General features: G+C 39.8%; 1 long non-coding RNA gene across 1 annotated transcript; it reads right to left on the bottom strand.

The window, feature by feature from the left end:
- Nucleotides 1–32,507: 32,507 nt before the first annotated feature.
- On the bottom strand, nucleotides 32,508–68,600 carry LOC119529233. The gene is made up of 3 exons (XR_005215835.1): nucleotides 68,499–68,600; nucleotides 65,859–65,941; nucleotides 32,508–33,618 (listed from the first exon to the last, which is right to left on the bottom strand). It is a non-coding gene; the product is annotated as an uncharacterized LOC119529233 (long non-coding RNA).
- Between the last annotated feature and the right edge of the window lie 3,489 nt (nucleotides 68,601–72,089).

Genomic DNA, 72,089 nt, shown 5'->3' with positions numbered 1-72,089 from the left:
AATGTCTGTCCTTGTGCTAGTACCATGCTATTTTGATTACTGTGACTTTGCATTAAGTTATAAGTTTAGGAAGCATGAGTCCTCCAACTTCATTCTTCTTGTCTGTGTGGCTTTAGCTATTTGGGGCCCATTGCCCTTCCATATAAATTTGATGATAAGGTTTCCCATTTCTGCAAAGAAAATTGTGGGAATTTTTGTTGGGATTGCATTGAATCTATAAATTACTTTAGGTAGGATTGACATCTGTGCTGGTTTGAATCTATTATGTACCCTACAAAAGCCATGTTCTTTTAATCCAATCTTGTGGGGAAGACCTATTGTGGGTGGGATCTTTTGATTAGGTTGTTTCTCTGGAGCTGTGACCTTCCCAACTGTGGATGGGAACTTTTGATTAGATTGTTTTCATGGAGCTGTGACCCCACCCATTCAAGGTGGGTCTTAATTGCCTTTACTAGTGTCCTCTTGAGAGATGCTTAAAGACAAAATGCCCAGAGACATTTTGGAGACAGCCACTGAAACCAGAACCAGGAGATAAGCTAAAAGATGAAATCCAGAGTTTGCCCCAGAGAAGCTAAGAGACAACTCCCAGACCTTTACCCTTAGAGAGAAATGTCCTGGGAGAAACAAGCAAGGTTGCACAGGAAGTGAGAGAGAGAAGCTAAGACAGAAGCCCAGAGTCATTTTGGAGAAAGCAACAGAAACCAGAAGCTAATCCCGAGAGAGGCCCAGAAGACTCTGGCCTTGTGCCTTCCCATGTGACAGGAACTCCAGATGCCATTGGCCTTTCTTCAGGGAAGGTGTTCTCTTGTTGATGCCTTAGTTTAGACACTTTTATGGCCTTAGAATGGTAAATTTTCAACTTAATAAATCCCCATTGTAAACGTCAATGCATTTCTGGTGTTTTGCATTCTGGCAGCTTTAGCAAACCAGAACAACATCTTAATGATAGTCTTCCATTCTATGAACACAGAATGTCCTTCCATTTAATTAGAACTTCTTTAATTACTTTTAGCAATATTGTGTAGTTTTCTATGTGCAAGTTCTTTACATCCTTGGTTAGAATTTTTCCTAGATATGTGATTCTTTTAGTTGCTATTGTAAATGGATTTTTTTTCTTGATTTCTTCTTCTAATTGCTCATTGCTTATACATGGAAACACCACTGATTTCCTCACACAATTTTATTTTCTGCTCATCCAAATTATTTTTGCCAGCCTTTTTAGTTAAATTTTCCCTTTTGAGTGTTTATGTGGTTAATGAATGATGATGATGATGCTGGCAGCTCATGTTTCTTTGGTGCTTGCTGTTTTGCTAGAGACAGTAATAAGCTCTTCATGAGCACCATCTTATTTGATTGACTCAATAAAGTTATGAAGTGGGTCCCATTGGCTCCGTATTTTACAGATTGGAAAATGGCTCAGAGAGGTTAAATAATTTCCCTTATGATACACAGCTAGTAAGTGAGAGAGGTGGGATGCACTATGTCTGATTCAAGATGCTATGCTACTTCAGTGTCTTTTTGGAGCAATCATAAGATTGTATAAATGGACAGATTGTTTTATATGTCAAATAGAGGACCATGGTACAGAGCTTTTCCTGGACAGCTATTTCTCTTTTCTCCACTTGGCTAACTCTATTATCCCTTTAAAATTTACATTAGACTTCCAGTTAGCCATAGCACAATGTCCACATAGACTTCTCTCTTCTCCCATCTCAAACCCTTAAAATGGTGGCAGAAGAATAAAGATATTAATCTGCAAAGACAAAATAAATAGTAGGAAAGACATAGCAGACCAGTTCAACCACTGTTCTGAAGATTGGAACTCAGTTGCAGGTAGGCCACCAGCAGAGTAGTGAGTTTCCACCTAGAGACCTTCAGATGACTTGCCCGTGGGACCTCTGAGAGGCTCCACAAAAAGAGCTCCAGGAGCAGTAGAATGTGGAAAGGCACAGGCTGAAGTAGGGCGATTGGCAGACCCCTCAGTCCTTCCCTAACCGTTCAGAGCTAGAAGACATTTTCTTCTTTCCAACCCCACCCCCGCCTACCCAAACACACGGACACAGGAAGCCAAAATTTCTCTGGAGAATTTAACTAGTGAGATCTTGGTCCCAGGAACACCAGAATCTGGGGAGATACATGAGGCTATTACAAGGAATTTAAAGTTAATCTACACAACAAACTGGTACTTCAGAGCCCTTTCCCTATTGCCTTGGAAGACCAGAAGCCAGGCATATATCCCATCCCCAACCCTCCCAAGTTGCAGATTGGGGGAACATTTTGTGGAGAAATGGAATAGCTCCAAAGAAAAGATTTCTAGAGACATACATATGGAGGTTGTCATTAATAAGGTTGGCATGTCTTTTGATTGCCTTGAGTAAATCAAGAAATTGAGTGCTCTGCCCATACTCACAGTGCTTTACTCTTAAAAAATTGAATGGGCAAGTGAAAGAAACCAGTCACCAAGGACCAAGTATTGTATGATTCCATTTATATGAAATGTCTAGAACAAGCAAATACAGAAAGACAGAAAGTAGACTAGTGGTTGTCTAGGACTGGGAAGAGGAGGAGAACGGGGAGTGTCTAGTAATGGGTTCCTTTTCAAGGTAATGAAAATGTCCTAAAATCAATTGTGATAATAGTTGTACAACTCTCTGAATATATAAAAAATCATTGAACTATGTACACTTTAAGTGGACAAAGTGTATAGTATGTGAGTTATATTGTAATAAAACTTGTTACCAAAATGGACAATTAGGATCACTGGGTACTTGAGGAAGGCATTCCTCATGCAAGAGATGAAAACACTCAATGAAACAAACAAAAAAAACAAACAAAAACACTAATGTGAAAGTACCCAGAGTGAAACAGAGACAATGCTAGGAGCAGAGGAAAACTTAAAAAAATCAGCATCTGATACCTCCAGAGAGATGAGAAAATTTATTGCATCTATAGAATACCAACAGATGTTTGAGAAATGAAACATCAGAACAATAAAGTATTCTTGGGGGAGAAAACTATAATATTTTATTTCAAACCCTTAAAAAGAAATGAACAAGTCAGTAAAATTTTGGAAGATAACTTTGTTGAAAATCCCCCAAAAAGGCAGAACATAAGACAAATGACAGACAAGAAGAAAGAAAAGATAAGAAAATTAGAAGGTCAATCCAGGAGGCCCCTCCATCTAAACACTGGGAATTTCAGATAGAGAAGACAGAGAAAATGGAAAGGAAGAAATTATCTATTGAAGGAATAATCCAGGAATTTCTCCAGTAAGTAAAGTATGTGAACTTCCAGACTGACAGATTCCTGATTGCTTAGAATGTATCATATGCAAGGAGACCCCACACCAAAGCACATTATTGTGAAATTTTAGAATATTTGGAATAAATAAAGGAGAGAGAGGGAAAGACCCATATACAAAGAGATAAAATTCAGAATGGCCTCAGATTTATCCACAGCAACAGTAGATGTTAGAACATATGAGCAATGTTTTCAAAATTTGGAGGCATAATTACCCCCAATCTAGAATTCTGTACTCAGCCAAGTTATCAGTTGAGGGGTAAGGTAGTATATAGACAGTTTTTAATGTGAAAGGCCATTTTACCCACAACACATCTTTTCTTAAGAAGCTACTGAAGAATGTGCTTTAAAAAATATGAGAGTCAGCCAAGAAAGAGGAAGACTTGGGATTCAAAAATCAAAGCTGGAAGAAGGGGTGAGAAAGAAAGGCTCAGCATAAAAGAAGGGATTATATCAGAGTTTCCTCTGAATCTGTTGGTTCACATTGCCCTTACTGTGTCAGAAGTCCTAGTACAAGAAAAATATCTAACCATTCATTAAGTAATTATGTCCAAACCTTTTGTGTCTTAACTTTAGCAGATCTTTGAAAAAAATAATACACACAGCTCTTTAACCTTAGAATCAGTTTGGACAATGCTACCCTCATTTCCTGTTCCACTTTGATTTTGGGGTTGGGATTTGCCTGTTACCACAGCAACTTCCTCATCATAGCAACTCAGTTTTGCAAAGATACCATTTCAAAAAGGAATACAGCTCCCTGGTTGGGAAACATGGGGATATATCATATCCCTTTCTGTGTCTCCAGCATATAGCACAGAGTCTGGTACATCTACAGGTCTCAACACTTACATACTGAATAAGTTAACAATTGGAAAGACCACTCTACCTCCAGAAAGTAGGCCTAATTTGTTATCTTGACTCTGCCTCCAGAGAGATGGCTGACTTTGTACATGGCACAAAACCTTTATTGCCAATTTCCTCATCAACAAAATGAGCCTACTGAACCTGATAAGCCCTATGGTTCCCTCTAGCTGTTAAATTATATGCATATTTGAGTTTTATCTAATATGCTGATTAGGGCCATAGATGATCCCTTATAAAGATAAGTGCTTCTAGAAGGAGCACTATGAACTTACAGGACATATTATTCCTAGTGGAATGGTCACAGTTTGTGTCCCTCCAAGAAGAGGTAGGAGTTTCTTTCCCACAACAATGATCATAGGATGTTTTCTCTGTTGCTTAAACAGCTAACCACAGCTATGATGGAAATAGAAACTTCAAAAGAAAAAGACTAACCTCGAATTCTTCCACTCAGAATCACCTATTTTCATTTCCCCATTACCATCTAGCCTTATCCATATTCAGATATGTTTTTTTATAATAATAATTAGTAAGATATAATTTTCATTTATGATTTATTCACTCAAGATATTATCGCACAATTTTTGTTGCTTGTACATAGTCTCATGGTCGTCTTAATGATTATTTGAACAGTTTTATAATAGTTCACTAAATTGTGTTATTTATTTAACCATCCCCTGATGGATATATGTATTGATTGGATCATTTATACTCTCCAATTAACATCTTCCTGCACATTTCTCTGTTATTCTATCTGATTATTTACATAAAATAATTTCCTAGTCATAAAGGCTACAATGGGTATGAATTTTTAGTTTTGAAAATTGAAACTGGATGAGAAGTTGCCAAATCAAATCTCAAACTAAAGGCAGGGAAGCCCTCTAAAACAGCATTCCTCTTTATGACTTCTTCCAACAAACCTCTTTTTCAGCACATGAAAATCATCCAATTGCTGGATAACTCAGATTTTTAAAGTCCTTTCTTGAGCCAAAATTGGCATCATTTACTTCTTTTGTTGGTTCTCATTCTGCCCTCAGGAGCTGCACAAAACAAGTGTGTTCTCTTCTTCCACATGGCAGCCCTTCAAATATTTGAAGATGATGATCATGGACAAGCTGACCTTTGTGCAATCACTCAACTAAAATCTTCCCAGTTCATGATTGTGAATCCTCCTACTCAATCACCTTTGCCATTTTCTGCCCCAATTACCCAAACCTTCTATCCCTGCCAATCATCCACCTCCAGTCTCCTTCACAGGCTGCCTTTGCAGATCTTTGGACTGTATTCTGTTGAATCCCAGATGCCATCAATTGTTAGATGCACAATTATTTTTTATGTATCGCTAAGAAACAAACAGAATCCACTGCCAATTAAACTCTGACATGCCATCAATTGTAAGACATGTCCATTTTCAGAGGTGTTAAATGTGAAACAACATGTCTCTTAGAATCAATACAGCAGTTGTTTCTGTCTGGTTCAGGTTCAGACTGTCACCTTACACAGTGGACCCCGGAACTGGAAATAGTCCCAGGGCTGGCTGCTTTTGCCTGGTGGTGGTAGGTGTTGCTGCCCAGCCTTTTCCCAGTTTGTTTCCATGTGAGTGGGCCTGTGTGTGTGTGTGTGTGTGTGTGTGTGTGTGTGTGTGTGTTTCCTGTCATTTGCGATGTGATTTGGTACTCTGTTTTTATGTTTGCATTTGCAAAGATCGTGCCTGCCAGCTTAAAGCTAACCATACAAACTATTCTAATAATCAGTGATAATACTAATAAGAGCAATAATATCAAACAACTTCATTGCAAAATCAGGACTCAGTAATGGAGAAACTGCAAGCAAAGTATGGGTGATAAGTGTCGAAGTAAAAAATAGGCCAAACCTGAACTCATGGCCACAGTCTAGAATGTAAATGACATGGATGCCAAGAGTGTCACAGTAATATTTAATGAGTTCCTGGTGGAAGGTGGAGGCAAGACATGTGTGTGTGTTTTGGGGGGTGGGGTGTAGTACTAATATTCTCTATCAAAGGGTCCTCAGAAGGTATTTAAAGTTGAAACATAGTTAAAAAACGATGTTTCCAGCCTCTTAATGAGTTCACAATGATGATTATCCTTTTAGATTTGAAAATCTAGTGGGATCTGGGCATTATTTCTCATTGGGAAGAAAATTGAATAATTTTCAGCAATTTATTTAATTCTACTTTATTCTATTACTGTTAATTCAAAAAAAAGTAAACATAGTGCCTTATTAACAGCATTTATAGTATGACTCATTAAAAACTTATCTCTAAGTTTTCTAAAGTATTTCCAAATAAACCTTACTTCACCCTCCCTCCTTTTCTCTTCATTACCTAATTACTTACATGTTCTTATGTCTTTCTCTCCATAGAGAGATATTTGGAATTATACTTAACAAAAGTTGACAATAGCTATCACTGGGTGGTGAATATTTTTTAATTTTAATTTTTTTTATTTTTTTCTTTGTTAGAGAAGTGTGGGTTTATGGAACAATCATGCATAAAATACAGTATTCCCATATACTACCCTATTATTAACACCTTGCATTGGTGTGGAACATCTGTTACAATTGATGATAGCACATATTCATAATTATATTATTAACTATAGTCCATGGGTTAACTTAGGGTTCACTGTGTAGTGTAGTTCAATGGATTAAAAAAAATATATTGTGCTACCATGTATCTAACTTCTCTTTTAATCACATTTATATATATGTTTCAGTGCTGTTAGTTATGTTCATGATATTGTGCTCCCAATACCACCATCCATTACCAAAACATTTCCATCATTCCAAATAGGAACCTTGCACATTGCAAGCCTTAACTTCCCCTTTCCTATCCCCAACTCATCCCCTGGTAACCTATATTCTAGATTCTGACTCTATGAGGTTGCTAATTCTTTCAAATCAGTGAGATCATACAATATCTATCCTTTTGTGTCTTGCTTATTTCACTCAACATGATGTCTTCAAGGTTCATCCATGTTGTCACATGTATCTGGACTTCTTTCCTTTTTATAGCTGAATGATATTCTATTGTATGTATATACCACATTTTATTTATCCATTCATTGATCGATGGACACTGGATTGCTTCCCTCTTTGTCAATTGTGTATAATGCCTCTATGTTCCGTCCTCGTCAATTTCTTTGTTAAAGTTTGTGGAGAATTGGAATTAAGTCTTCTTGGAAGGATTAGCAGAATTCCCCTATGAAGCCATCTGGTCCTGGGCTTTTTTTTGTTGTGAGGTTTTTGATTATTGATGCAATCTCTTTACTAGTAATTGGTTTGTTGAGATCTTCTATTTCTTCTTGAGTCAATGTAGGTAATTTTTATATTTCTAAGAATTTGTCCATTTCATCTAATGGGTGGTGAATTTTTAAATATTATTTGAAAACAAAAATGTAATAGTACACATTTTTGCAAATGTAATGAAGTCACTATTCTTGAAAAATTGATTTTCAAATATAGTATTAAGTATTATCAAAATAAATTAATAGCAAGACTTTTTGGTTGTTAGTTTACCACACTGGTATTTGTGCTCTTTTTTTCAATCTTTCATGAGGTTACAAGGAAACAGGCACTCAGGCACTGCTGGCTGTAGTGTAAATTGGTACAATTTTCCTGAAAGAACATTGGAAAAATGCATCAAAAGCTTCAATGGTTTACATATCCTTTTATCCAGTAATTACATTTAAGACTTTGACCCATAGAAATAGTCATAAAAAACTTAACAATAGTATTTTAACTGTAGACATGTGAAACAGCCAAATTGAGCATCAATAGGAGCTCAGAAGAAGGAAAACAGCCTTTAGAATTCAAGTTCTTTAATAATTTGGGTGACATTGACAGGGTAAAATACCATATATTCAGATATGTGCATTAAAAAGACTTGAATACATAAAATGTTAGTTGTGGTTATCTCTGAATGGTGGGCTTTTAGGTCACTTTAATTTTTTAAAATATTTCTATGGACAGTTTGCAATTTCTAGAGTAAATATGTATCATTTTAAATAAGGAGAAAAAAAGATAAATTGTATTTTTAAATGATATTTCGCCCCTCAGTGACATAATTTACATAAATACAGATGCCTCTTTTTGCATATTGTATGTGTTTTAGGATCTTGTACTTGCTTGTCACTTTGATAAATATTGCATTATTTAAAGAAATTTGCTTTACAACCTTGTGAGGCAGGTTTAATTATCTCCAGTTCATGGCCAAGAATACCCTGATTTGAGACATTAAACACATAGTTTGAGGTGCCCTAATTAATAAATAGGGACAGAGTCAGGATTTAAACCCCAAACTTCCAACTTTTACCTCATTGTCCTGTAGGGACCAACAGAGCCGTCTGCCATTTTCTTGCAAAAAAAGTGAAATTTTCTCTAATGTACTTCTTCTAAGCCTCACAACAACCCACGGAGTAAATGATGGTACTACTAAAGGTTTTCCTTTACGTCATCATCAGAAATTATTTCAGTCAGGTCTATATTATGTTCAATTTATCGTTCATTCATTGAACCAACATATTTCAGGTACTTGTAATATGCCAGGCACTGTTCTAGGCCTTGGGGACACAGCAGTGAATAAACCAAAGTACCTGTTCTCAGGCAGCTTCCACTCTTGTGTGCAGAGACATACACTGAACAAACAAGCAATTGCATGACACAGAAGGGGACGGTAAGGGCTGTAAGAAAAGCCAAAGTCCAGGGATGTGGAAGCTGGAGGTGGTATAATTTTGGGGAGTGGAACATATATGGAAAATCACAACCTTTAATTTGAGGTGTCCACTAGACACCTAATGGAGATGTTATGCACTTATGAGCCTGGAGTTCAAGTGAGCAGTCATGTCTGGTGACGTAAATTTGGGAAGCATTGGGCTATAGTTGCTACTTCAGGTCATGGAAATATATGCAATTATCTAAGGAGAAGGTGAAGAGCTCTGCAGAACACCAATATTTAGAAGCCAGAAAGAAAGAAGAAATGTAGGAAGAAACCAGGGAAGAGTGGTTTTATGGAAATCATTTATTGTAGAATCTCAGTTATGATGCAGTTCTTCTGCCTCCTAAATATTGGAGATTTTTGTGTCATTTTTTTTCTTTTTATGTTTTATGTTTGTCCATAAATGAGTTATTTAAATAATAATTGAAGTGGTGGATTGGCCAGATGGCAATTTCTAAGAAGACTTTTTTATTCCCCCCTCTTTTAGTCTTTTGGGCACCATTCCGGTTTTTGTGACCTTCAAACATATGTGTAAATAGTTTAGTGAGTTCTTTATGTAATTCCCTGAACAGCAAAACATATTATCCAAAGGCAGCTCTCTCTCCCTTAGAGTGGAGTGATGAACCATTTAACTTAAAGAATCTTCACAAGAGGCTTCATATACTCATGTGGTACTGCAAAATCCATGCTTTGTTATTTCTTTTTATCTTTTTTTTTTTTACTTTTCTATAAAGGTATAACCTATGTGTAAAAAAATGTAATCTTAAACTTGATGAATTTCTAAACCATCTTTCCACCATCCAGATCAAGATATAGAAACTTTCCGGCACTCAGAAGTTCCCTCATGCCCTCTCCCAGTCAATACCCATACCTCTCTTTCTCCCCATCACTGTTCTGACTATTAACATTGACTAGTTTTACCTGTCCTTGAATTTGATAGCAGTGGAATTATCCACTATCTACATCTCTACATCTAGCTTCTTTCACGCAACGTAGTGTTTGTGAGATGAATCTATGTTGCTGCATGAAGCAATAGTTCATTCTTTTGTTGTTTACTTCTCTATTTTATTTAATTTTATGAATATACCACAACTCATTTGTTCTTTCTACTGATAATGGAATTTGGATTGTTTCCAGTGTTCGGGTTTTATGAACAAAACAACTATAGTGGACATGCACTAGGAGTGAATTGGTGACATACGTACACATTTGGGAATGGAATTACTAGATCATAGTGTAGAGAAGTCTAATTTCTTTATTCCAGTCATATGAGGGAACACAAATTAAAATCATGAGAGATCATTTATTGCTTATGAAATGAGTAAATATTTTAGTATGTAGATATCTACCAAGCTCTGTTCTCACTTTCATTCACTGCTGGTGGGAGTATAAATTGGTATGCCCACTTTGGAAAGCATTTTGTCAGTATATAGTAATAACAGCCTTTAAAATTTTCATACCACTTAACCCAGGAGTCCTTTTTTTTTTCCATTTTGGAACCTATCCTAAGGCAATAATGGTAATTATAGTTAAGAGTTTAAACCAAGATATTTACTGGAGAGCTATTTGTAGTGGAAGAAACAGTGAAATTGACCTAAGTCCAACAATAGAGAATACTTGAAGGATATTATGTAACAACCACTCAATGAACTGTCATATTTTATCTAGGAAGAGTTTGTAATCGCATAGAAATATGGTTTTCTACAATGCTAAATTTAAAAAGGAGAATATATATTTAAAGTTTGAGCATAACTTTGAGAAAAAAGTATAAACGGAGAGAAGAAAGCCCTAGGAGGAACTATCAACAAATGCTAATGCTGATCAACTGAATGGCAGATTATTGAGTGATTACTTCCCTTTCTCTATTTTGCAAATTTTCTGAAATGATGATATTCTAGTTTTATTTAAAATTTTGGTTTATTTAAATATTTTAAAATGCAAGTCTCCACTTGCATTGTTAGTGGCAGTATTGGATGCTGTTGAGAGGACGATACTGTGCTGGTTTGAATGTATTATGTCCCCCAGAAAAGGCCATATGCTTTGATGCAGTCTTGTGGGGTGGACATATTGGTGGGGATTAGGTTCAAACATTTGGATTAGGGTGTTTCCGTGGAGATAAGCCCCACCCAACTGTGGGTGATGACTCTGATTGGATAATTTCCATGGAGGTGTTACCCTGCTCATTCAGGATGGGTCTAAATTAAATCACTGGAGCCATATAAATGAGCTGACAAACAGAAGGAACTCAGTGCAGCTGAGAGTGACATTTTGAAGAGGAGGTACAGCCAAGAGGGACACTTTGAAGAAAGCACAGAAGCTGAGAGAGTAGCTGCAGATGAGAGACAGTTTGAAGATGGCCATTGAAAGCAGACTCTTGCTCTGGAGAAGCTAAGAGAGGACAAACACTCCAAATGCAATTAAGAGTGACATTTTTGAGGAACCACAGCCTAGTGAGGAACATCCTGGGAGAAAGCCATTTTGAAACCAGAACTTTGGAGCAGACACCAGCCACATGCCTTCCGAGCTAACAGAGGTTTTCCGGACACCATTGGCCATCCTCCATTGAAGGTACCCGATTGCTGATGTGTTACCTTGGACACTTCATGTCCTTAAGACTGTAACCGTGTAACCAAATAAACCCCCTTTTATAAAAGCTAATCCATCTCTGGTGTTTTGCATTCCGGCAGCATTAGCAAACTAGAACAGATACCTAAAGCCATATTCCTGGTTCAAATTCTAGAGTCCTGGTTTCATCACTCACTTGCTGTGCTACCTTGGTCACAACTTATTTCAATTAAATTCCCAAAATATTTATTGAGTGTCTATTATGTGCCAGGTACTGTTCAGTAGACAAGAATAGAACCCCTGTGGCCATGGAACTGCATTCTAGCATGTTCTGTTTGTAAAAGGAGCATCATCATAATGTCTAAATCATAGCTTGCTGTTGAGTACGGGCGATGTACCTGAAACCTGGGGAGCCCTCCAAGAAGTGTTAACTGTTATTGCTATGTTTATAGAGTTATGCATTTCCAACTTCTCTTTCAATTAAAAAAAAACTCTCAGAAAGAATGGATTTGACATGGTGTGTAACTGATCACTTTGGTCATTTGGGAGAAATACTGATTACCCACCTTATTAGTACTATTTGATTCTACACTCACTATAAATAATGGTACCTGGATGTGGCCAAAGTAGAACTCAGTTTTCCAAATGCTTATGAAGAATGTCCTTCTTCCTCATGTCCTCATCTGCCCCGGTCCCTTACGGCTGCAGTGAAGTACCACAAACAGGATGGGTGAAAATAACAGAAATGTACTGTCTCACAATTCTGGAGGCTCAAAGTCTGAAATCCAAGTGTCAGAAGGGCCCTGCCCCCTTTCAAGTCTACAGTCCTTCTTCCCGTCTGTCTGTCTATCTGTGTCCAATTCTCCACTTCATAATAAGGACACTGGTCATATTGGATTAGGGCCACCCCACTCCAGTTTGGCCTTCTCTTAATTAACATCTTCAATTGATATAATATTGTTTTTCAAATTTCCAACAAATGATACACTTATTAGTTTTGGTGTTTTGAAAAACAATAGTGTATTAACTTCCTAGGGCTGCTCTAACAAGGTGTCACAAATTGGGTAGCTTAATACAAGAGAAATCTGTTGCCTCTCAGTTCTGGAGATGAGAAGTCGAAAATCAAGGTGTCTGTAGGGTCACACTCCCCCCCAAAACATTCCAGGAGAGGAGACTTCCCGGCCTCTGCCAGCTTCTGTTGGTTGCTGGCCTTCCTTGGTTTGTGGCCAAATAATTCCAATCCCTGCCTCCACCTATAGCCTTTTCCCTCTGAGTCTCTATATCCTCTCCTCTTCTTATAGAGGCACCAGTCTTGGATTTAGGACCCACCTTACAACCAGGATGATTTCCTCTTGATAGCCTTAACCAATCACATCTGCAAAGAACCTATTTCCAAATAAGAGCACATTCTCAGGTTCTGGGTGGACATGGATTTTGGGGGGCAAGGGGGACTATCACTCACTACAGATAGCAAGAACAATATTCTCAACAATAAAATTCTTGTGATTTTTAAGTCCTGAATGTAATATAAATGATAAGTAGAACAATAATTTCCTTACAAGTATGCGGTTCATTGTGTTGTTTGTAAAAGGTGGATGAACACAAATTTTTTAATAGTGTGTTTTTGAGGAGCATGGGGCATAAAAGGTTAAGAAACAGTGTATTCTAGGACACTCCAGCCTCATATTTTGTAAAGCTTTGGGAAGACTCATATATCTCCACAAGAACTGAGAACCAAAAGGGGTAAGGGTTGTATCTAATGTGGACTTACTGGAAAAACAGGAAATGAATTAGACATCTGGATACTGAACGGAGATTTTGTTCTCTGCTATTTCTCTAGATGATGTAGGAGTTCTGATAATCCATTAATCACAATAAAGCTTTCAGCATGCCAATGCTGAATGTGGTGCCCTGTGACTTTTCTGCTTGTAGTAGAGATTGTTTTCCTAGCAATCAAAACCCTGAAATTCGGATACCTCAGTTGAGGAAAATTCCAGAAGCACTCACTGTAAAATGAACATGCAGTGGTTGTTTCTGGTGGTTGTGCATTGTGTGGTGTTTCATAGTTAGGGAAATTAGAATAAGGGAAGTCTTTGGCACACGAGAGTCTTTAGTCTGTCCTGACCAAACAGCAACAGCAGTGTTTAGGACAATGGCAGAGAAGGAAGGCTCATCCAATCCTCCATTTATTCAAAAAGAACACTTTCTGTTTACCATGCCCTGGGGTCTGTGTGGGGTAACTCCACAGTGACCAAAACAGTGCACCTTCCCTCAGGGAGATGACAGTCTTTTAGGGCAAACAATCAAGTAACCAGGTATCCGGAGTACAGGGAAGGAGGAAGATTGGCAGTGGCATGGGGAAGGGTCTAACATACAAGAATGCCATCGCAGGTTAAGGGAAGGTGCATCTAATTTAATCTTTATGGGGTGGAGCATCATAAAATTTTTCCTGGTGGGAGCGTCAACAAAGCAGAAATCTGTAGGACCTTTGGGCTCCACTGTAATTACTTCGTGTATCTAGAGAAGAGTGAAAGGGTGTGTTCACAGCTTCCCTGCTTCTGAGAGGTATGTCACCTTCACTTTTCTCCCTGTAACTAGTTTGAATAAATTCAGTAAAGCCTACACCTTTGTACAGGACATAGGAAGCCAGAAAAGCCTTCAGAATTGACAGGTCGATTAACTCTATGAAATCACATCTAGAACTCATTGTGTAATGTATTGTTTAGAAGAAAGCCCAAGACAGTTGTCTCCATGTAGTAGGAATTCAATTAATACTAGTTAATAGCAATTACAAGGATTTATTAGGGTCAGTCAAAACTTTATTCAATAATTTCCTATTGATGAACATTTAAATGGTTTCTACCATTTTCTTATAATATACATGGATTCAGTGAGCATTTTTATAGAGATCTCCTTTTGCCCTTATGCTAGAATATCTTGTTAACTTTAGTATTTTGGTTGTGTGTCAAGGAAACCTGTTCAACTCTTTTTTTAAAAATCATAAATATTTTTCCTATAAATTACCTTGGGGTTTCTATGAAAAAATTTTACTATGTAGAATAAGGACAGCTTATCTTTTTCCAATTCTTATGCCTCTTATTTCTTTTCCTTATCTCATTGCATTGGCTAGGGCCTCTTTTCCTTATCTCATTGCATTGGCTAGGGCCTCCAGTACAATGGAAAATGGAAGTGGAGAAAGAGGGCTGGTTTATTTTGCTTCTTCATTTAACTTGAATGCTTCCAAACTTAATTATTAAATATGATATTTGCAGTTAATTTAGGTTAAAGAGGTTCTATTTTACTACTAGTCTGGTATTCATTTTGTCATGAATGAATTTGGAATTATGCTAGAAGCTTTTCCTGTATCTATTATATTTTTTCTTTAAATTAGTAATATGTCTTCTCTCCCTCCCTCCCTCCCTTCTTCCTTACCTCCCGCTCTTTCTCCCTCTGTTCCCATTTGTGTTCATCCCACCTTATTTGATGGGTTGACAATTACTTTCTTCTAACTCCCAGGCCCCAACTACAGGCTCATCATAGTATTTCAGGAGTCCTATTCCTCACACAACAATAATGGGAATGTTGTAGGTCTAATCTCCAAGTCAGGAGATTGCTTGATTCCGTTCCTGGTTATGAGGTGTGTCTTTGTGCTCCAGGCTCTTTCAGGCTGGACAGCAGGGAATTTTTTCCTTCTTTATCATAAGTGGAAAAACCCAACACATTCATCCATTGGCTCTGAGTAGTTAGCCTGCCTTTAGCTCCCCATCTTGGGTGTATGCTTTGTTGTAGTTACCCTGCAGAAGCTTCTGGACTCCAGACCAAGAGCCCAGGAGACTCTTGGCTCATAGCCTCTCTCACTCATTTGTTCCATTTCTCATCCAGAGATGTAATATAGTTTTCTTTTTTTCCTATCTGTGTGTTTATATTAACACATGCGCACCCCCCCCCATATTTTCCTGTAACTTCTATTTGTTTGGAATAGAAGAACAAAGCATGATCTCAGTATATCATCTCCACAGGAAGTCTAAATATTGGTTAATTAATAATAAATGAGCAACAACAACAAAAACCAGCAACCAAACCAAAATTCATTTCCTTTCCATTTGTAAAAAAATGGTAAGATTTGGTTGGGTCTGATTTGCATGGATAGAGCAAGATATTATATATGACTGTGCTTTGTAATATCAAAAGCCCCTCATAAATCTGAATTATTTATTTTATACTTAGTCTGTGTCACCTCTTTAAAAAATCCTAAGGCCTTTCTCACACAGACCTCATTTTTATTTTCATCCTAAATTTAGCAGCATAAAAGGTGAACGTCTAAAGACTTGGAATGTCACTCTTCTCAGACATAGTCTCTAAACTTCCAATGTCAGAAAAAAAGCATTTCCCAGTCTCTTGAGTCCTTGAGCAAAGCTTGGCAAAGAGGTACAGGAGAAGAGGGTTGTAAGGTCATTTTCAACAGGCTGGGTGAGATAGCAGGGCCTCCTAACTGCACATGGCTCTCCAGACGTGGCCCACGGCCAAAATTCAGAAGTTCATCAGGAAAACAAACACCGGAAAGTTCCCTAAACATTTGGACTTTAATTTGCTTCTTGAAATGCCAGGTTATTTTCCTTTCCTGGCAGAAGGTCTTATTCCTCCTCTAACCTCATAGTAGTTAAACTATAGTCCTACTGTTGGTGGCAGTTTTCACCAAACTTCATCAATCCAATTCAACTCAATTCAACAAATATTTATTGAAGTCTTGCTGTGTGTCACGCAATGCTAGCTATTGGGAATATAAGGAATGCAGCACAGCTCCTGTCCTTAGTGACATCACAGTCCCATGTCAGGAGAGTAAAACAGGTGTGTGAACCAGGAGATTTAGCATAGATATCGAGCCTCTGTGCTTAGGGCTCTTGCTGCAGCACCTGGCTGCCCAGGTTCACATTTGGAGGAGCCATTGATGCACTGTAAGAACTTGGACAAGGTATTTAGCCTCTTTGTGCCTCAGTTTCCTCATCTGCATAAACAAGCTGAGAATGGTGCCTATATAAGGGGTGTGTTAACTGCTATGATACATGTAAAATATGTATAATTGAGCGTAGCTCTCCATAAATGTTCTTTTATTATGTACATTTAGCTATGGAACATGAAGAAGAAGTTGAATTAGAAATGGGTGGAGCATGGGCTTTAGAGTTGGACACACTGGGGTTCAAAATCTTTTCAACAACTTATAACCTTGGGTAATCTTGTATGTGAAGTCCTTAGTCCATTTCATAACCAATGTTCAATTATTCCTTAATAATGTGAAACAAAATTTCCCATCTAAAAAATAATGAGCATTATCATTATATTGCAATGTTGCTTCCTGTATTGGAAATAATAAATACATCATTCCTAGCAGAAAAAAAAAAAAAGGCTCATTATAGGTAATGAATAAATGGAAGGTATATTTAATATTAATATCTCCAAGTATGTACTTTTGATGTAAAGTGTCCCCTACGTGCTAGAGTTTGGCAGAGATTGTTAAGTCTCCACCCAAAATGCCCTTGCTTCCTTCTACAGAATAGAGCTCTCTCTGAGAAAGCGCTGCCCAGTAAGGGACTCTGCCCTCCACATCCCTTTTCTCTGAAAAGGTCCATGTCCCTGGTTCTTGCAGTGCAATATGAGCAGAAAGTATGCCTGACCAGGTACAGGTGATTAGGAAGTGAGAGTGGTTTTTCTACTCTCTCTTTTCCTTTCCACAAATTAGAAGCAGAGAATTCTGAGACTCTAGGAAATGGAAGAGTCACAAGATGAAAAGAGCCTGTATCCCTGAATTTCCATATGGAAGCAAACACATCCACATTGGACTCTTACCTGGGAGAGAAACAAACTCTTATTGTGTCACGCCGCCACGGTTTGGTGGCTTATTTGTTAAAGCAGTTAGTATTATCCTAACAAATAGGATACTCCAAACGCTAAAGACATCAGAGATAAGCCATAGGCAAGTAAAATTGAGAACAGGGCCAACATTAGACCATTCTAAAGCTGCAGATAAAGTGTTAAGAGTATTTAAAGTAGGTGAGGAATCAGAGGAGTCTTCATAAAAGAAAAGGGTTTTGTCTGGGTCTTGAGGGATTTGAACATGTAGCAAAGCTGGAGGAAGTAATTGAAGGTAGATTAAGCCAGAGGAAAGCAAGGACAGTATTCAGTGGAGAGCAAATGTGTATGAAGTAGAAGAGTGCAGATCAAACCCAAATTTTGTAGATAGAATATAAACTGAAGAGGGACTGGAATGGTAAACAAGAGTCTGACTTTATTCTACAAATAACTGAGAACTACTGATGGTTTCTGAGTAGAGGAGTGATATAATCAGGGTTATGCTTAAAGAAAGTTTACCTGGAAGTCTTGTGAAAGACAGTCTTGAAGAGAGAGTAACTGAGAGGAACTGAAGGCAAGGAAGTGACTTAGAAGACTAATGTAATAATCTAGAGAAGAGGTCACCAGGATTTGAGCTAGAAAATGACGGTGGAAATGGATACAGGAGCTGAATGTAAAATATATTATGGAGATAGAACAACAGACAGATAACAATCAATTAACTGGAGACATGGAACAGAGACAAGAGTGTAAAAATAGACTCCTAAGTATTGCTGACTGGGAGGATGATGGTGATAATAATAGAAGTGGGGAAAGAAGGATGAGAGAAGAGGAAATTGTGGGATGGTTAATTTTATTTGAGACGTTAGCATAGGATATTTGTGTGGGATAGCCTGTGGATGTTGACTAACAGGTGGTTGTCTATTTTGGACAAGTGCTGAGAAGAAAGTATCAGTCAAATCAGCAACATTTCATGTATATAGACGTGGTTTTTCATGAACTATTTGAACGGGAAGACTGGAGATTGCTTGGTAAGATAATGAGACTGAAGACACTGTTATTATCCCACTCAAGAGAAAGCAGAGGGAGGCAGAGAAGAGACAATTCTTCCTTATAGAAATTTTATTAGAAGAGGAAAAAGTGATTGAAGTTGAAAATTTTCAAGGGGTTCCATAATGTTAAGAGAAATACATAGACATTAAGTACTTAACTGATGATGTGGAATGCTGCCTCTTTAACTTTTGAGGTTGGAAGTGTCAGCCACGACAAGAATTGAAGTTTGACTGCCTTACACAGTAGAACGTTCTTTTGTCTGGTCCAGGGGAGTGATAATGGGAAGGCGAAGAGGGCAGGGGTGTGGGACGGTGCATATTCTTTTCTTATCAATTGGACCATGGCCCCATGGTAAGAACCTCTGGCTCTGGCTTCACAAGAACTGGATTTCAAATCCTTGTTCCATGACCTACTCTTTGGTACATTTTGGAAAAGTTACAAAGTTTTTGACTCTCAGTTTCTTATCTGCAAATTGATAAAAATACATCATAAGTTCATTATCAATATTAAATGTAATTAAGCCCTAAGGTTGGGCATATTAAATACATACTATGTGTGTTCTTTCTTCTTATTTGCCTTTCCTTTTAAAGGTACTACTGAGTTTTCAGTTACACAATTGTGCAGGGACATCATAAGATCACTCTGCCTTAGAAATGTTCACCAATTAGCCAGGACATGTCACTTCTTTTCCTTCTACCCCTTACTCCTTTCTTCTCTTTATTTAGTCCAAGGGACTTAATATCCTCTTCATTCCATTTATACCTGGATTGTTTTACTTGCTCAACTTTATACAAATGTCTCTTATTATTTAATCATCCAGTTTTTGACACCCAATTTCTTTCAGGAAAACGTCTCTGAATAATTAGAGTAGATGTGGTGATTTTCCTTGATGACATCATGTAATACCAACCATTTTATCATCATCTTTCATAATAATATATTTCAAGTAAGATTGACTTTACTTTCCAATGTCTTTCATATAAACTATCTTCCATTCTCCTGACAATATTGTGCCCATTTTTCAGATGAGAAGACTGAATTACAGAAAAGTGCCATAATTTGCCCAGGATCAATGACAAAACAGAATGAAATGCTAGATATCCTAATTGCTGGTTCTGTGCCTTTCATAGTGTACCTCCAATATTGACATGTGCTTAAAATAAGGAAAATAAAAGTTTTTAATTTATCTAATATGTGTGTTAATTTTTCTTTATTTGCTTCTGTGTATGAGTATGTCAGTATTCAACAAAAAACTTCTAGATGATAGAACCTTTTCAGTTCAAATTATTTTGACCTCTGGTTCTTCAAGAGCCATGAGATTTAGATGATGATAACAGTAAATTAAAATGGGACCTTATATTTGCATAATTCTTTAGGTTTCAATAGCTCTTTTAAATGATGATAATATTTCTGTAAAATAGCCAATAATTTTGAGCATATATTTGCTGTGCAAGTATAGATGGTATCTCATTTAATCCTTCAGTGACTCTCTGAGACAGTACGGATTAGGAAAGTTGCATGTAGAGAGGTTAAGTAACTCACTCAAGACTACACGGTCAAGTGACAGAGCTGGGAGTCAAACTCAGGAATTTCTGATTCTAAAATCCAAGTTCTTGACCTCTAGGTAACACCCATTCTGGAACATTCTATCAGCCCAATGTGACAAGCATTATTATTGTCACCATTTTACAGATTAGAATAAAGTGGCTAAGAGGAATGAAGGAATCTGCTTAAAGTTATAGGCTAGATTAATGGCAGAGACCGGACTTAAGGCCAGATGTCTGCCTTCTACTCCTGTCACCTCTCAATTGCCGCCTTCAGGCTATCAATGAGGAAAGCGAGATTATCAGAGGCATGAGCTCTTCTTTGGTGACCTTTGTCAACAGTTGTGGCAGTAAACACAGAACTATTGGCCCAACTGGTCTGCCTCAGTGGTTAGTTCAAGGTTGACATTTCACCATCATTAACTTCTCACGCATGAGAAAAAAACAGTTTTGAGGCCTTTACCGCATTAGTTTATCCACTTTATGTAGTTGGCATGTCATGATCTATTTGCTGGCAACAAACACAGGGATGGTTATTTTTATTTTCTTTTCTCCCTTGATCTGAGTATGTTTAGACTTTGATTGAACATAGATCCATAGATTGTTGGGATTACAGACCCTTGAGATGATTCTAGAGATGATCTGATTTCATGCCCTCCTATCCCCACCCATACTAAGCCATTCTAAAAATCCCTCAAAGTGCCATTCTGGTGCCTGGCACATGCTGTGCAGATAATTTAGGCAATCACCTTTTCTGCGTGCTCTGTTCACAAACCAAATGCTTTGCATGTATTATCTCTTTTGATATTCACAACAACCCTATAATGTAGACATTATTATTCTCCCTTTTACAAAGAAGAATATAGAAGTTTAGAGACTTGCCCAAGGACACACTTCTAATAAATCTCTTAATAATTGGTTCAGGCCACTCACCTTAAAATCATCATCAACACCTGCACCCCAGTCACTGCATCAGGAATTTGGTTCTACCTTCAGCATCTACACAGAATCCAATCCCTTCTCACCACCTCCACTACTCCCATCCTGATCTGGTCTGAGCTATCATCATCTCTCTCTGGGGTTACTGTAATAGTCTCCTTGTAAGTGTTTCTGCTTCTAGCTTTGTACACTAATGAGTCATTCCCACAATTGAAGCCAAACCGATCCCGTTAAAACACAGGATCGCTCATGGCCCTCCTCTGCTAAAACCTTGCTGTGGCTGTACATGTCTCTCAGGATAAAGTCAGGGATCCTACTGTGGTCCCCACGGGCCTGCATAGTCTGCCCCTAGCCTCAACTCTCTTATTTCTCACCTCCCACTCTGTACCTAACCTCATGCATGAGCTCCCCTGCATTCCTGGACAGAGTAGATGCCAGCTGCTCCCCTACCTGGATTGCTTCCCCTCCCCACCCCAAATTCACATGGCCCACCCACTCCTTTACCTATTTCAGTTGTCTGCTCACATGCCACCTCCTCATTAAGGCTTTCCTTGATGGCCTTACTTAGTAATACATCCTAAACTCTCCATGCCCTTCACCCTTCTCTATGTTGCCCTTTCCCCATAGCACTTACAAGTTTCTAACATACTGTATAATTTATTTGTTATGTTTACTGTTTATTGTCTCTCCCTCTCCTTGGCACCAACCAATCAACATCCTCAAGGATAGATATCTATATTTTGTTCACCTCTGTTTCCCTAGTGCCTTGTGCAGTAGTAGACACTTAATAAATATTTATTGAATGAATGAATGAACCTGTCTCAATTCTCTTATATGGTCAAAAAAGTGAGTGATTGAATGAATGAATGAATGGAATGAATGACAAGTCTACTAGTTTGGGAGTTCGTTGAGGGATGGGTTAGTCTCAATGTGAGTATGCCCAGACAAAGCAGGTGCTTAGTAAATGCTTGCTGAATTCAATTACATCCTACAGGCAACGATTCTGACATTCAGAAGGCCCTGTTACTCCATAAAAAAGTAAAAAAAGCCCTTTGTCCCCTGGCTGAAATTCAGCTCCCACTGCCTTCAGCCAGCCTGAGCAACAAAAAGGAGCTTCAGAGGGAAGGAGAACAGTCACTTTCTTTCTGCAGACTTCCTCCCAGGCTGTTTAAGCTCCCATTTCGAAACCTTTTTGCTTTCTTTGCTCAGCAGAGTTCTTGCCAAAAGCCCAAAGAGGTGACTCTAGCTGGAAAGGACGAGGGGAATGTGAGTTTCCTAGGAAATCCTTCCCCCCAGAAATACCGAATTATCAGGTGCTTGATTTTATGCATTTTATGAAAGAGATTTCCATAGCCCAGCTAGTAAGGCACAATCAAGGAAAACTGCATTTTGGTACTTACAAAATAGCAGTGCTGTAGCAGCAAACTTGTCTAAGGCAAGTTAAGTCTGAAGGCAAAGCCTGGCTAATGCCTTCCAGTACTATTCTACCCTGATCTCCAACCTTAAAGCTTTTCACATCAACATTTGCCGAGTGTCAGAAAACTGCCATTTAGGAGCGGTATCATTTTAAGTGAGACACTTAGGTTTTTTTAGCTTCATTATATTATCTGTACAATGACAACATTAATTCCTGGACTCCAGGATGTTGGGAGAAATTAACAAGACACTCTTTCAGCCTTGTGAAGTCTTTCCTGATTTCTCTTAAAAGTTAATCTCTATGTATGAGATAAAATCTCACAGCAACACACATGAACACACACAGGTTGCATATAAAGCAGGTGCGATCTGTATGAGGTTTGTAGTTGAAACTGGCCAATGTCAATTTCCTGCTTTTGACAATGTTCTGTGGTTAATAAGATGCTGTCACTGGTCAGGACAGGTGGGTGGGTAAGGGGGTTGGCTGAAGGATCTGCAGGAACTCCCTGTCTGTATTATGTGGCAATTTCATGTAAATCTAAAATTATTTGAAAATAAAACATTTTTTAAGAAGTTAATTTCTGCTGCTTTTTCCTCCCATAATACCTTCCAGATGATTCCATGAGAACATTTAACACTTTCAAGGATTGGTGCTGCCTCTCAGTAGACTGTGTGTGCAGTTGCCTTCTTCTCTCTTCTCATTCAGTGGGTCCCACGTATGCCTGACACAGGGTCAGTGTTCATAAATGTTTGTTGATTCTTTCAGCCTAGAATATCAGTATAGCAACCTCTCTTCTTAGATACTCTATTGATGGCTCTGGAAATATTAAAAGAAAATTAGGAAACAAACAGACAAAGGTACCCAGTGTTCTTTTTTACTTCAATTGCTCTTTTTCACTCTAATTATTATTCTTGTTATTTTTGTGTGTGTGCTAATGAAGGTGCCAGGGGTTGATTTGGGTGATGAATGTACCACTATGTAATGGTACTGTAAACAATCGAAAGTACGATTTGTTTTGTATGACTGCGTGGTATGTGAATATATCTCAATAAAATGAAGATTTGAAAAAAAAAAAAAAAGAAAATTAGCATTTATTGAAAGCCTATTCTATGCCAGGCACTTTTTGAAACGTTCTCTGTGTTAATCCTCATGAAAATCCTGTGAGAGATGAACTATTATCCTCATTTTATAGATGAGGAATCTGAGCCTCAGACAGCTAAATCTTCTGCCCAGGATGGAGCCACAGTCCACTGCAAGGACTTTGTTAGGACTTTGCTTTTGCTCTGAGCAAAATGGGAGTTACTGCCGAGTTTTGAGCAGAGGAGGAGCATAATCTGACCAATGCCACTGCGTGAACCTAGGCTGGAGGGACCAAGGTTGGAAGCAGGGAGCATTTGGAAGGGTTGCAGCAATCCGAGGGAGAGGATGGTGTCCTGGACACAGTGATCATGGTGAAGGAGTTGCCAATCTTCTGATGTGGCTTCATCCACCTGCTTCTCCCACTGGATTGGAATCCTATTTCCCACTAGCACCTGAAGAACCTCAAACAGTTGGTTCCTCATGTACAGGGCAGCCTTCCTTTTGTCCCTCTCTGCCTATTATGCTCCAGTCAGCCCTCCTTCCTTCTCTCCCACTGCCCTGCACACTCACCCCAACTCTGGCCCTGTACTTCCCAGCTCCTGTCTCTTCTGAGGCTCTCTTTGTGCTCTGGGCCTTGCCCAGAAGCCCTACAGCTTTCTTCTGCCTGCCTGTCCCCATTGTCACTACATTCCCAGACACATATTTCCCCTGTATCTGCCATATGTGATGAGACAAAAGGTCTGAGTGTGCTAACTAAAGTATGAACTGGGGACAAAGCAGGCCCTCCTCCCATCTACCCCAAAACCTAGAGGATGGCAAACTGACTGCCCTTTTCTACTTCCATCAACTGGGATAAATCATAAATGTATATTAATTTATTTCAAGGGATGTCCTGTGGTCCAGTGGGGCAATATCTGGAAAATTACTTTGCAAAGAGAACATTACGTAGATGACAGGGAAGGGGAAGAAGGAACAGACTTTATTTAGCGCACCCTTTGTGGCAAGCACTTACCTGATTTAATCTTCAAAGAGACTCTCCAGGAAGGCACTATCGTGCCGAGCTCACAGATGATGGAATAGAGACCCAGATGAGTTAAACAGCCTGCACTGCGCCTACTGGTGACTCCTGTTTTGAGGGTGTGGGCAGTCTTCAAAGCAGAAAGATGCTGTGTCTGGAGAAGACAACAATTTTCATGTTAAAAAAATAAAACAGTAAAAGGATAGGCCTGATTTCCTGGGCCTGGGAATGACTGAGTCGTCAGTGAGTCAAGAAAGCCAGTGCTAGGCTGTGGAGAAGTAGACACCCAAGCCAGGGTTTCCCACAGTCTGTTCTGGGTGCTCCCCGTTGGCCCACATAGGGAAGGGGTGTGCGAGTGCTTTCCCATGACACCAAAATGCAGCTAAGCAGAAGACACTTGGCTTGGGGCTGGAGAGACATTTACAGCAACTGGCAATGGAATTCATTTGGCCCAGTCCAGACGGTTGTGGCAAGTTGGGGCAAGATTCACATCTAATTATAAAAGAGCTCGTTTGTGTTGTGTTGCGGTTAGCTCCTCCCCCACCCCGCAAAATTGTGCAGGGGGCATTGGCAAGTGGATTATGCCTTGAGTGCAGGCAGGAGCTGAGAAGCTGGTGCCAAGGTGGCTCTGCCTTGGATGTGTTAATCATCCAGTTAGAAAGCCATTAGTGGCTGGTTTCACCTTGTCAGCGTTTTACAATGCTGGCGCTTCTCTCACCCAGAATGTGTTTCCTCCCTTACCATGTTCTAGAAAACATGGACTAGGTTGATGGTGCCCAAACTTTTTCTCTTTAAAGCCAAATGCCACCCCCCCCCCCCTTTTTTTTTTCTTTTGCTGCAGGAGCTTTCTGGGAGCTGGTGAAGGTGTGCCATTCGAGAAGGGGCTGCTGTTTGGCTGTAAACTTGGAAGCAGAGACTTCACACCATTGTTGGCTGGGTGTCAAGCTGATGGTGAGGACTAAGGAACGAGGCTGATATTAATGTTGCTATAAGCATTTTTTAATTTTAGGAGTGTATATTAGGTAGTATTTACCTTGATTAAAAAATACAGATCTAGGGGGATGTGAAATGAAACAAAATAAAGCTTCAGTGGCTGAGATATTTCAAGTGGAGTCAAGAGGTCACTCTGGTGGACATTCTTACACACTGTATAGATAACGCTTTCTAGGTTTTAATGTATTGGAATAGCTAGAAGTAAATACCTGAAACTACCAAATTCCAACCCAGTAGCCTTGATTCTTGAAGACAATTGTATGACAATATAGATTACAAGGGGTGACAGTGTGATTGTGAAAAACTTGTGGATCGCACTCCCTTTATCCAGTGTATGGATGGATGAGTAGAAAAATGGGGACAAAAACTAAATGAAAAATAGGGTGGGATGGGGGGGTGATTGGGTCTTCTTTTTCACTCTTATTTTTTATTCTTATTCTGATTCTTTCTGGTTTAAAGAAAATGTTCAAAAATAGATTGGGGTGATGAATGCATAACTATATGATGGTACTGTGAACAGTTGATTGTACACTATAGATGATTGTATGTTATGTGAATATATCTCAATAAAACTGAATTTAATTAAAAACAAAACAAAACAAAAAATATATACATATCTAAGCTCAGAATCTGTCATTTAAAAGACGGATTTATTCCATTTACATTTTTGTGATTACTGACAGGAACTTAATTAGGCAAATATTGTTTTCCTGTAAGGATATGTGAAATATTGAAATAGCTTGGGGATGAGAAAGTTCCCTAGAAGTCCCTGGAAGTCCTTTGGGATTCTAAAATTCCACATCATTCTTCACTTATACATACGTATGCTGGAACCCTCCTCAGCAGAATCACAGCCAGTAAGGCTTCCCTTCATGTGCTGCCCCAATTGCCATCCTCTGGGGGTGTGGCTCTGGAGATCCGCCTCAGTCTGTACCTCTGCTTTGTCTTCTGGATCCTTCTGTCCTTTCGGACTCCTGGCTGGGGAGATGGACTGACTGAGTGATCCTGTTTTTGTATAATTCTGAGGCCAATAATCTCTGAACAATCCAGTAGTGGCAATTCATTCACTCATTCATTCATTCATTCATACATTTATTCTTCCATCTGTCAATCCATCCATCAGTCCATCCAGAAATATTCATTGACTACCTTCAGCTGCCAGCTCTTTGCCTGGGTGCTATGAGGCAGGGGCACACAAGTCCATGGATAACCTATTTTGGAGGTCTGTGGGCTAGAGAGGTTCTGCCTTTGAGGATCACAGGGGACACCTCTAATCTCCTTTGCCCTGGACAGCCCCAGCCCTGCAGATCATACCCCATGTTCATCGTGGCCTCTTTCTCTGAGGAATGTGGCGTGATCTGCAGGGCTGAGGCTGACCGCCATTCTCATCCTGTGCTACATGTCTTTCTGTTCCATCTCCAGGGTACAGGCCCTCAGACTCCTCATGGTTCCTCAGAGAGCTGCCCCTGGGAGGTTTCAGTCACCGCCTCCTCCCCTCTCTTTTCTGGGATCACATGTCTGATCTTGAGAACCGATCTTGACTCATCTCCTTCTCTGCACGCACCTCGGGCCATTTGATCATGGCCGTATTTTCTCTGAGTTGTTGAAGATTCCTTTACTTCAGGTTTGACTCGTTGAAGGACTGACCCCAGAATGCAAGCTCTTGGGGGCGCTCTGTGAAGGGAGCTTCCAGACACACGTGTGGTCTCCAGAGCCACTGACTTCATCCGTACCTCAGCGCTCGTGGTTGAAGCTGACCGAGGCCCTTGTTGCTGACTGACCACAACGGTCCACCAGCATGTTGCTTCCTTATCCTTAACTTCCCTTCTGGATGTGATTTCATGTCTTCCCCTTGGAAAACAAATCTACAGGAAAGCCAAAACTTTACGGTAGTGTATTAAGTGCTATGAAGAGGCCACCGCAGAGTCCTAGGGCCCCTACCCAGTCTGGGGTAGTAGATCAACAGGTTCAGCAAAGGCTTCCTATGGAGGGCGTGTGAAATGAGATCCGGATGAAAGGAGGAGTCTGGAGTGTTGCCGGCATGGTGAGCACCAGTCAGAAGACACTGGGATGTGTTCAAACTCCTGGAATTAGTCCACCCTGGTGGGAATACTAGGTATGAGGGAGAAAGTGCTTTGAGAGGTCAGAAAGGAAAGCTGGGGCCATGACGAAGGAGCTGTTTCTCATCCCTGGGATATTTCCAGTCATATGGGAGGGAGGGCCTGAGTCACCATCCTTGCCTCAACTGGAGGAACCTCCTCTAATGGTGGTACTTCCCAGTACCCTGCAGGTAGGTTGAGTAGAAAGGACACATGTCCAATCACCTTCCATTGTCCTACTCCACCTCACCTAATGCCAACCCAATTTCTGTAACTCCACTCTGCAAAATCATACATATGAGAAAAAAAGGATAGAAAGCACACATACAAATGGTGGGAATAGTGTTAAGGTGATGTGCTGGTGATTGATTGTATTCTTGGCTCTATTTGATGTATTTCTTTCATTTTGTTTTAGTCACTTTACTATTGTATTTAAAAAATTATACTGGAATTATATTAAAAATGATCTCTGACAGATATTCTAGGTCTAATTTCTAGGTCATATCATGAAAAACTCATTTCCCGGGTGAAATCTGGTCTTGGTTTGTGACTTGTTAGCAGAGACACTATTAGAAACAATGAGGCCACATAATAAGGGCTCTAGGAATATAAGTGATTTCTCTGCATACGGCAAGGAGAGTTATCCTATATGAGCCTAATGAATTTGCTCTTTTTGCATTTATGACACCCATTAGGGTGTCTCATTTGCAGTGGTTACTTTTTCAGAAAATGGAAGGAAATTCAGCAATGCTGTTTGTGATGTGGCTGCAGAAATCCCTGCTGGCTGAGGGTCCCAGAAAGCTGTGTGTCCAGAATACAATATCCTTTGTTTAAGCATCTGCATCTTTCCTTCTAGCGAGCCCTCAATGGGGGAAAGCAATCACGTTTCCCTACTTGCAGGCAGCCCAGGAATCGAAGCACAATTTGGCCTCTTTGTCCTTTTCAAAAATCAAATCTGCCTAGGGACCAAGTTCCAGCAGCAGCTGTTTGTGCTTTATGTTTTATTTAAAGACGTTTAATTTTGAGCCTTGCGTATTTCCAATTTTCATTTTGTAGAGCAGTCTGTGTGCCTGTATAAAATACCACCGATTTATGGGCAACGGTCCTTTCATTAGAGGTGAAGTGTTTTAGGATAAAGTCAGATTAATTAAAATTATACTTATTCATTATTTTTATTATTTTATTTAAAATAATGGCATCTATACATCAAATATATCAAATGCTCTGCGGCAAGCTTTTTGCCAAAGGTTTGTATACATTTTCTCATTAAGCCTTACCAGAATCCTATGAAATAGAAAGAGAAACTAATTTCCATTTTATGGATATCCTCAGAAGGGGCTGTGATGTGCCCAATGGCTCAGAAGCAACGAGTGAGGAAGCTGAGATTTTGACCCAGATACATTTGATGCCACATCATATACGTTCAATATAACTGCTGCTATTTATATGTCTGTATATGTGTGGGTAACGACACCTATTTAATATCTCATCTATGTATGACATTCAAACTTTCAAGTCACATTTTCTCTTTATTTCTCTCCCTGTCTTCTCAATTTCTCTATCTTTGGGCCTCTTTGTTCCTTCTAATGGTTGACTAACTGACTAACTCGGCTTGAAGTCCATGGAATGTGGTCTGGGAGGGCCAAGTGTCATAGCATTTCACATCTTGGGTGACCCTTAGAACTCACCCAGGTCCAAATTGGACCAAGTTCCTCATCCGGAGGCCAGAGGACCTGGGTTCACATCTCCACTCTGCCCTTTTCTAGCTGCACATTTTTGAGCAAGTTGCCCAGATTCTGTGAGCCTCAGTGTCCTCATCTCCTAGGTTGGTTGGTGGTAACCTATTTGCCCCCACCCCCACCAGGGTTGTTGTAAGGATTAAACAAGAGGATGGACATGAAAGTACTTTATAAACTGTAAAGTACTGCAGTCACTCTGTCATGCTCTTTGGATCCCAAGTCCTCTGTGATGGGGACTTATTTTTCAGAAGAGACAGGAAAGTAAGGGAAACAGGAATTACCGTAGAGCCAGCCTCATAGGGGAGCAGGAACATAAAAAAGATCATATATAGGATCCAGCAAAACTCCAGAGACCAGGATTAGTCACCAATTGCAAAGCCTCTGTTTGTTCCTACTCCAGGAATTTGCCATCATAAAATGTAAGCACTCTGCCTCTTTTTATCTGGAACCTGCCACCACTGATGGACTTATTTCAACTCCTATCTTCCAGCCTTGTGGCCTTTGCTATCTCATGGCTTTCACTATCTCAGTTCTCTTGCTCACAGCCTCCTCGCTCTGAGCCATTCTGCTAACGACCACTGACTGTTTCAGTAGGTCTCACACTCACACTGACAAGCGAGAAGATGCACTTGATTATCATAGTGGTGTGCTGGTATATGTCTAATAACCAGCTCTCCACGAGAGGTGGAGAGGAAGCTGATTAGTAGTGTTCATTGCCAATTTCCATGGTACAACTACTCCCACCATGGTCAATTTCAAGCTGCAAACATATGTCCACTGGCTCCCTCAAATCTCCCAAATTTAGTATTTGCATCCATGAGATGGTATGAGCTGTCCCTAGCACATCGCCATCATCCTCACCTGTCATATCATAGTTTCTGGTCAGTCTAGGGATTGGCTGGTCTTGAAACAGTTTTCCATTCTAGTCCTCTTAGCTGTCGCCATGGTATCAGGGTCACATGTTTAACCTTTCTCAGAAATTCCTGTGGACATAGGAGGGTCCCAGTTTGTAATAAACTCCTCCCAACATCCATATTATTTGCTCAACTCTCAATTTATGGATGCCTTGAGACCTTAACAAATTAAGAGGAGGAAATATAAAAGGAATATAAACAAACTTAAATTAGGAAATAATTAATGCTTTATGAGGGAAGTAAAAAATGTGAAGCAGGAATTCAGAGACAGGAAATACCCTTTTCAGGTGGGTGCAAAGAAGGAAAACTTTATGGAACATGTAGCATTTGATCTGAACCTTCAAGGATGGCAGGATTTGGTGATGTAGAAATAGAGGAAAGGTGTTCAAGATACAAGGAATCAAAGCTTGAACAAAAATACAGAGTGGAGAAAGCATGCAATGGGTGGGGAGCTAGTGAGCACTTTGTTTAACTGGAGCAGATGGTGTATATGTGAAGGGGAGGAGAGGATGATCATACTATCAAGGATAGTTCGGAACAGATCATAGAGGACCTTGAATGACAAAATAAGGTATATGGAATATACTACATTGCTTTTCTTTGTTGCTGTTGCCAAATAAAAAAGTAATTATTCTAAAGTGACATATAGATCAGAGTTATTATCTATATTATAATGTGTATCTATTGGACAGAATAGCAAAAGCTTATGAGAGTAAGATTGTGCTAAGTCACATTAATCAATCCTTGACCTCCATTCTTTCAAACAGATGATGTTCTTGCATTGATTGTTGTCAACAAGATGAGGTAGATCATTAGCATGAAGAAGACTGGAATGAATCTGGAGATCTGATCCTATCCACCCAGGACTTTTGCCACCTGTTCAAGGAGTGACCTGGGGTAAGTTATTTCTTTTCCAACCTTGGTCCATTTGCACATCTGTAATCCTGCAGGTTGGGTGGGGGTGTTATGTGATGGTTGCTTTCCAAGCCTTTCCAAGTCTATAATCACATACACATGACCACTACAATTTTATTTCAAATAAAATCACTCATTATTTGGGGACTGGCAAAGAATAAAACACTCCATGCTCTTTGCATGGATAATCTTCCTTTGGGAAATAGCTACTACTGCAGACTCTACCAGGATTCATGTGTCATGGGGGATAAGAATTCTGGTTAATTGACTACTCTTGTTAAAATGAAGATTACTAGCAAAACCTATTTGAACCTTTGCTGTTAGCAATTTGTCTACAATGTGCCAGTTCACTTTTCTGACTTAAGTAATGCAGTTTTCTTAAATTGAAAAAGAAATATCAGGGACCATGTATGTGCCAACCTTTGTGAAGTCACTGTGAAATACAATAATAATAGCTATCATTTGTTGAACACTTATTCTCTGCCAACTATTGCTCTGAGAGATTTATATGCATCATCTCAGCTAATACATCCCAGCAAGCTATTGTAACACTTTTTACAAATATTAAATTGAGGGAAGAAGGGTTAATTAACTTAGTTAAAATCACAGGTTGTAAAAGGTAATTGCAGGAGACTAGCCCAGGCAGGCTTAGAGCTCACTTTTAACCATAATAGAATATTGTGCCTCACAATTGTCTCTATCTTCAGAGAGATGCATGAACAACCAGTAACAGTCCCCTCTGACAAATGCTATGAACACATGAGGCAAACACAGGATTCTGTGGGAGCACATGAGTGGGCATATAACCTAGCTTGTTGTGGGGCGGGGGGCTGGTCAGTGAAGGTATACTAGATTTGATAAGTGAGATTGGGCTGAATCTTAATGATGAAGATATTTTTTTCCAGCAAATTGGGGAAAGTTTTCCAAGCAAAGAGATCAGCTGTGGGAGGTGAGAAGAAGCAAGGAAGCTTTAGAAAATTGCAATAGTTAGGCTTGATCCATGTGGGTTCTGGAATAGGGATGGGAGATGGAGCAGAAGACAAAGGCAGAGCTCTGTTGATAGAGGGTCTTACGTACCAGACTAAAGTATGTAGACTTCCAGGCAGTTGGAGAGATCACATCTGCCTCTTACTGACTTAGAGTGGAAGCAACATGAAGAATAGAGTAGAATGGGGGTAAGACTGTTCTACTGATGATTGGGACATGCATTAGAGCACTGGTGATGGTGATGGAGGGGGAGAAATCAGATTTAGGAGACATTTGGGGGAGATAAGTAAGATTCAATGACTAATGGGAGGTAGAGGGGAAGGGGAAGGAGATGCACGGGCTGCTTTGCAGGTTTAAGGCTTGGGCAACTGCTTTGATGGTGGTGTCATCTGATGATATAAGAAATAAGGTAGATACACATTTCTAGTAGGGGCAGGAGGTGTGGTTGGAGAAGTTGAGTGTAAATAAACATCACACTGATGGCTGAGGATCTTGCATTGTTTTTATTCTGAACATCTGCACATCTACATATTGATCATGGCTTTGGAATTACAATTGTAGAACATATTTAAGATGTAGAACATATTTATATGCAGTGTATCCCAAGAGAAGGAGAATGAAAGGAACTCAGTTACTGATTACATACTATATGCTGGATGTCTAACTTACATTATCTTGTTCAATCCCCAAACAAGACTTCTAGGCAAATTATTCATATTTTATAAACAAGGAAGCTAATGTAAAAACAATTATTAACTAGACCAAGGTCATGGAGTCAGTCAGTGTCTGAAAAGTCCTGAATTCCGATCTTGTATTCTTTCATGCAGCCTCCCTGGACATAAAGTCGGGATGCTCTTTGAGTCACACCTTCCCCATTCATTAGTAGTCTGACCTTTGGAAATTTGCTCAACCACTTTATGCCTCAATATCAGCAGCTGTCAAAAAGGGATAAAAATAATAGTGTCTGCTCTGCCTGACTCAAATTAGAGCATGTGAGTGAAATCTCTGCAAATGGTAAAGACCTGGAAAAATATGAGTAATTATTTATGTGATGAGCCTAGACTTTTCCCTGGAGTTTTATTCTGAAGATAATGCATGAGTTCAGCAAGGTTTCTTGTGATTTGCTGATTTCCCTTTTTCCCCTAAAAATCTGATAGCATATTTTTTATTTAGCAGGGTTTTAAAAAATTGGGTTTATTTGATCCTGACCAAATCAAGCAGTTTCTAATTGTGCTCAGCTAAAGTCCTATAAAAACCTTGCTCCACTGATAATGCATTTTGTTAGCCTCACTTATACCAGAGCTACACATTTGCCTTGAGAAAGGTGTCCAGTGACAGGCATACCTGACACTAAATTTCACAGTGCAATTAAGAAGAAACTTTCAGCTCCTCAGTTGAACAAGACAGTTTTGGTTTGTTTTAGAAAGTAAGTATCTAGAAGGTGTGGACCGTGTCTGAGCATCTTGAGAACTCTGGGATCTGGCACAGCAGTGTCTTCAGTGCATGAAATGTAGACATTTACTTGCAGTTTCCTCTCCTCTAAAATGATAGGGTGGGATGGTCCATGTTAACACTCTCTCCAACTCTCCAACCAGCTTTTATCCTAAAAAGTCTAGCATAGGAAAGAAAGGGAAACTGTAAAAATAGCCATGGTTAAAAGTCAATAGGATTTTTCATATTGGTGTGTGTGGGTGTGTAATGTAATGCAACATCATCTTGTATTATATCTTAAAAAAAGTTGTGTGAAGAGGTAACAGAGGAGAAATGATGAGAAGACAGTTGTGTAATAGGCAGCACAAATCTGTTTTCTCAGAAGGGATTAAAAATCTCCATTACACAATTCAGTTGAAATCTCTACAAGGGTGATGAAGACAGTGGGTTATAGTGGAAGGAACATTAGCTTGGGAACCAGGGTTTATTTATTTATTTTTATCTTAAATTCTTAAGCTCCTTGGCTTTGGATTTCTATTACATGCAACTGACATATCCCTGTGCCCACTACCGTGGGTGTGTGGGGTAGAGGAGTGGGAAAAATAAGAGTACATTCACACTCTAGCTAAAAAGAATCTTAATATGAATGCCTTGGAATAGATAATGCCAATCCTTTAAATAATTCTAATTGGATCTTTTGGGCCAGTTGTCCAAACCTGAAGCAATCACCGAGGTCAGGGTGAGAGAAGCCTCTAGTTAGCCATGCTCTTGTAGCCAGGTAAGGGAGCGAGCGGTGAGCTCTTCCTGATTCACGATGATTTGGTTCCCCACAGGAATGGTGAACTACTTCTTATCAGGAGAAGGGGAAACAAGTGCTAGACAGGCAAGAACCACACATGTCCACTACATTTTTCTTACCTTTCAGCCCTAGTGTCAAAGGGTCATACAGGATCTGTGGTTGCTGCTGTGGTCCCCACTGGGCACTGTCCACCCACTCTTTCCTGCTCGCTCCCCTGCCTCTGCACAGTACTCGGCCATGGAGGACTCAGCTCCCACTTCATCATCTCTGGGGCACCTTTGGCAACTCTGGTCCTTAGAGGCTGTTTTCTCTGAAAAGCTGAGTGCTTTACACATCACTAATTCATTGTAGCCCATTGAGCTCAAATCTCATCCAGTCGCGTCTCAGTCCATTTGCCTTCCCTAATGGATCTCTCATTTCTTCCTTCTTTTCCCTCCCCATTGCACCTCACGCCAGACATTCATCTCTTCTCACTTGGATGACTATTTTCTTAACTCGCTATCTCCAGTCCAGCTCCTCTTTAATCTGCCATTTTCTTCAGGGTAATCTTCCCCAAAGACACACAGCTCTGATCATGTCAATACCCCATTTGAAAACCAGTAGGATCGAGTGGAAAGGAAGAGCTGAGTGAGATTGAAACCTAGTGTATACTAGAGGTTTCTTTTTGAAAAGCTGGCAGCAGACTTCGGACTCTGTATCAAAGGTCAAATGTGAAATATTCCAGCAAAGTTAGAATTGACCATCAGGTGTTTCAATAGAAGTGCTAGTAGTTATCAACTGTGGGAAGGTGCCAGAACTGGATTGGAGGTGAGGATCAGGGACTACCAAAATGTATTAGGCAAGAGGAAACCCCAAATCAGAAATGATCCAAAGGAAGGAAACACAGGGTTTCATCCTGGTGGTCATGGTTGCCTGGTTTAGGTTGTTTTTAAAGGAAAAGGTATAGCTCTGCCTGCTGGTATTTTCTGTGCCTTTATTGTGCTTGGGCATCCTGGTAAATCTATTTATTTTTTCAGTAAACAAATATGCATTGTGTACCCAGTATGTGCCAAGCCTTGTTTATCAGCGAAAGTTGCACATAGGAGCCTTGGAGGATATTTATGGTTGACATAAGAGGACATAGGCAGGAAGGGAAAGATGTCTTTTGGTGTTTCATATTTCCCCACACTTCTAACTGTGTGCCTTCTGCCCAGTAGTTCCTCCAAAAAGGTTAACTGAATTGCAAAACAATTCATGCCACTAAAAGGTGTACCGTGGCCTCATGGAAATCAGGGGAGGGGTGATTAGCTTCTTTACTGAATAAACAATATGCATATAGTCAAAAAATACAACTTTGGGTTTGTCTGACTTTCCTCTATCTTCGTTATTAACTAGAACCCAAATTCCCTTGATGTCTTTTTTTTTCCTTCCTCTTTCCCCTTCTTACTTTCCTCATTTTTTTCTTTCTGCAAAGTTCTCATTAACACATGTTAATGAGTATAAATGAGGACTCCAAGTCCCAGGAAACACAAAAACCAAGCAGTGTGCAGAGAGAGAGAGAGAAAGAGAGAGATGGAAAATAAGTAATTGTCGCTATCAGTTTTTATATTTCAGGGCCATCCCTGAGTCTGGTGGTGCTTGCCAAGTTTGTCGAAGATGATTCCTAATTCCATGAGAAATATGGGGTTGGTGATAAAAGTGCAGCTATCAATGTAGATATGGGTATAGCTGCAGATATCAGTGTAGATATAAATACAGTCTCCCTGGTATATCTTCAAGTCTGGGCTATTCATTTGGCTTTTCTTGGTTCTTCTGCTGTATGCTATCCTGATATATATATACATAAATTTTTTTTTTTTTTTCCTTCAGAAAACATGAGAGTATTTTAAGTCATTCTCCTATCATCCACTGTGAGGTCTTAGGCTTAGGAAATATTGACTTTGTCTTTTATAACCTTTGCCAACAGTTCTAGAACTCAGAGAACAGGCAGGTCTGGCCCATAGAGCACTTGATAAGGGATATGGGAAAAGATTTGGCATAGCCCCCCACCCATCTGTGTCACATGAGCTGCTCTTGTTCAAGGGCCCACCTCTCAGTCTCTTGCTTTGATCTCAGCTGAGGACAAAGGTGGGTGTGACTGAGCTGAGTGGGGGGTCACCCAGTTCCCCGAGGTTCACATGCATTCCTTTTCCCCTTATTTTTGTAATAGACTTTATTTTTTAGGGCAGTTTGAGGTTTACATAAAAATTGTGCAGAAGGTACAGAAGGTACCATATAACACCTCTCCCCCTGTGTACATCTTGCATTAGTGTGGTACATTTGTTACAATTGATGAACCAATATTCATCATTAACTCTAGTCCATAGTTTACATTAGGGTCCTCTCTTTGTGTTGTGAAGTTCCATGGATTTTGACAGATGCATAATGTCATGTATCCACGATTACAGCATCATACAGAATAGTTTCACTGCCCTAAAAATGTCCTGTGCTCCACCTATACAACCCCTACCCCTGTCCTTCTGAACCACTGACAACCAATGATCTTTTTACTGTCTCTATCCTTTCGCTTTTTCCAGAATGTTATGTAATTGGATCCTACAGCATGTAGCCTTTCAGTCAGCCTTCTTTACCTAAGCAATAGGCTTTTAGGGTTCTTCTATGTTTCTTCATGGCTTGATAATGTGTTTCTTTATATCACCAAATAATATTATGTTTTATGGATTTACCACAGTTTTGCTTATCCATTCACCTACTGAAGGACATTTTGGTTGCTTCCAAGTTTTGGTAAATATGAATAAAGCTGCTATAAACATCCGTGTGTTGGTTTTTGTGTGGACATAAGTTTTCAACTCCTTTGACTAAAGACCTAGGAGTATGATTGCAAAGTCATATGGCAAGCCCCTGGTTAGCTTTGTAAGAAACTGCCAGACTATCTTCCAAAACAGCTGCATCATTTTACATTCCCAGCAGCAATGAATGAGAGTTCCTGTTGTTCCACATCCTTACCCTCTTGTGGTGTGTATTTTCTTTTAATCTTTACAACAGCACTTTAAGGAAGATATGGATCCCCCATAGACCAGTAGTTTCCAATCTTTTTGAATTTGTGGCTCTCCTTTAAGTGTCAACATTTTCTTGCTAACTATACTTTTAGTATCCTTTGAATGAGAAGGGCATAATGGGCAAAAGTGATCCTGAGCTCACTAACTGTTATGTTGATGTGCTTGATGATAAGAGACCATTAAAAATGGCTAACATTTATGTGGCATTACAATGTGCCAGGCACTGAGCTAAACATTCTATAATGATTCTCTCATCTCATGCTTATGACAACCCACTGGGGTGTGTCCTCTGTCTCCATTTTATAAATAAGGAAACAGAGCCTTTGAGACAGAGCAGAAGTCCTACATCTAGAAAGCAAGAATTCAAACCCAGGCAGTCTGACTTCAGAGCCAACATTCTTATCCACAGTGTGGCTTAAACATTCTTTTGGAAAATGAAGATACCTTTATTCTGTTGGCAGATCCTGGTTGGAGATCACAGAATTGTCATGGAGATACATGAGAAATCACATGGTGCCTGAGGTGCTCAATAAATGTTTCTTACAGGGATAATGAATGTCTTTGACCTTCACAGGTAAAATTTAAAAAGGTACTTCTCCACAAATGCAGTGGAATTTGAGGATCAAGGTGCCAATAGCTTTGGATCGATGGTCTGTGCTCAGGGTTGCACTGGCTGTGGGTGAGTGGGATGGTGAGTACCCAGGGCATACATATACTTGATTTTGGCATTTTTGGTCCGGAAGTCAGTGTCCTAAGTCTCGGGAAATGCAGCACCATGATCCAGAGAGGACAAGAGAGAACAGTAAAAATCAGATAATTTTTAGGGAATCTGTGAGACCAACTCCCAGGGCCTAGAAGGACTCCTTTGGAGGGGTCTAATGGGGCTCTACTTCCCCAGAAGGAATGGGGTGGGAGCAAGAGGGATGAAAGTTTGTGTCTGGTCCTCTTTTTCCCAGGATGATAGTGACATTTGTATGGACTTCTCTTCTAGCCATAAGGTGGACAAGATGGCCTGGACAGCTCTCTTGCTGTAGAATAGTAGGTGCTGAATAAACTACAACAAGCACACACTTTCTAGTGCATTTCTGAGCTCACAAGCAAGTAAGGAATTCCTTAAAGGACAAAACTTCAAACACACAAACCATGAGTTGAAACCAGAGAGGTGAGCAACCATAGAAGTCAGAGTACTCTGGTGAAATGGCACAACCAGGTACCTAAGCTTTGAGGATTATTGATCACAGAGATTATGGGAAAATGCTGGGGCTCATGAAAAATGGGGGAAGGTGTGTCTGGACTTGAGATCCCTTCATAAACCAGGACTCTCAGAGGTTCTGTATAATGCATGAAAACCTGGGCTAAAAAAAAAAAAAAGAAAAAAAAGAAAATCTGCTTCCCAGCAAAGGGAACTGATAAGAAACCATGTGAATCTCTATTGTGACTCTGGATAAAAATTAATTACTGATAATAGTCCTTTTAGAGTTTATTTCCTCTTGCCCAGGTCTGTTCTCATGTGGATCTTGGGTTATTTTATACCATCCATGGAGTCAGGGAAAACAAAGCCAGGAAATTAAAGTGCTCCTAGGTTGGGAACAGTCTCTGGTGTCCAGAAATAATATATTCTCTTGGGGAAGTGAGCATTTTCAACTCAGAGCCTTCAGAATTCTCAGATTAAATTCAGCCAAACATAAATTTACAAAGAAAAATTACCAAACACCCATGAAGGCAGGCCATCATCTGTGACAGTAGCATAAACAACTTTGGCCTCTGAGGACTTTAGATATAAGGATTATCAGATAAAGAAGATATAATAGCTATGAATAACTTGCTCAAAGAAATAAAAGATGCAATAAAAATAGCAAGGAAAAAGAGACAATCAATTATGACTAAGCAGATTTGGATGAATTAAAAAAGGGATTAATCATGATAATGATCTGGTCTAACATATCTGATGTCTATGTGTTACTCACTGTGTACAAGGCACTACTCTAAGCTCTTTGCAAACACACCTGAAGAGAGAGATAGTGAACTAGACTACAGAGTAATTACCCTCAGAGAGAAAAGAGATAGAAAATATGAATATGCTGTGTCTCAAGCTTTCAAGTGCAGGATCTTAAGTGTAACTTATATAACCCATCTGAGCCTCAGTTTCCTCAGCTGTAAAACAGAAAACACAGAGAAAGTCATTTATCCAAACATTGGTGATTTGATAGATTTCATTGGAGGACTATTTCTGGAGTTTAGATTTATCAACTCTAAGAGAGTAAAATGAGAGAAAGAGAGAGGGAGAGAGATTTCATCTAACCTCAATATTTTCTGGGTACATTATTTTGGCACATTTTCTTGGCTTTTAAAAATTCCACAATTATGTGGATTTATAAAAGGGATCCATTGTAATTCAATCCTTCATGACAGTTTTTAATCTGTCCCAAATCTTATAAATGACCAGGGGCATTCATGGCTCCAGCACAGGATGCCATTGAGACACATAGGCCAGTTATTTTGAGTCCATTGGATCACATCGTTCCCACATGCACTGAGCCATGACAAATTCATGCAGTGTTAGGAGGTGGTTTAATAAATGGATGGCCGTTAAAAAATCCTTTTTGTTAGAACAATTCTAATGTCTGATGCATCTCACATTTAGAATCCTGGAAAAAACAATTCCATGCCACAATACTAGAACTGTTTGGACAATCAGTGAGATAATGGAAATACAGTTAGTTGTGCATAGTAGGTACTTATCCTATAGTATTCTTAGTTTGTAAGCAATAAGGCAAACTCTGGCTAATTTATGCTGAAAATGAAGCAAATGAAAAGACCTAAAGACTTGATGGAGAAATAGCCTTGGGAAATGAGGAGGGAACAAAGGAGGCAAGGCCCAGCCACCATCCCACCACAGGCCCTCTCTAGCATCTCTAAACTGGACACTCACCACACCACTGCATTCTGGATCTGCCCCTTTGACAAATAGTCCGCACTGCCCCTGTGCCCCTAAGTGACTTCTTCAAGATCCAAAGTCCCAGGTGGGTGTGAGCATCTACGTGGTTGGAAGTAGGTCATGTGCTGGACACTGTGTATCAAGGAGTGTACCAAGCCCTATTGGCTTCAGTCTTCAGAGATGCTGCCCTGTTTCCCACCCTTGTTGGTATTCCCAGGAAAGGAGGGGTGTTCAGGTACTGGGCAGCCAGAGGGAAGCAGACATCATCAGGGCTCTCAAAACCTTCATTCCCTTAGCTCAATAACTAGTGAGATGACTGGGATTTAATAAATGTAAATTAAGGAGTATATATTCTTAAGAATGCAGTCTTAAAAATTAAGTCTTTGTTCTTTGGCACTAGTGACCTCTTTATCTTTTTTTCCCCCAGAATTGCATTTTTTTTTATTTGCAAAAATAAGGCATTTGTGAGATCTCGTTACTCTGTACAGGTTAATGTAATACCCTGATACACTCCAGAGTATTTAGGACAGAAAATAAAAGAAGTATTTAAAGTCCCCTTGAGGGACTGGGGAAAAATGTGTAAATCTTAAACTTCCCCACCTGGGAAATTCCTGATATTCTTACAAGCTTTAGGGAACTCACAATTTAATAAGTCAAGCCCTCAATCTTGGGGCTTGCCCTTATGAAACTTATTCTTGTAAACGAGAAGCTAAGCCTGCTTATAATTATTAGTAAGTGTCACCCCAAGAGAACTTCTTTTGTTGCTCAGATGTGGCCTCTCTCTCTAAGTCAACTCTGTTGGTAAACTCACTGCCCTCCCCCGTAGGTGACACTTAACTCCCAGGGGTATAAATCTCCTGGCAATGTGGGACATGACTCCCAGGGATGAGCCTGGCCCTGGCATTGTGGGAATTAGGATGCCTTCTTGATTGGAAGGGGGAAAAGAAATGAAACAAAATAAAGTTTCAGTGGCTAAGAGATTTCAAATAGAATCGAGAGGTCATTCTGGAAGTTAGTCTTATGCATTATATAGATATCTCTTTTTAGTTTCTAGTGTATTAGGATAGCTAGAAGGAAATACCTGAATATGTTCAACTGTAATCCAGTACACTTGATTCTTGATGATAATTGTATAACTAAATAGCTTTTATCATGTGACTGTATGACTGTGAAGCTGTTTTGACTGACACTCCCTTTAACCAGTGCATGGGCAAATGAGTAATAAAATAAAGACTATATATATATATGAATAATTGGTGGGGGATAAAGAGTACAAGATGCTTTGGATGTTCTTTTTTCTTTTTTCTTTATTTTGGAGTAATGAAAATGTTCTACAATTGATTGTGGCAATGAATGCACAACTATATGATGATACTCTGAGCTATTGATTGTATACTTTGGATGGATTGTATGGTGTGTGAATATATCACAATCAAATTGCATTTAAAAAAAAGCATAAAGAACAAAAACCTTCAGATTTATTTACAATGCAATTACACATTTCTTTTTCCCCCTAAGGTATCCTGTGGGTGTTTTTAATGCATTTTTTAAATTTGCGAATGTAATCTCTCTCAAATTTTAGTGAGTTAGTATGAGTTAATGTGAAACAGAATTTATAAATTTCAATTTGGGTACAAGTGGTTTACATTGGTTCTAACTAATGTTCTAACTCGTTCTATTGCAATCAAAACACTGAACAAAAAAAGAAATAAGGCATTCCCAATAGGAGGGATCCTGGTGGTGAGGGAACTCTTCATCTTGACTGATTCAGTGACAATCTCCTGGTTGTGATATTATATGATAGTTTTGCAAGATGTTACCACTGGGGGAAATAGGTAAAGGGTGTTAATTCTTACAACTGCATGTGAATCTACAATAATCTCAAAATAAAAAGGTTTAATTATAAGAAAAGGTATACTTGTTGTTAAAAGAAAAATCAAACAGTACAGAAAGTTCTCCTTTCACCAGAGGGCCCAAATCCAACTTAACTGAGCTAAAATGTTAACATTTTTGTATATATATATATTCCTATAATGTGATTTTCTATAGAAAATAAAAATATAAGCAAAATATCTATCTTCAGAAACTTTTTTACAACATGCTCTTTTCATAAAACCATGTGTAGAGACTGGCAATCTCACTGTCCTCTTTGGCTGATATATTCTGCCCATCTCCACAGCAGACCTTCTCACTCAGTATCAAATGGCCTTCGGGAATGGATTGCTTGCCTTTTTCTCTGACTCAAGGGACAGCAAATCCCCATCCCACTTGCACTGATTTACATGGCTGCTGGTTCTTCCATTTTAATTTTAGAAAACAAGAGACCTTTATTTTATTTTTATTTTGGCCCAATTCCATAAACATTTGCTCAAAGGACCACTATGTTCCAATAGGTGCTGATGATACAGAAATGAATTCAACCACAGGTACAAATTGAAAAGCATTCCCTGAGCGTCTACTACATGCAGAGAAGAGGCAAAGCATCACAGGCTCCTCCAGGATGAATGAGATGTGGTCTCTGCCCTGTTGTATGTTAAATTTACTGGAGGAGATATGGATAGATTACTAAAAATAACAAAGTAGAATTAAAATGAGCAGATTACTAAAGTGAAAACACATATTTGGGGAATGTAGAGGCAATAACCATTTTTATCAACAGGGTCCTTGTAGAGATACAACTGACTTGTAAATCACCATGGACTAACGATGCATGTACTCTATGAAAAGGAGAAAAATCTGTGTATCTATGTCTACATCTATATCTATAATATATCTGTATCTGTAAATCTATCTACATAATCATAGCACTGAGGAAAGGGAGGTTGTCTTGGTTCTGCTGGAAGAGTAGAAGAGAGCAGAAGGAGTGGCTGGCTTCATGGCAGAGATGGGGTTGAAAAGGGCTGTAATTGATGAGTAAAATTCAGCAGAGAAATGTGGGGATGATGAGAGAAGAGCAGATGTAGAAGCCAAGAGGGACACAAGACAGGTGGTGTATGTGGAAAGTCAGTCAGTCTAGTGCTAACTGGAGCATGGATGTGAGCGATGGGTTAAATAGCAGACTCCAAAACATGGTCCCCTGGAGAAGGAGGGAAAAATTAGCTTTTCCTTCATTCCATTTTTATCAAGCACCTTGCCTAATCAGAACAGCAAACACTCTTGTGGCATTACCAGTGCTTTCCATATACTGAATAATCTCATCCTCACAACATCCTATGATATACCATTGTATATATACTATTTTTCGCATTTTACATATGCAGAGACTAAGGCACAGAGAGGGTAAATGGTTTGGTTGCACAACTTGTAAATCATGGAGGGATTTCAAATCAGGCAGCCTAGCGGGGATGCCCGCTTACTCTTAACTATTAGAGTGTACTGCTATTTGCAAAGGGGAAGGTCATGCCCTGGAGATACAGAGGTGAGCACAGGCAGGTTCTGTCCTTCCCTGGAGAGCTTACATTCTCCCGTGTATTAAACAATCAAAAATAAGTACAAAATTAAGTATTTTTTTTCCACTTGCAATGAGTGCCATGAGAGTATAAATCAGGGGATTCTGATTTGGTCTGGGACAGACTGGGGTGAAGAATCAGGGCAGTTTTACCTGAGCAGGTGACAGTTAAGCTAACCCTGAAGGGAAAGTAGGAGTTATCCAGGGAAAAGCATAAAGGATGTGATGGGAAATCTCTTCCTGGCCCAGGTATTATCCTAAATGTGGGCTTAGAGCTAAGAAGGAGCAGGTTTCCTTTCAGTAGATGGGTAGAAAGGAGGCTTGTGACTCAGGGACAGAGTTGGGGGAGTGTCCCTTAGGAAAAGGTAGTAGGAGGTGGGTGCCTTATGCTGCAAGGCCCCTAGAGGCAGGATGTTGTGTGTGTGTGTGTAATCGTAAGAGCAATGGGAATCTTCAGGGAGCTGGTATGATTTGCATTTAAAAATGCTCACTCAGGCTATTTGAAAACCAAGTGTGTGTGTGTGTGTGAGTGTGAGTGTGATGGGTGGTCAGGAAAGGAGGGTAAGGGAGCAAGGGAGCCCTCTTAGAAGTCCATTTTGATAATGGTGGCATCCTGGACCAGCATGGACTCAGTGGAGACAGGGAAAATTGCAGAGATGCAAGAGGTATTTTGTGATAGAACCCACAGGACATGATGACTGATTGGACATGGAGAGGGAGGAAAAATGGGTTGCCTGAGATGATTCCCAAAATTTCATGACTGTCTGGAGCAAGGGTTGGCAAACATTTTCTGTAAGAGAACAGAGAGCAAATATGCTAGGCTTCGTGGACCATACTGTCTCTGTTGCAACTAGCCCACTCTTAACCGTTGTCATGAGATAGCAGCCACAGACAACAGGAAACAAATGGGTGTGACCGTGTGCCAGTGAAATCTCATTTAAATGCAGGTGGCAGCCTGGATTTGGAGGACAGTTCACCGAGACGTGGTGCTGTGGAGGAAGATGGGCCAGGCTAAAGGTTGTCATTTAATTTCCTCTTCATGACAGCACAATGAAGTAGCAGTAATTCTCTTCATTAACCATTATAATCTACACCCCAGAACTGTTAACCAACTTATCTAAGATCACACAGAAGACAAGGGGCAATGCCAGTATTTGAGTCCAGATCTTTTTTGTACCTCTGAGCTCATGAAAGACCTTGCCACTACCTGATGTCATCTCCCAACCCCTTTCCCAGTTCAGACTCTCTGCTTTTCTGGTGGACTGGTTGTGTTTCCCATGAAAATATATCACAACAGGGGCACAACTTAGTTTTGCAGGCTTTTCTTGCTTTTTGCCAGTGGCACTTTGCTTTTCCAAATGATTTTAAAAGGCCAAACAAAAAGGGACAGTGAGTCTCTAAATGTACCATCGTTGCTTTTGTTTAGTACAATAGACTTTATATTGCTTTGTCCAGTCCCGGCGAAGTGGGACATAGGAGGTTTGTTTTCAAGAAATTAGCATCGTATTTTTCTCTCTCCTTTTTTTTTTCACCCAACACAGTTTTATCTTGGGGATAAATAGGGTTATTTTCATTCCCTGCATTTGAGCCCCACATCAAACGTTTCTATTAAAATTTAAATAAGCCACTTCAGAAGCAGATGAAGATGTGAGGCTAAAATGAGCTGATTCACTAGAATTTGTTCCTGAGAATATAACTTATTTGCTCTTATAGCTTATGCAACTTGGTTTCATAATAGAAGTTTTAAGTGGGCCAGCATCATGCCACTACAGTCATTTCATCCAACTTTTCCACCCAGATATCCAACTGCAAGAGGGAAATGAGAAATGCAGTCTCTCCCTTCCCCTGCCCATTGAGACACAATTATTATTTCAGGAAATTGCTAGAAGCAAATTTTTTGAAGATGCATTGGATTCTGTATGATCGTCAATCTATACCCATGGCAAAAAACAACAGCAAAAACAACAGAAACAACAACAAAGGAAAACAAAAAACCCACTTCTCTGCTAGCTGATTGTCCAAATTTCTCTCTTTTTTCTTTGATTAAAGTTGGAGGCAGGGTTTGCCAACGTGGAGTTTTATGTGTGGGGTGGGCTGGGGGAAGTGATGAAGGGAGATACGAGTGAGACCAGAGGGGGCAGATGGGTGTTGAAGCAGACCAAAGCAAGGTTGAAGACTGAGCTTGTGGTAGCAGACAGAAGTGGGGAAAGCACTCAGTCTACGCCTAGAGCAGGGGCCAGGGTAGGACCACAAGTTAGGGTTACTGTGTTACCCAACTCCAGAGGGCACCCTCCATACCTAACCCCACAAAGTTTGGGTCTGTGGCACCTATGTGCTCCTACAGCCCCTATAGGTTGATTCCAGCAAATCACCTGTCTACAATCCAGGATTATGACTATTTGTTAACTTGCCTACCCCGATCATCAGACCATGCTCCTAGGTGGCAGGACTGTGCCTTCTTCATGACAGTGTCTGGTACATAGAGAGGGTAATTGACAAAATTTGTGGAATGGGTAAATGAATGGACAGTTACACAGACAACCCCTTACCTACCCCAGTTCAATTTCATATTCCTATATTAATGTCCAGCATTTACAGTAGCTTCAGCCTCTCTTGGACTTTGGGTCCAGAATGGCAAATAGGTTTCATCACATATGCCATCCTGACTATTAATGGCTACTTAAAGGGTTGCCAATAGAGCAGTCTTAAGGAGTCTCCTGTCAAATGGAAATGAGCACTGTGATTGATTATTAATGTTTACAACAGCAAAGGAATTAAAGTGGTAGCATGAGTTCCATATATTTCCTAATCTGACCCTGTGGCCATGGAAAAATCCTCATTGGTAGACTGACTACAAATTGATTCACTCTTTTCCAACCACCTCTTTGTAGTCAGTATTTCAACCAAATGCCTTCTTCATGTTTCATGGTAGGCTCTTCACTATTAAGGCATATGTCCTAGTATAAATGAGGAGAGCAGCAGCACAGCAGAAGAAAGTGGTATAGGGAAGAAACAGAGAGGCAGGAAGGGTAAGAGAAGAGAAGGTGGAAGGAGAGAAGAAGTGAGGGAACATCAAATAAAGAGAACTCTTGGATTTTTAAAAATTGGAACAAACAGGAGGACAGCAAAGGGGAAGAGCAGGAAGGATAAGTTAAGAGAATGGCTAAAGGCAAGGAGAGAAGAGAGGCGTCTCCTTAGATGGTAATTCCAGATGCCAGGCATAAAACAGGCTTTAATAACACCTGACCCATCTGACAGCTGATGTTCACTTGAGATTTCATCAGTTCTTAGGTCAGCGAGTCTCTGGGTTAATTTTTCTTTTCCTTGATTGCTTTCTTCTCTTTTCTTTCCTTTCCTACTCAAAAAAAAATCTCTTGTCTTTTCTCCGTTTCTTTCCTCACTTTTCCTTGCTTCCTTCTTTCCTTCTTCCTTCATCTTTAATATGAGAAGAACACTGTGCTGGTGCTTAAAATATTACAGAAGGAGGAGAGACCCAGTTGTTTTCACTAGCTCTCAGTGCAGTTAGAAGAACAAGACTGAAGTCAGAATACAGCATAAGGCATAAGTGTCCTCGAGATTAAAGCCGGAACTCTACATTTGCCTCTGGCAGCTGTGGTGACTGTGCCTCCATGTGCTCCAGTTTCTTCATCTATACACTAGGGATAATAATAGCTCTTACTTTGTGGGATAGGTGTGAGGAATGTATGAGATAATATGTGTATAAGATCTTAAATAAATAATTGTTATTATTACATGTGATTATATAATGGAAACTTCTGAATCATCACTACTGAGACGAAATGTTTCATCGTCTTTCTCCCCAGAATGCTGGACTTATGCTCTTTACCTAACACATTACATTTTATCCTCTTTTTGTGTATGTGCACATGTATTTATTATATTCCCCTTTTAGGAGACAATGTTTCATAATCATGCATTACGATATCCTCAGCTATAAAGTAATACACAAATAAAAGTAGTTTAAACATTGATAAAATTTTATTAACTCATATAGTAGGTAGATGGTTCCAGGTTAGTTAACTCAATGGCACAAGACAGCAGTAGGGACCCAGGTGAACCCGTCATTCCTTTTTGCTCTCTGCAGCCTGTTGGCATTCCTCTTAGACCTGCCCCCTCATGATACTAAAATGGCTGCTGTAAGGTCAGACCTTACATTTTCGTACAAGCATATCAAGAGGAAAGCAAGTTTCTTCATACCTGTCTCTTGCTATCATGGAAGAAAAACTTTTCTGGCAGATTCCTTTTCTGACTTTCCTTTTGTGCCTCAATAGTCAGGATTGCCTCACAGATCATGCCTACATCAAGCCCTGGAAGGGTAGTAGAATTTCCTCTATTGGTTAGAGCTGATTCATATTCATTCCTTGGTTCTAGGCTGGAGCCGTCTTCCTTGGGCACATGGGAAGACAAATGTCTGAACAAAATCAGGGACTCTCCATTTAGGAAGAAGGAAGGAGGTTGGGGGATTAATTATGCAACCAAGAATGTCTGCTGTAATTCACTTTTTGTATATAAAACTACCAACATACTGCCATTCACTTAGAACCTGTGAAATAGTTGTGGCAATAAAGTCTCATTATTTTCTACTGTCTACTGAACACCTCCACTTGGATGCATAAGGACAATTCAAATTCAATTATCCTGAGACCAAATTTATTCTCCTGCTTCTAAAATATGCTGTTATGCCTGTGTATACTTTTTCAGTTAATGGTATTATCATTCTTTCCACTTACTCAAGTTAGAACATTCCGAGTTGGATTTTTCACTCTCCCTTATCCCCTACATCAAATTAGTCCACATAATTTGTATAAACATCCCTTGACTCAGTGGCATCTTCTATATCTCACTACTGTCACTTGAGCTGACTGCTTATATACTCTTAATCCTTTTTGGATTTTCATTGCCAATATATAGAAACTCCCTGATTTTTGTGTGTGTTGAAATTGTACCCTGCTGCTTTGCTGAATTCATTTATTAGTTCTAGTAGTTTCATTATAGATTCGTTGGGATTTTCTATATATAAGTTTGTATCTTCTGTAAATAGGGATAGTTTTACTTCTTTTTTTTCAATTTGGATGCCTTTTTTTTATTTTTCTTTCCTAATTGCTCTGGCTAGAGTTTCTAGTATAATGTGGAATAGTGGTGGTAAAAGCAGACATCCTTGCCTTGTACCTTTTCTTAGGGAGAACGTTTTCAGTCTTCCACAACTGAGTATGACTTTAGCTGTGGGCTTTTCATTTATGCCCTTTATCATGTTGAGGAAGTTTCCTGTTATTCCTAGTTTTCTAAGTGTTTTCATCAAGAATGGGTCTTAGATTTTGTCAAAAGCCTTTTCTGCATCAAATGAAATGATCATGTTTTTTCCTTCATCCTATTAATGTGTTGTTTTACATTGATTGATTTTTTTATGTTGAACCATCCTTGCATTCCCAGGATAAATCCCACATTACAATCCTTTTAATGCACTGATGGATTCAGTTTGCTAGTATTTCACTGAGGATTTTTGCACCTATATTCATAAAGGATATCAGTCTGTAATTTTCTTTTCTTGTGATATCTTTATCCGGCATTGCTATTAGGTGATGCTGGCCTCATAGAATGAATCAAGAAGTGTTCCCTCATTTCCCAATTTGTTGAAAGTGTTTGAATGTTTGCTAAACATTCAATTCTTCTTTGAATGTTCGCTAAAATTCACCAGTGAGGTTATCTGGTCCTGGACTGTTTTGGGGAAGTTTTTGATTACTAATTCAATCTCTCTACTTGTTATTGTTTTGCTAAGATATTCTCTTTCTAGTTGAATTAGGTTAGGAAATTTGTGTGTTTCTAAGAACTTGTCCATTTCATCTAGGGTATGTACTTTTTTCGCATACAGTTGTTCATAATATCCTCTTATAATCCTTTTTATTTCTTAAGGTTGGCAGTAATGTTTCTCCATTCATTTCTGATTTTACTTATTTGTGTCCTTTATTTTTTCCTTTGTCAATCTAGCTAAAGGTTTGTCAATTTTATTGGTCTTCTCAAAGAACCGACTTTTGGTTTTGTTGATTTGCTCCATTGTTTTTCTACTCTCTATTCCATTTATCTCCATTTGCCCACTTTCAATTTAGTTTGTTCTTCTTTTTCTAATTCTTCCATAGTGAGGTTAGGTCACTGATTTGAGATCTTTATTCTTTTTTAATGTAAGCATTTAAAGCTCAGAGTTTCCCTCTGAGCACTGCCTTTGCTGCCTCCCATAAGTTTTGGTATATTGTAATTTTGTTTTCATTAGTCTTAAGATATTTCCTAATTTCTCTTGTGTTTTCTTCTTTGACCCAAAAGTGTTTTAATTTTATATGTTTGTGAATTTTCAAGTTTTTCTTCTGTTATTGATGTCTAACTTCATTCCATTGTAGTAGCAGAAAGCACTCTGTGTGCTTTCAATCTTTATAAATTTATTGAGACTTGTGACCTAACATATGGTATATCCTTGAGAATGGTCTATATGCACATGAAAAGAAAGTGTATTCTGTTGTTGCTGAATAAAGTATTTCATATTTGTCTGTTAGGGCTATTCGATTTAAAGTATTGTTGAAGCTCTCTTTATTGATCTTCTCTTTAGATGTTCTATTCATTATTGAAAGTGTTCTCCTACTATTAATATAGATCCATCGATTTCTCCTTTAAAATATGTCTATATTTGCTTTATATATTTTGAAACTCTGCTGTTAGGTGCATGTATATTTATAATTTTTATGTCTTCTTGTTGACTTGTCCCTTTTATCAGTATATATTGACCTTCTTTGTCCCTTATGATAGTTTTTGACTTAAAGTCTGTTTTATCTGATATTCATATAACTACCCCCCCCCCCCCCCCCCCCCCCCGGACTACAATTTGCATGGAATATTTTCCCCATCTTTTTACTCTCAATCTACTTTGTTTTTTAATTTAAGGGCAGTCCCTTGTAAACAGAATATAGTTAGGTCATGCTGTTTTATCCATTTCCCAGTCTCTGCCTTTTGTATGGAGACTTTACTTCATTTACATTTAAAGTGATACTGATAATGGAGGAATTTCTTTGACCATTTTGCTATTTGATCTTTGTAAGTCTCATATCATCTTTGGCATTCAAATTTTCTGATAATGCCTGCTTTTATATTTATTTTATTTTTTATAGTGTGCTACTTTGAGTTCTTTCCCATTTCCCTCCATAAGTATTTTTCAGATATTTTCTCTGTAGTTTCCAAGGAGTTTAAATTTAAATCCTAAATCTATAATAATCATGCTTTATTTGATATCAACATAACTTCAATAGCTTATACAAATACTACTATTATACCCCTCTGTCCCTCTTCTGTTTTATTATACTTTTTACAAATTATATATTTATACAATTTATGTCCAAAATCATAGATTTATCATCACTTTTATGCACTTTCATTTTAAAACCTTAAAGTAATAAAAAAGTGACATTACAAATGAAAAATAAAATAGTACTGGCATTTATATTTACCCATGTAGTTACCTTTACCAAGGATTTTTATTTTTTCATGTGGCTTTGATTTATTTTCTATTGTCCTTTCCTTTCATCTTTAATATTTCTTATAGGTCCTGTCTAGTGGTGGTAAATCCCTTCAGCTTTTCTTTACCTAGGTATGTCTTAATCTTCTCCTCATTTTTGAAAGACAGGTTTGCTGGAGACAGAATTCTTGGTTGGCAAATTTTTTCATTCTATACTTTAAATAAGACATCCCACTGCCTTCTTGTCTCCATTATTTCTAATGGAAAATAAACACTTAATTTTATTTGGACTCCCTGGTACATGGCATGCTGCTTCTCTCTTTCAGGATTCTCTCTTTGTTTTTGGCATTTGACAGTTTGATCATAATGTGTCTCAATAAAGTCTATTTGAGTTTATTTAGTTTGGAGTTTGTTTAGCTTCTCGGATGTGAATATTCATGTCTTTTGTTTCTTTATTTCTTCAAATCTTATTTCTGCCCCTTTTTCCTCTTTCTCCTCCTTATGGAACTACCACAATGTGTAAGTTGGTATACTTGATCATGTCCTACAGGTCTCAGACTTTGTTCACATTTTTTATTCTTTTTTCTTTCTGCTCCTCAGACTTCATAATTTCAATTGTCTTATACTGAAGTGGTCTGATTCTTCTGCCATTTACAATCTGCTTTGAATTCCTGTAGGTTGTAGGTAACTTTTTAAATTTCAGTTCCTGTGATTTTCATCTCCCATATTTGTGTTTGGTTCCTTTTTATGATTTCCGTTTATTTATTGAAAAACTTTTTGGCCACCTATTTTCCTGATATTCTTTAGATTTTGTGCATGTTTTTCTTAGCTCTTTGAGCATATTTAAGACGTTAAAAACAAAACTTTGGTATGTCCAAAATCTGTTCTTCTTCACTGATGGTTTCTAATACTTTTGCTTGCTCCTTTGCATGGGCCAGTTTTCCTGTGGATTTCTATGCTTGGTAATCTTTTGTTGCACACTAGACATTTTAATATTTTAATGTGTCATCTCTGGAATTTAGTCACTGATGTTTCTATTCCTTAAGAGTGTATGCATCTATTATTATGACAAAGATTTCCTTGAATGGTAGGAGCTGGCAGCAGCAACAACAATCAAAACCCCTTTCCTGGTCTTTACAGATTAGCCTGTGTGAATGCTCTCCTTCAGAATGTGCCTAATGGCCATCTTAGGGTAAAAACACAGGGTCCTTCCTGGTCTCTTCTGCATATGCATCCTGTCCTGGGCTTGTGGGCATAGCGCTAGGTATTCCCCCATCTACATGGATGCAAACATACTTCTTCCCCTAGGAAACAGTCTTTCCTCCCCGTCTCATGTACCACATTGCATGTCCTAAAGCCTACACTCCTTTCCCAAGTCAGCCACAACTTGATCCTTCCCCCACAGTGCTCCAGGTGCGCTGCCAGCTGTCCCACATACAGGACAAATTCTGAGACTTAGGATAGCAAGCCTTTGATGAGTGTCCTGGTTCAGTCTTTCAGCCGGCCACCAGAAAGAATGGCACAGACAAACGTGCACCAGAGTATGTGTGCAAGAGTCACTCTGCTCCCTCTGGAACCAGGATTCAGGACACAGAATCCACACTGGGAATGTGGGAGAGCTCCTCACTGATTCAGGGAGGAATGGGGAAACCAGCAAGGACACAATGAGGTTTTCCAACCATTTTTAAGTTTCATTTTTCTTGATTGGGTGCTTGACCAGTTATGGTAAAATTTTAACTGTTTCCTGGAGGTCTGAGAAAGATTGTTCTGCCAGTTTTTTGCTTGTTGTTTAAAGCCCCACTTGTGGGGTGATGGAATCCCAGAGCATCTCCGCACCAGATTGGTTGCCTTTGTTTTTCTTATTACTTTCTTGCCTGGATCACTACATTTGGCTATCCTTCTTCCAGACTCCCCTCTTTTCAATCCATCTTCCTTATCATGTCCAATAAGGCTATTCTTTAATGCATTTTTAATTAATTCCCTCTCCTGCCTGCAATTCTTCAGAGACTTCCCATTGCCTACTAGGTAAAATCCCTGTCCTTTATTTTGGTGTACAAGTCATCCATGAACCAGTTCTAGCCCATTTTCCAGTATCTCCCATCATTCTGTCCTCTTCATTTGGCTGATATGGGCTCTTCACAGGGTTCTCTGAATATGACTCTGAATGTTGTACATAATCCTTTATTTCTTGCCACATTACTTTCATCCCTTGAGAGTCAGCTCAAGTGTCACTTTTCCTGAGAGGTCCCTCCAACCTGTCTCTGCAGAGGGAGTTTCCTATCTTCTTTTCTCCTCTAGTACCTTCTACAAGTTTCCACAGAAGCACCTATTTTAGTGAATTACATCGGTTTTTGCTTTATGATTGTGTCTCTCTATCTAGACGGAGAGAACATTCAGGGTGGGGACTGCTTCCCATTCATCTCTTTACCTCCCAAATCAAGCACAGGGAGGTGGCTTATGAGAATCCAACCAACCTTACTGGGATGTTTTTAAGCAACTGAAGAGATGAATGTGAACCAGTAGAAAGTGGACTGGACTAGAGGTGGGCAGAACTTGGTTCTTGTGTTTACTCTGCTGTGAAATTGCTGGATCATCTTGGTCAAGTTCCTTAACTTCTCTGGGCCTCTGCCTTCCTAACTGTAAAATGGGCTGGTTGGATATATGACCTCTAAGCATGCTTCCAACTTAAACACTGGGTAACCTCTCCCAAGGATATTTCTTTTGTGACATTCTCAAAGGACACCAAACTAAAGTCATAAATCTTAAGTGGAAGAATTTCAGGTAGATTTAGGCCAAAAGCCAATGTTTCCAAACAAGAGGGCCTGCGTGAAGTCTCCACTTGTTACTATGAAAGCAGCTACACCTTTTGCTTACTGGCAAGACTGAATGCAACCAAAAGAGGCATGGCCACCTTGGGTTGGAATGTAGTTATAGTTGAAGTTTTAAATTGCATAGCCATTAAGAACGTAGACTGGATTATTCAGGACCATGCCTTCTTTCGCTGGCAGGGATCTTAGGAGCAGTCAGGAGGAGGCTGCACTAGGAAACGGAGGAGCGTCCAAAAAGTTACCTGCAAAACCCCAATGGGAAAGTGCCCTGGGGTAGAAGGTGACGCTCCCCTCTGCCCCATGATTCCCCTGTTCTTCCCTGCCTAGCACTTGCATTCTCTTCTCAAAGCAATAAAAGGCACTTTTGGTAAGACAGAGGACCTCTCCATTCTTCAGCTACCTGACTTTTGAGCCTACTACAGTGGAGGAATAAGTTTTGACTGCTGGTGAGCTTGATTTTGTGATAGAAGAGGAAAAAAAAAAATCTTCATTTATGCAGTGGTTCCAAACTGTGTTGGTTACTGATCTGTTTATACATAGGGAAATCTTGGCTGGTTTTGTCCTTGGTGAGAGATCCCTTCACTTCAACACTACTCCTTGAGAGATCTGTATCTTGACAGCCTAGAGTAGTCCAAGAAAGTATTCCCATGTCCATGAGAAACTAAAGCTGTGTCTCTATGTATATATAATATAAACATGCTTTTTTCCTTCCCTCCTGAATGTTTTGTAGATTTCCCAGCTCAGAACTTGCTGGCTTGTGCAAATCACTTGACCTTCATGGTTCATAGTGACCATGCTGTGAAATGGGCATAATTATGCCTTATTATCTCTTACATTTTACTCCTCACAAAGCCCATCCATGGATATCATCTAAAACCTGTGATTCAATGATGTTACTTCTAGTCTTCAGACCTGTAAGTTGTTGAAATAAAATTGTGACTTTAAGTTAGTTTTGCAAAAGAATGTTTACTTTACTGACTTTAGTGAGGAGAAAATCCGGTTAAACTCTACATTGTCACAGGTATCTTAGTTGTAGCCTCAGGTCCTTTGATGACTCTGCTTTGTGACATTTCTTTCTGGATTATACTTTGCCTTTTTCTTATCTATTTTCAATCTCATCTTTTTTTTTTTACGATTACCTAGGGAGTTGGTAATATCACTTCTGTCTAACAGGTAAGATACCAATAATCAGGGAGAATAAGTGAGGGTCCCAAGGACATCTTGCTGGCAAGAAGCAGAGTTCATCCTTAAAATTAGGTGGTCTGACTCCACTCTAGTGTTCCTTCCATTACAGAGATGATTACCATAGCAGTGTCTTGGAGTCTTTTTTAATGCTTTATCTTAACACACAGAGTCAAAAGCATATATTAAGTGTCTGCTATGAGTCAGACTCTATGGTAATTCCTAATCCCTGCCCACAAGGAGCTCACGATTGAATAATCAAGATAAGATGTCTAGATAAATAACCCCAATATAATGCAGAATGTAGTAAATGGCTTAGGGGTTAGGAAGTGCCCAGATCATGGAGGGTTTTTGAACATCTAGCTAAAGAATTTGTAATATATTAGTAGGTAATGAGGAGCCACTGAAAGTTTTTGTTGAATGTCCTGTGTTCATTAAGGTCTTCTTTAAAAAATGGGAGGAATTCAGAGCAAGAAGTTGTGTCTTGTAATTCTTACCTAGAGGAAAAATGGAGGAGAACAAGAGAGACGGAGTGACCTATTCAAGTCGCAAAAGTCAGAGAGCAGAACTGGGACTCTCAACCGGGTCCTAGGTCCCTTCCACCATTCATTTTCCTCTTTCTGTTGTGCAAACAAGGTTGATGTTGCCTAGGCAGGACGTCCAGAGCTGGCAGGCTGCAGGGGCTACTTAAGCCACCTTCTCTGAAACATTGCATACAAGTCAGCTGGGTCTGGGGCTATTTTACTCACATTATTTTTCTGCCCAGCTCCTTGAGAGTGGGCTTAACCATGCGACTTGCTTTGGCCAATGAGTTGTTAGCAAGCCTGATCCAACCTTGAAATGGCCTTACATTCTGGACTTGGCTCTTTTGTGCTTTTGCCACTGCTTTGTAAGCAAGTCCAGGCTAGCTCAGAGTGAGAGGACACAGCCAAGTTGCATGGCAAAGACAGTGAATACATAGGGAAGGGAGAATTGGGTCCATCATTGCAATTTACTGCAGAATCCATCCATCCTCACTCCCACTCTTCAAACAACATCATTCTGACTCTTTGCAGGATCTCCTATATACCCCATTCATTTCTCCTATGGCTACCAGGGATGGGTTTGACTAGAACCTTGATCTTAGTTGTTCCCTTTCTTTAAGTGAAGTTGAAGTATTATTACTTTCAGGAGATACTCATCACTCCAGGCACCTAAAGCAATTGAAAATCATTACTCTGATTAATATGCTATCGCTTGATACACTTTCTTATTTGAATGTCTCTTTCAAGTGAATGAGTGGTAGGCAGGGATCTTGGGAAAGAGGCAGAGAGAGTATGTGGGAGCCCCAGGAAACCAGGCACCCTTAGGGTGGACAGGTCCAGACCCAGACACCTAGAATCTTTCCGAATATGATTCCTTATTCGCTCTAGGAAAAGGCCTTATCCAGCCAGGCAATATGAAGCTCAGGCCCCAGAACCATGTCCACAGGGGCAGAGGATGAGGATGCACTTGTGGGTAGGTATTTGGAATGATGAGAAACATGAATTTGTGGACAACCAGGGCAATATGTCATTGTTAAAAACAATATTAATAATACAAAAGAGCTCTCCTTTACTGATCACCTATTTTGTGCCTTCCAGGTAGATTTTATTACTCCTGTTTAGTAGGTGAGAAAACTGAGACTCTGGAAAGAGACAGGATTTACCCAGGATTGAAAAGCTGGCAAGCAGAAAAAATGGCATTTAAACCTACAGCTATTTAACCCAGAGCCCTTGCTTTCCTGCATTGCCATCACCAAGCTCTGTTTGTGCCATTATCACCATCATCCCTCAAAAATGCCTCCTCTAAGTAGGCCAGGCCTCTTTCCATGGTGCCACACCATGGGGTAGGCCTCCTGGGGTAGGGTAGTTGTGAGTAAGGATTTTTGGAAAACTTGTCTGTGACCCCAGGGGTGGACGTGTGTGCCTGGTTCCTCAAACTCCACTGTTTCTGCAGGTTACAGCATTGACCGTAGTAAAACAAAACTACTTTTCAGGGAGGCAGGAGAAGAGGTTCTCCAGCTCTGCTATGTGACTCTAAGCAAGTCACAAACCTGTCTGGGTTTGAGTTACTTCAACTATAAATGGAAGAAGTTGGGCTCCATTCAATTCAACAGCACCCACTAGTGTGAGGGAATGGATCGGAATGGAGATAGACATAGAGTTGGGCCAATCCCTGCCTCCAAGGAGCAAAAGGCCCACCAGGGATGTCACCACATGTCCCAGTTCCTCCCAACACAAATGCAGCTGTAGGAAGAACTTATAGCAGAGGTGTGGAGCACCCCCATGGGAGCATCAAGGACAGAGAGGCCTGTAGAGAGGGTGGGGTGGGGAAGGTTGTACCAGGGAGTCAACAGCAGGTTGAAGGTTCAAGGATGAGGGAGCTTTTGAAGAGGGATAAAGGTCTTCTTGCATCTCACCATCTCTAGGATCTGTCAGAGTGCCTAGGACATCACCGGTCTCATTGTCTGCTTGTTGACCGTGAATGAAGGGATGAGAGGGAAGAAATGAATGGTCATTTCAGGTTCAGAAGTGCTATCTTTCATTGTTTTAAGTTCAGCAGGGCAGCAGAAGAAATAGGCTTATTGTGTTTTGTATCTTATTATCTGGCCAAGGAATCTGACCTATATGGAAATGCACCATAATCTTTTTTTTTCTTTTGAGTTTAAGAGTGACTATCACTGTAAGCACATTGGGACATAGGAGTAATTATAATCTATAGCCAATCTTATCACCCAGAGATAATCACTCTTACCATTTTGGTATTTATAGTTCTAGTCCTTTCACTATACCTGCACATACACGTGTGTGCACATGCACACACACACATTAAAAAAAAAAACAAAAAACTATACACAGAATTAAAAAATGCTCAAACAAGAAACAAAATGAGAGGATGTAGACTGAATAGTTTCATTTGACTTTTTATATGAAAATTGAACCCATGGTCAATAAAAGAGGAGCATATATGGCATCGTAGGCTATAGATGGTCAGAATATGAAAAATTTCATTTCTTTTCTTCCATATATAGTTTAACAGTGATGACAATATTAATGGTAATGACAACAGTTACATCCATTAATCCCCCACCATATATCACATACCAGGCAGCGTACAAGGGCACTTTACTCATATTCTACGTTTATAACCTCATATTCTACCTTCTACTCACCTGAGAACCCAGCCTTGCCCATCTAAAAGCCAAATACACTAAGAGCCTCTGTGAATGTCAGTGGTGTTCCAGAGGTTTCCACACAAGACTGAGAACTAGAATTCTAAGGTACCATAGGATCCTTCCATGAATTTAGTGGGCTTCATTTTATAGATATAATGGAGGTGACAGAGGGGCTACCTCAGCTGTTAGCTGCTGTGCCTGTTACAATCCCTGGGCTTACCTCACTGACAATACTGAACCCACAAGTCAACTTGAAATGGGTTCTCTGGTCAACAACCCCCACTGAGCTCTCAGCAGACAGCCAACATCAACTGATAGCCATGCACTGAGCCACCATGGCTTACTGCCCAGTGAAACCTTTATTATACCACAGCTCCAACTACCAACTGACTGCAGCCACGTGAGAGATCCTACAGGAGAACTAGCCAGTCGATCCCAGACAACCCTCTGTACCATGAGAGAAAATAATAAAACATTCTTTTAGGACATTAATTTTTGTGATATTTTGTCACACAGCCATAGATACTCATAACATTCACATTGAGTTGGGTGGAATTTCAGACCTGAAGGAATTTTTCCAGGAAAGAGGTTTTTGGCTTTAAAAATTCAAATTCTGTGAAAAAGGTTGTTTTTGACTGTTTTGTAACTGGTCACCTCCAATAGACATTGGCGATAAGGGTTTTTTCCTGCATCTTTATTGGCAGGAGCTCTGTGTAGACAGACATTCCAATAGATTAAAGTTTGGCAAAGTTGTTAATGTATTTTAAAAAGGGAAAAACATGGTACTCAGAGCCAAAATACTTGTCAAGATTCCTGGAAAACCATGAAAAATCTTCAAGAGTAGATTAAGCTTCTGAGTAATGTGCAGTGTAGTGTTTTAACAGGCAAATCTTGTTGGCCTATTCTAATTTTCTCATACAATAATATTCTGAACCAGCAGATTAAAAGGAAGTGAGAGCAATTTTAATTTGCGGCTTCCTGGTTACAAGCTCATTTTCTAGGTAGTGTCCCACACAGAGGGAGAGGGGGCTTTCAGGGAGAGTTAAATTTACAATTAAACATGTATGCATTGAACTGTTATTAAGTGCCAACTGTTGACAATACGATGAGGGAAATATTATCATTGCTCTAAAGGAATCCAGTTTAGTAAGGAGAATTGAGGAAGAAATGGACCACACTATCATGTGGAAAGTCCCATGATTGAAGAATTTGAAGGGTATTATGGGAATATTTAGATTGGTGGAGAACATTTAGTCCAACACACATAGGGGTGGGGTGAGTATTGAAAGATACCAGGAAAAATTTTGTGGAAGAGCTGTTACTTCCCAGCTGAGTGCTAGATTATGAACAGGGTTTATCTGGGCAAAGGGTGGAGCAGAGAGAAAGTGGTCGTTCTATGTAAAGGAACAACTTGAACCAAGGTACAGAAGCATGAAGGTTTGTGTGTGGGAAAGAATATACACATCTTAGTGGTGATGATAGAGGTAAAGTTTGAGGCAGAGAGTAATAGAAGTAGAAGCTAGAGAGAGCGAGAAGCTAAAATGGTAACCACAAATGGTCTAGAGACTCAGGTTCCTGTCTGTGGTTCCTTCTACCTTCCTCTGTGCAGGCTGGTTGCCTCATGCACCAGACTTGATTTAATCTTCAGATAATGGTAACTATCCCTCCAATTGCCAGACAACTTTGGAATCACCAATAACTCCTTTTGTTCTTACCCTTAACACCTCATCCTTCATCAAATTCTGAAGGTTCTATCTTCCAAGTATATATGGAATTTGACCATTTCTCACCACTTATTCTGCTGTGGTACTAGTTACCATATTTCTCACCTGGATTATTGCAGTACCCCCTAACTTGTCCCCCTTTATTCATCCTTGCTGATGCAGCAGCCAGTAGTGAGAGCAGGTCACTTCTCTTTCCAAAACCCTCCAATGACTTCCAGTCTGACTCAATGTAAAAGTCAAAGTTTTTAGAATCGCCTATGAAGCTCTCTGTGACATAGCCCCTGTTACCTCTCCCCCCCCCATACACTCTTCCCCCTCACTCATTGTGCTGGAGCCTGTCTAGCTGCCTCCCCAACTCCACTTGACTTCATGGGATTTTTGTCTGTTTTGTTACTGACATATCCTCAGTGCCTAAAACGGTGCCTGGATTTGGATGAACATAATCCAAAGTTATACGAGCATCAAAACTGAATCAATAAGCAAAGGAAGCCAGAAGAGAGGAAGGAGAGAGAAAAAGAGAGAGGGGAAGGGGGAGGGAGAGGCTGAGGGAGAGGGAGACAAGAAATCCAATTTCTATGAGGCCAACTCAACTATGCTTTCTACCCCTGGATTCCTGTGAATGTTTGTTGTGTCATTACGATAACCACCACCACCCTGCCCCTCCCCTTTACTTGATCCTGTCTGAGTGGGTCTATGTTTTTAGCAACCAGAGCAGCTGGGCTCAAACTGCTAGCCACTTGCAGACTGAGTCCCACCTCCTTGTTCTCTGGGACAGCACAGCCTGGAGGCAAGATGCCTTTCAACAGCTCTCACCTCACAATCTGAGGACTCAGAGTCAAATCCCTCTTGCTCCCAGTTTGTCCCTGACTCTATGCCTCTAATCTGATATCCTCCAAGAATCAGGTCTCTACCTTGAATTCCTATTTTTAGTAACTTGGAATTTGCTTGATCCTGGTTCCTGACTCGGGTCTGTAGGCTTCCTTCTACCTGCAACCCTAGCTTTTTGCCTTCATTTGTTTTCTGACTTCTGCTGTTAGCAGTATCTAGAAGCACTGCCTTCTCTGCCCTTGATTTCTGTTGGGTATACAGTCTGCCCTCTAACCCACACTTCCTGTATTTACTTTCACAAAACGGGAATTTCAACCATTTCACATCCCCCATTCCCTCAACGGTTCCACCCTCCATCCTCCAGGCTGGTCAAGTTCAAAGTACAGGTCCTTTCTAGGCCGCCCCGTTCTGTGGTAGGTTAAGGATCCCAAACGTTTGAGAATGGTTGAAACCCCTCTCAGCTAACCTCATTTGGAATAGTGCAGTCGATAACTTCAACATTTAGATTTAACCACAAATTTCTTGCCATTCAGAACAGTTTTATCCTCTTTCTTCCTGCTTCTTTGATCAGTCCTATATCCATTTACTAGAGCCAAATTTTTGCATTATTATAACTTTATATCATGTTTCAGTGTAGTTATATTAGTGCACTGCTATCCTATAGATATAGTAGTAATACTACAGAGAGTATATTGTTGTACTCAATATTTCTGATTATTTTTTCCATACATTTCCTGGCTCTTCTTGCTTGCTGCTACGTTCCTGCCAATAAAGAAGATTTTAGATATTAGTCCAGTGCCTCTTCAGCTCCATCTCCCCTGGGGCTCATGCGATTCTTGGGTAGTATTTTAGTCTAGAAGGGATAGGTTATGCTCAGTTGGCTCTCCCTGGATCATCCTACACAAGGAACCAGGCTGTGCTAGTTATCTCCTCTTTACCCCTCCTCGATCCACTCTCCACTTCTCACTACTTTGTCCCAGGAGACTAACCTATTTGGCTCCTTTGCCCTATGACTCCTAGTTGGGTATCAGAGTGCAGATGGAAGGAGGGGCTGGGAATGTGTTTTGGGGCTTTTCCCTGTGGAGTCTCTGCCAGCTGGCTGCAAACGTTGAGTGCAGGTCACAACTCCTGTCAGGTTACTGGAGCTTATTCTGAGCTCTGGTAACCATTCTCTTCACTTGTCCTTCAGGACCCACATGGTAACTAGCCCTAGAGTTCTACACTGTACCCTATAGTTTCCCTGCCTCCAATCACAACTTTGTAAATTGTCATCCAATTCGCTAGTTTGATTGTAACATCAGTTCCTTATCAGAACACTGGCTGACAAATAGGCAGAGGCAGTCTGTGCATCTATGTTTCCACAGGAGCAGAGGCAGAAAAAAGGTAAGGTCAAAGTACACACTGACACTTCAAACTTCTCCATAGGAGAGGCATTCATCATTTCTGAATATATGCTATCGCCCTAAGCAAGTCACATGATTATGCCTAACTTCCCCAGCACCTCAAAGTCAGAGGGCTAGAGAGTTTGCTAGACAAGGATCACCACCCCAGGCAGATAAATTCCATTCCTCCCCTGAGCCATCTGCCTTATCATTTTCCCCTAGATCTGGTAGGCTGGACCCTGATGTCTGTCTCGATGAAGCCTATTGGAGAAGAAAGTCAGTACAGAGAAAAGCAGAGATTAGAGACAGAGATAGACACTGAGGTCCTTGGAGTAATCATTCTTTGGTTGAGATAGTTCTGGTTGGGTCTTTGTCACTTAAAACTCAAAGCATCTTGAATAATAACACTTCTTTCAAAGGCTTGCATTTGGAAGGTTTCCTCTTATTTTACAGGGCAGAACATCTACATTGGATATGATTTCATCCTTTGCTTTTGTATATTAATTTTGTATCTAGCCACCTTGCTGAATTCTTTTTTTTTAATTTTTAATTTTCAATCAATTATTTTGTAGTTTCCGATGCCACTGTATCACCTGAAAATAATGGTAAGTTTATCTCATTTCTAATGTTTAAATCTTTATGTTTTTTCTTTTTTTATGTATACATCACCAAGTTATAGTGATGGTAGAGGACTTTATTGTCATGTTCCTCACTTTAATAGGAATGTCTGGTGTTTCGGTTTGCTAAAGCTGCTGGAATGCAATGTACAGAAAATGTGTTGGCTTTTACAATGGGGATTTATTCTCTTACAAATTTACAGTTCTAAGGCTGTGAAAATGTCCAAATTAGGGCATCAACAGGACAATATCTTCTCTGAAGAAAGACTGCAGGTATCCGAACATCTCTGTCCCATGGGAAGGTGCCTGGCTGGCATCTGCTGGTCCTTTGTTCCTGGGTTTCATTGCTTTCAGATTCTGGCTTTAGTGGTTTCCTCTCTCAGTTTTTATGTTTTTTTTTCATCTTCGAGCATCCCTTAATTTTACCTCTCAGCTTCTCTGGGGCTTCTCTGAGTTCTCTGGGGGCTTAAGACCCACCTTGAATGGGGTGAGCCACATCTCAATTGAAACAACTAACCAAAAGGTCCCACCTACAATAGGTCTGCCCCCACAGGAATGGATTGAAAGAACATGGCCTTTTCTGGGTACATAACTACCACATCTAGTCTCCTTTGAATCATACTGCTGGCTTTTGTATTGACAGCTGGATTTAGTTTTAACATGTTAAGGAAGCAACTGTTTATTTCTATCTTATTGACTGTTTATTTTAAAGTCTTGGGTGGATTTTTATCACAGTTCTGTTCAGCATTTATGGAGATGATAGTATTGTGTTTATCCATGCACCTATTTATTATATTGTAAATTGTATTAACAGATATTCTACTATTAAACTTTACTTGCATTCCTGAACTAATTTGCAGTTGGTCATGATATATAATTCTTTTAAGCATCCATGGATTAAGCAGCATGATGGTTTATTTAGGGTTTGTTTGAATATTCTTTACTGAGTTTCTGTGCAATTTTTTTTTTTTTTTTTTACTGGTTCTGATAAAAATGTTTTGTTGGCTTCACAAAAGGTTTCTCAAGTTTAATTTCTAATGATCTGGAAAATTACAATGGTATTGGAATTATTTGTCTTCAAAGGATTGTAAAACACCTTCTGTGAAACTACCTGGATGTAGAGCTTCACGTATGTGTGTGACTGTGTGTATATGTTATTCAGAGGGTGGCATATGATAATTTCTGGAATTTCAGCTTGCACATTTATTTGGATAGTGGTAACATTGCCTGAAATAGGAATCTCTAGAAGAAGGCCAGGAATGGGTGAAAATCCCATGGCTTTGTTGAGAAAAGTTTGTTTGACAAAAGTTGATTTTCAGATTTTGGCCAATGAGGAGCCTAGTGGTGGTGATCAGCTTGTAAGGGAGAGGATGATGAGGAAACAGGTGTAAAGGTGGTGTATAGATATTAAGCACAATGTTCTAGCTTAGATTTCACATTTTATTTGGGGCTAATTTACGGAGTGGAGCTAATGGAGATTAAATGGGGCAATGGGCTCCCTCCCAGCTACTCCTTGTTGCTGCTACTAATTTGCTGCAACATATGACTTCGAGGCCACTTCAAGATATTCAAAAGCAGATGTTATGCTAAGGGAAAGAAGTTAGTTACAAAAGACCACATACTATATGATTCCATTTATATGAAATGTCCAGAATAAGCAAATACACTGAGATAGAAACTAGATTAGTAGTTACCTAGGGTTTGTAGTTGCGGGGTGTGGAGTGACCGCCAATGGATTTGGAGTTTCTTTTTGTGGATGATGAAAATGTTCTACAATTAGATGTACAACTCTGTGAATATACTAAAAATGATTGGATATTTAGCATTAAATTGCTTAATTGTATGGTATATGAATTATATCTCTAAGCTGTTAACATAAAGGAAATGTTAAGTCAGCAGATGGATATAAGGATCTAAATTTTCTCATTGTAAAACAAGAAAACAGGAGTTATTTAATAGATGATCCCCTCTATGTTTCAACTTAAAGCATCACCTGGTAACCTTTTACCTTACAGAGAAGACTGATTTCAAGCATGGGCTTTGGGGGCAACAGTCATAGATTTGAATCCTGCTCTTCTACTTACTAGCTCGGCAACTTCAAGGAAATTGTTGTACCTCTTTGAAATTTAATCTCCAAAAATGTGGAATGGGAATAATAGTAATAATAATACCTCCCTGGTGGTTGAGAAAATTGTTGAGAGAATCTAATTTGACAATATTTAAAAGACCCTAGCAGGCAGCTGGTACATGGTAAATCATTAAAAGGTGGTAGTTTTTAACTTCCTAGAGTCAAGACAAATAACTGCACTTCATCAAACTGGACCAGATGATTCTTTCAACAGGAAATAGGCCCACTGTGTTGTCCTTTCAGGTTTGATGCTCTATCAGTAACATATCTTATGCAAATTTTAATTTTTGCATAATTTACCATAGCAGCATCTGTGTTAGTCCAGAATGTATTTTTCCTCGCATTTCTCCTGCAGTGTGGTAAGATCGTTCCTCTTTTTCAAGTAGCACCACATGTCATGTAGAATATACCAAATCTGTGGTCATTAATAGCAATCTTGATTGACAAATAATCTAGTAAATAGTTTCTGAGCACCTCTTTTGTTCAAAAAAGAAAATATGCCAAACACAGAAGGAGGTGCAAAGATGAGCAATATAGGGATTCTGCTCTCACGGATCCAATGGTTTAGTGGGGAAGATACTCCCATGGATCCATTCAAATATTTCTGAGCTTGCTAGAGGGATGGAAAGATGTGTAATGCAGTGCCTTATGTTGAATCCTATAATAGACGTTGAAACTAAGTGCTGAGGATGCCCAGAGAAGGGAGTGATTAATTTAATATGAAAAGCCATGTGTCAGATGGAGAGGGAGAAGAGGGCCTTCCCAGCTAAAATCAGGGAACGCATTGAACTTCTCACCATTTCTGCAGACAGGCCATTACTTTTAATTTCTGAATCCAAGAACGGAGAAGGCTTCAGGTCTAGGCAACCATGAGCTGTCTCTGGAAGGACAAGAAAGATTTGGATCTTTAGAGAAGGGACTAGGGAGGGTGATCATTAGGAGGGAAGTTGGGGTCAGATTTTAAAAACCGTTAAATGCTAAGAGAAGACAATAACAAACTCTTAAAGGTGAGTGATATGCCAAGAATTATGCCTAAGAAAAAATAATTTTGTATGTGCGTGTGTGTGTTGGAAATATAACATGCAGGATGGCTTTTTGTCTACTTTTTACATGGTGTTCTGAAGCCAGGTTTTTGGCATGCATTGATTGGGAAATTGCATTTTTTTCTTTTTTTCCCAAGTAGGTAAGCATTTGAGCAACAACAGACAGCTTATACTTTCAACACATTAAGCTCACTGCTGGTTCATTTGTCTCTCAGCAACCGAGCTTTTCATTGTCAATAACATTAATTACATCTATCACTCACTCTAAAATGACCTTTATTTATTTATTTTTTCCTTGCAACATTCTCTCCATGTGGGCTCAGTTGAGAAGTTGTAGATTTGTGAAGTCAGCCCTGAATTTTCATCACCTGGAAATACAGGTTAGACTTCGGGCCCCTTCACTTTTCTGTTCCTCAGCCTCTGGGCTTGCATGCCTGAACTCAACTGGTGAACCATTGTCTGCTACCTGGATGCAGAAAAGTAGACTTCCTGTTCTCCAATGAATTCTTCATTTAAAAGGTTGGGGCAAGACTTGCGGTAAAGAAGAGAGTTAGCAGGAGCAAACATTTATTAAGACACCACTGAAAAAGCTTGGGACTCAGGGTCTGAAGACCTCAGTTTGAATTCCAGATCTGCCACTTATTTGCTGAGTAACTTTCAGCAATCACTTCTCTACTCAGAGCCTCTGCTTCCTCCTCCTCTGGAAAATGAGGATAGGAATATTTACTTAAAGGTTTGTTTTGCACATTAAAAGAGATTCTGCCTGAAAGGCATGTGGTCTGGCCTCTGGCACAAGTTTGGCTCCTACTGTAGTTGGAACATGAAAAATGACAGGATTTAGATTCTAAAGCCAGAGTGTAAAAGGAAAGTAATAGTAAAAATCACCCTTGAAAATTCCTTAAGTCATACCAAAGGATAAAATACATGGCTTTGAGCATGCAAAAGGAAGTTTACATCTGCCTAGTGGTCAAGAAAAAACAAACAAAAACAAAACATTTTTACACTAGAGTCATGCTCATCATAGAGTTAAATATTCACCCTACTGCAAGCACGTGGGAATCAAAAACCACTGAGAGCTGAAAATCCATATCCCGGACTTCACCCTTAGAAGATTCCTAGTCTTGGTTCAATGCTCTCTTGTCACCATCTTGAGATTCTCACCAAGGGTCTCACACTTTCATTTTGTCCTGGGCCCCCAAATCATGTAGCTGCTCCTGGTCCTATCTTTAAATTATTATTTGTCTCGACTCTTCTTAAACCTGTTTTATGGAGTTGAATTCACATAAAATAAATGCTTATATGTTATGTTTCTGTAGTGGAAGAGCAATTGTACAAAGTATCTTAGTTAATTTTCAAGTGCACACTGGGAGATTCCTATAATTGTTTCCATTTGATGGAGACATAGTTGGCTCAAGGCTGCACAATTAGCAGGTGGTCAAATCAGGATTTGTATTCAGGTCTACCCTTACCATGTTGAATGAGGAAACACATGAAAGATAATTCTAATTCAAAAGTAGCACAGAGGGGCAAATGCCTGAGAGGAGAACACTTCACATTTCAACAAAAATGATGTACAGGGTCATGCTAGACCTAGCAACAGATAATTTATTTACATTCTATTTCCCCAATTTTGTTCTGGCTTCTTTGACATGGAACCTGTTGGATTTTACTCACATAGAAGATACTCCATAAAGTTTGCTTGAATGAAAGATATTCCTGCCAGATTCAGCTTCACACTGCATTAATTTGGCCTTCCTTCTTATAGATTCATACTTTTGTCTCTTCTCTTCTTTGAAACCTTGTCTGTTTGACATGAGAATGTTCTTCATCAAGCTTAATGACTGATTATATCAGACATAAAGCCTCAAGATCATTAACAAATGAAAAAACAAAACTTTGATGGCAGCTCTTTTTGTATAGGGGATTGCTGGTTTATCATCTTTGTTAATGTAAGAACATTCCAGTTATCATTTTCATTCTCTACCTAGGAGTGCCCTGAAAAAGTCCTGAGGAGAAAGAATGCCTCTTCCAGATTATTTTTAACTCAAGTTAGCAGTTTATCCCTATCACATCTGGGAATTAATGTCCCCTCACTGTCACCATCCACTCATCTCTCCCTCTGCCCCACTGTCGATGGCCCACAAAGTTTAATTGATTTTCTCTCCTAAGTTTCTCAGCACCACTCTGCCTCTCCATTGACCACCACTTCTTCAGTTCAGGCCCCATTCTTCTCCTTCTGAACTAGTTTAATGGCCCTGTGGGTTTCCCGCCTCCTTCTCATATAGTTACCACACAAAAGCCAGAGAGATCTCTCCAATACAGGGCTCTAAACTCATCACCCCTCTGCTTAAAGGGCCTCCCTGGTTTCTCTCTGCCCATGGGAAAAGTTTGTACCTCTTGGCACAGCATTGTTGGGTCCTCATGGTCCAGCTCTGAACTAGCTTTCTAGTCGATTCCTCTGCATAAGCTCAATTCCAGTCTCACCCAGGATTGCAGTCTGGGTTCCCTGGAAAGTAGATTCTGTAGCTTAGTATTCAGTGTGAGCAACGTGGTGGAAGGGCGGGCACAGGGAGCAATTGTGGTGATGCAGGTCCAATGGCAGCCTCTGCCAAGCCACTGGGAGCTCTGGATCTAAAACACTGCCAGGATTGTCCTCACTGGGTCAAAGGAGCCAGGCCTTCATATCCCTGCATCAAACAGTCATGGGGTATGGGCTGCTGCAGGAAAGGCATGTCCTTGGACAAGTCTCTCTGCAAGGGAGGCCATTCCTTGGTCCTCAGCTTTTTCAGAAGCTGGGGCAAGAAGCCTGTCATAGAAGGAGGATGTGGGAAGCACATCTTTAGGTCTACCTCACTCACCTTCTTTCTTCTGTGCAGGGCTTTCCCCCTTTCTCATGGCTTCATGCCATTGTACTTGTCATCTCTTCTGTTTGAAATGCCCCTTGCCTTACTGTTCAGGGCTGAATTATGTCCCCCACAAAAGGCATGTTCAGGTCCCAACCACTGGTCCAACTGGTTGGACTCACTGTAAACAGGATCTCTTAAAGATGTTTACTTCAGTTAAGATGTGGTCTGACTGAATCAGGTTGGGTTTTAATCCGATTACAGAGTACTTTATAAGCAGAATGAAATTCAGACAGAGAGAAGCTGGAAGTCAATGGAACCTGGAAGAGAAAGGAGAAGATTCTGCCAAGTGTATTGCCATGTGTACCGATGTGTATATATTATGTCCCCCAGAAAAAGCCATGTTCTTTGATGCAATCTTGTGGGGACAGACGTATTAGGGGGGATTAAGTTGGACCATTTGGATTAGGTTGTTTCCATGGTAATGCACCCCACCCAACTGTGGATGATAATTCTGATTGGGTAATTTCCATGGAGGTGTGGCCCCAGCCATTCAACGTGGGCTTTGATTAGTTTACTGAAGTACCATATAAACTCAGACAGAAGGAGAGAGCTTGCTACAGCCAAGAGGGACACTTTGAAGAATGCACAGAAACAGAGTAGCTGCAGATGAGAGACAGTTTGGAGATGGCCATTGAAAGCAGACTCTTCTCCGGAGAAGCTAAGACAGGACAAATGCCCCAAGAGCAACTGAGAGTGACATTTTGGAGAGAAGCTGAAGCCTAGAGAGGAATGTCGGGTGAAAAAGCCATTTTGAAGCCAGAACTCTGGAGCAGGCGGCAGCCACGTGCCTTCCCAGCTAACAGTGGTTTTCCGGACATCATCGGCCATCCTCCAGTGAAGGTACCCAATTGTTGGTGCGTTACCTTGGACACTTTCTGGCCTTAAGACTGTAACTTTGTAACCAAATAAATCCCCGTTATAAAAGCCGATCCGTTTCTGGTGTTTTGCATTCCAGCAGCATTTACAAACTAGAACACCTTGTGAGTGATGGAAAACCAAGGGACTCCAAAGATTGCCAGTCAGCTAGAACATACCAACCCTGGGAGGAAGCCAGTCTTCCAGACTTTGAAACCATGAGCCAAGAAATGCCTGTGGTTAAGCCAATCCATTGTATGACATTCGTTTTAGCAGCTAGGAAACTAATATACCTATCCTGCTCCCTTTGATTTGAATATGTTTCCTTTTCTTTTATGACTGATGTCAAATTCTAATTCCTCTTGAAGCCCTCCTTCACTCCCAGGGAGAGTTAGCTGTTATTTTATGCACTTAATCAATGCACATTGCTTACAAACACTACATAATAAGCTCTGTACTGGACACATGAAGATACCCCATGACCTAATGAGAAGGCCTCCCCTCTTTTGTGCCCAGGTAGTACTTAATGCTTTCTTTTATTATAGCAGCTACCACATTGCTTATTTATTCATTCACTTGATCATTCACTTGTTCATTCACTGAGTATTAATCAAGCTCTTGGCTTTTCTATGTGCCCAAAATTCAGCTAAGCAATGGGGACACAATGACAAATAGTCTGGTTTGCTGAGAGATAGATATTCATCAATGGGTAATACAAAGCATGCATTATTCTCACTTGAACAAAAACTCTGAAGAAGTTCATGGCACTGTGTGGTTTCATAATAGGGTGTTTGATCTAGTCAGGAAGGTCAGGGGAAGCATCCCTATAGAAGTGATAATTAGATTTAAATTTGGTAGCGAGGAGGTGCTATCAGGTAGATACTACTGAATGTGCCCAAGCCCAGTGGCAGGTGAGTAAATGGAGAATTTGAGGATGTGAAAGAAATTGATGAGTCTGGAGTTCACAGAGCAGAGACAATACTAAAGGAGGATATGGGAGCGTTAGCGAATGATCTTTTGAAAGATTATAGCTTTCCATTTATGCTCAGAGCAGTGGGAAGCCATTAAAAAGGCTTTAAGCAAGGTGTTCAAATGATCAGATTAAAGATCAGAAAATATGACCCGGCATCTGGCTTCTGTGTGGAAAACAGATCGGAGGACTGCAAGGGTATTAGTGTGAAGACTATTAAGCAGCTAATTTCAGTTCACCAATGAAAGAGGAGGGTAGCTAGGACTAAGGTAGGGAGTGGTGGAGAGAAGGGGATAAATCTAGAACAATTTAGCAGAAAAAACTGAAAAGCCGCAGGATTGGTTTATATGTGATTGAGGATAATAGAGAGGGAGGTGTCAAAGCTGACTTTAGATTCATATCCATTCCAAATCATTTTGGATTCAGAATCCGATGAAAATTATAGGTCTCTCTCTAGAGACCAGTACACATGCACACATGTAGACACAGCATTTTGCATATCATTTCAGAGGGGTACTTAGAACTTCTGAAGCCCATTCATGGGCTCTAGGCAGGATCTTATTTCTCAGTGTATCTCTAGATTCTTTTCTAGGAAATAGCATAAAATTTGGCACATGGTACATGTCTATTGAAGCAAAGAGTAATGGTTAGAGGAGATGGAAGCTATCGAGAGGCTCCTGACAGTTCATTTTCTGCTCTTTACACGGCAGTATCGATGTAGGAGTCTTACTAGGAGAGCTACAACTTGCATGTCTATGAAACAATTGCTCATTAGCTTGCAAGGCAAAATTGGGTGGAAAAGCCCACAAATGGACTCATGAGCCTCCAGGTGGTAGAGAGGAATAAATTTCAAAGTATTAAGGCTCCAAAGACCCAAGACTTGTCTGCAGCAGATGTCTCTCCATAATGCTAAGTGCGTTGGATGGCTTTTATTTTATGTGGGGGAGTGCATCATTTAGAGATGAAGCCAGTCTGCCTGTGGCTGGGTGGATAAGTTAAGTTAACAGTTTGCATCTCAGGATTCATGTTTACCTGGTGGAAAAAGCAGAAGCAATAATTGCATTTGTAGACAAAGATTTGGAATAGACTCATGCCTTTGCAGATAAGGCATTTCAGGAGGTCAATAACGATAAGAGGGAAGAGAATGCATAGGAGGAAGTATTAAGAAAGATTTAGTTCACCAGTATTAACCCTAGACTGGGATGGATTTTTGTCTTTGTTTTTTGGGCAGCTGCATGTTAGTAGTACAGAGTC

Source organism: Choloepus didactylus, chromosome 3 (assembly GCF_015220235.1).
Source record: "Choloepus didactylus isolate mChoDid1 chromosome 3, mChoDid1.pri, whole genome shotgun sequence".
Classification (NCBI taxonomy): Eukaryota; Metazoa; Chordata; class Mammalia; order Pilosa; family Megalonychidae; genus Choloepus; species Choloepus didactylus.
This window is presented reverse-complemented; position numbering and strand designations above follow the sequence as displayed.